This window comes from Sminthopsis crassicaudata, chromosome 3, assembly GCF_048593235.1.
Source record: "Sminthopsis crassicaudata isolate SCR6 chromosome 3, ASM4859323v1, whole genome shotgun sequence".
NCBI lineage: Eukaryota > Metazoa > Chordata > Mammalia > Dasyuromorphia > Dasyuridae > Sminthopsis > Sminthopsis crassicaudata.
Window position 1 is genome coordinate 200,612,709 of NC_133619.1, and position 72,089 is coordinate 200,684,797.

Consider the following 72,089-nt stretch of genomic DNA (forward strand, 5'->3'; position numbering starts at 1 on the left):
CTGAGGCAGGACAATTCAGGGAAACTGAGGCAGGACAATTTAGGAAAACTGAGGCAGGATAATTAAAAGAGAACTGTGGCACAACAATAGAAAAAAGGAAAAACATTTGTATAGTCTATGGCAATGCTATTGAATTTGTCTACTTTTTACAAAAAGAAAACAATGCTAATTGTAAGAACTCCAACTCTTAATTCTGCATATTGATAAGAAAGGGTGGGGGGGAAGTAGAGCTCCTGGATCATTAGTCCTAATTGTCTTCTTCAATCCTGTTTATGACATCTTTTCCTCAGAGTATTATGGAAGTAGTAGCCTATCTAAATTAGTTTTCCATGGCTTAATTTTTACAAGTCAAACACCTAAATTTTCATAGCAATTACTGGTTTCTCAAGCATGCACAATGAAAAATCTTAGCATTTTGAGGAATTTTCAGAAATCACTTAGTCTAATAAATCCCTAGTCTCCATCCAGAAATGTTTCACTCTAATTAAGTGTTAATCACTATTAGCTTAATAATTCTGACAAAACTGTAGTATGCAAATTATTGAAAAACTAATAGCAAAGTTATGTCTTATGGATTCCATGACCACTTTTCTTTAATATTATTTAATACTATTGCATGTCATTTACACTTTCATTGTCTCCTGGAAACTTTTAGATTTCTTCTTTGCCTTTGTCACATTCTACCATAGAATAGATTTATTTATGTAAAAATTCTATCCCCCTACTAGATTGCAAATTTCTTGAAGACATGATTGTGCTATTTCTTTTTTTTTTTTTAATTGTGCTATTTCTTTTTTCTTTTTCTTTTTTGTGTGCTAAGAATCAAGGACTCATTATATCTTAAGGATAGTAGGGTTATTAATTAATGTTTACTGAATAGTTGAATTTATTTTCTTTAATCCATTATAGTCCCAGGAACTTAAACAAAAAGTCAGTACAATTGTCTTCAAAGTTAAAAAAGTTAAATTTGAGAATCTAATTTCCTTTTTACTTAAAAAAGATTCTGCCTGCTATGAAAATCTTTCTTTATATGGCTAACCACAAATAGTTTTATCATATCAAGTTTGGCATTTTTCCAAACCAGTGTCATCCTAGATCTCACTTGAAGTTAAAAAAACAAAAAACAAAAAACAAAAAACAAAAAAACAAAAAAAAACTGTCTTTTTGAAAGTGAAAACCTGATGATCACAGATGCTATTAATCATACTCCCTAAAGAACATGAACACAGATGTCATGCACTTCAAACACAAGCCAAACTTTTCTGTCTCTCCCTCCCCCTCTCACCCTCCTTTGATTTATCATTAGTAAATGTTGGATTTGTATACCTATTTTATATACCTGTATACCTAGGATCATATAAAAATTTCTTATATTAAAAAGGGTTCTGAGTGGAAAGTCTGAGAAATTCTGAAGTAGGCAACCTTAACATTACAAATTATGGAAAGGTACTTACTTGAATTAAAATGGGAATATTCTTACCTTGAAGTTACCTTTACCCATGAAATCACAGTTCTAGTGCCTATCCTCATTAGAATGACAACTTAAGCTTGTTGGCAAACTTGATGCATCTCAATACTTAAGACAGACTTAGTGGCTTTCTATAAAATTCTTAAATTTCTATAAAATTCTTAAGACAGACAGTAGCTTTCTATAAAAATTCTTCTCTGCCCCCTTTCTAATTTGCAAATAGATATTGCTTTAACTATGAGTGAACAAAAAAGATCTAAGATCATGAACATTCCAAGTTTTTTTTAAATTTTAAATAAAATAAGCCTTTGATTTTAATGAAAATAACCAGTCAGAAACTCGAGTCATTTAAAATATAGATTTTTTTTCTTTGCTGAAATTATTTGAGTAACACAGGGTAATACAAGACACTATAGCTTCTTGGAAAAATGTATTTTGTTGGAAAATTCTCAATAGCTAATCTTACCTTATTGCAAGATAAGAATAATTTATACCAACTCCAAGTATGCTTTGCTTAACAATGATGGTACTGAATTATTCTAAGATTAACACTATTGTTAATACAAATTTTCCTTTCCTGAATAGGAAAAAATGATAAGAAATGGACCTTGACCTTTCTATTGTTAATCCAGGTTCCAGAGTATTTAAGGCTTATAGAGAAAGGAGGGGACCTTACTAATCATCTAATTCTAGGGTTCTTATGTAAAGCACAGGAACTTTGTTGAAATGTACTTAAGGCGGGCAGAGCGAAGATGGTGGAGAAAATACACACGACTCTGTGAACGTCCTTACTCCCTCACAACCAATTAGATAAATCAGCTTCAGAAATAGCGCTGGACTGATAGATACCACAAGGACTGGAAGCACTACTTACCAGCTGAAGAGAATCTAGAGTTTCAACAGGAAAGGTCAGCTCCCAGGGGAGGAAGAAAAGAGGCCAGCACAGACAGCTGGGTGCTAGCATACTGCGCTGATTGCGCTGGGAAGGGCTCTGGGATCAGAGAAGCCACTGAGATAAAAGAATCTGGCACAGGCTGTTAGCTCTTTTCTGCTTATAATACAGCAGTTCAGAAGAGAAATCTAAGCCACTTTAAAAATTCAAAGCTAGATTAGATCTTCCCTGATCCTGGGGGTGACTCAGCAGATCTCAGCACTGGGGGTGTGGCACCTAGCTCCCACCTGAGACTAGTTAAGAGATTGAGAAGTGGGCGTACACGGCCCAAGGCAACAAACACTGCCTAGCTCAGCTGAAGGCTGTGGAAATCAGCCCTGGAAGTGCCAGAGAAGCTGAACCTTTGAACTAGGGACCGCGGTTTCTAGCAGACACTTCCAGTTTGAGCACAGGGGCTTTTCACGTCACCATCAGGAAAGGATTGACAGATTGATAGCTCTTTCTCAATTCTGATTCCCTGGTTCCCCGTGAGAGCCAGAGCCTTCTCCACGCGCCCTCACAGGAAGCCCATCTTGATGAGGCTCTCCAGAGACGTCCTCTCTGCCATGGTGCCGCCTCCGCCTCCACCAGAACCCTGACTTGGTGGCTCTGGACAAACTGGGGCGCTGGTGGGGGCAGAGGGTGGTCGAGGTGTCCAGGCCGGCTGAGGTTTCCCGTGTTGGGGCAGACATCCACGCCCCACGGGGACTCATAGGCTGGGCATTGTGTCGCCTTTACTGTTCAGTCTCAAACCTCAGGGAAGCCGCTAGAACACAGCGCCCTCAAAGCACAGCAGTGCTGATCATCTGTGAGGCACTTCCAGGGAGGGGGTGAGGAACTCTCTCCCAGAGCTCTCTCTTAGTTCAGGCCCAGGAGCCACTGCATCCATCCCATCTGGGAGGAATCTGGTAAAGAAATAAATAAATAATTTTCTACCCCAGGGACAGACCCCAAAAGATTTTTTAAGTATGAGCAAAAAGCCAAAAAAAACTATAGATTCCTTCTACACAGAGAGGGAGCGGGTATCCAACCCCGAGGAAGTTAAAAACAGAGAGTTAGCAGATAACAACCTAAAGGGGAATGATTCCTGCCCCCCATCACATAACTCTCAACTCGCAGAGACTATTAAAAAGCTAAGAGAGTTTGAAGAAAAATGGGGAAAGGAAAGGGAAGCTATGATAGAGAATAACAACGTCATGAAATTGGAGTTGGAAAAAATAAAGAATTCACAGGAGATGCAGGGAAACAAAATGTGTGAATTAGAAAAGGTTAAAAAATCACAGGAAAGTAGGATTTCTGAATTGGAAAAGATAAAAAAGTCTCAAGAAAATAGAATTTCTGAATTGGAAAAACAAAATAATTCTCAAAAAAATTAGGGAAATGGAAAAAAATTCAATAGAGCAAAATAATTCATTTAAAAACGAAATTGGGCATTTACAAAAAGAACTAAAAACTATGAAAGAAGAAAATAACTCCTTAAAAGTCAGGATGGAACAAATAGAAATGAATGATTCACAGAGAACCCAAGAATCAGTCAAACAAAACAAAAAAAAAATGAGAAGCTGGAGAACAACGTCAAATACTTACTGGGAAAATCTATAGACCTGGAAAATAGATCTAGGAGAGATAATCTGCAGATCATTGGACTTCCTGAAAACTATGACCAAAAAAAGAGCCTAGATTCTATTTTACAGGAAATTATCAAAGAGAACTGTCCAGAGATAATAGAAACAGAGGGGAAAGTAGATGTGGAAAGAATTCATCAAACTCCTTCTGAAATAGACCCTTAAAAAAGAACACCATGGAATATTGTGGCTAAGCTGCAGAATTACCACACAAAGGAGAAAATCTTGCAAGCAGCTAGAAAAAAACAATTTAAACACCAAGGTGCCACAATAAGGGTCACTCAAGATCTGGCTGCCTCCACATTAAAAGATAGAAGGGCCTGGAACCTGATATTCCGAAAGGCAAAAGATCAAGGACTGCAACCAAGAATGAAGTACCCAGCTAAGTTTAGCATCTTTTTCCATGGAAGAAGATGGTCATTCAATGAAATAGAGGAATACCATGTTTCTAAGAAAAAAAACCAGACTTAAACAAAAAATTTGATCTACATCCACATGACTGAAGAGAAACAGAAAAAGGTAGACAGAACCCTTGAGACCTGTAACTCTGTTGTGGGTATATAAAAAGTACTCATGGATAATTTGATTTTACTGATATAAAAGAAAAAAGGGGGTGTAGTAAAGGGAAGGAGGTCATTTCAGAAAAAGGGGAAGGAATGATAAAAAGAGGGAAACTATATCCCAGGAAGAGGCATAGAAAATACATCATATCTGAGGGAATTTAGTGAGGGGGAGAATCATTGTGTGAATATTACTCTCATCAGAAGAGGCTCAAAGAGTAAATAATTGACATATTTGTTTTTCAGAGAATTCTCTCTCACCTCATTACAAGGGGGGAGAGGAAAAGGGAAAAGGAAAACAAGAATAAGTGAAGGGACTTGGAGGGAGGGGGGAGAGATACTAAAAAAAGGGAGGGCTGCGGGTCACAAGGGGGGGTCTATAAATTAAATATCGGGGAAGGGGATCAGGGGGGTCAATGGAAAAAGCACAATCTGGGGATAATATGATGGCAGGAAATACAGAATTAGTAATTTTAACTGTAAATGTGAATGGGATGAACACTCCCATCAAGCAGAGACAGATAGCAGATTGGATCAAAAATCAGAACCCTACAATAGGTTGTCTGCAGGAAACACACTTAAAGCAGGGAAATACATACAGAGTAAAGGTAAAAGGTTGGAACAGAGCCTATTATGCTTCAGGTAAAGCCAAAAAAGCAGGGGTAGCTATCCTTATCTGAGATCAAGCAAAAGCAGAAGTAGATCTAGTTAAAAAAGATAAGGAAGGAAACTATATCCTGCTGAAAGGTAGCATAAATAATGAAGCCATATCAATACTAAACATATATGCACCAAGTGGTATAGCATCTAACTTTCTAAAGGAAAAGTTAAGAGAATTGAAAGAAGTAATAGACAGTAAAACTATAATAGTGGGAGATCTCAACCTTGCACTCTCAGATTTAGACAAATCAAACCACAAAACAAATGAGAAAGAAATTAAAAAAGTAAATAGAACATTAGAAAAACTAGGTATGATAGAACTTTGGACAAAACTGAATGGCAATAGAAAGGAATATACTTTCTTCTCAGCAGTTCATGGATCCTATACAAAAATAGACCATATATTAGGACGTAAAGATCTCAAAATTAAATGTAGGAAGGCAGAAAGAATAAATGCCTTCTTCTGAGATCACAATGCAATAAGAGCTACAGTCAATAAAATGTTAGGGATAAATAGACCAAAAAGTAATTGGAAAATGAACAATCTCATCTTAAAGAATGACTGGGTGAAGCAGCAAATTATAGAAACAATTAATAATTTCACCCAAGATAATGACAATGATGAGATATCATACCAAAATCTGTGGGATGCAGCTAAAGCAGTAATAAGGGGAAATTGTATATCTTTAGAGGCTTATTTGAAGAAAATAGAGAAAGAGAAAATTAACAAATTGGGCCTGCAACTTAAAAAGCTAGAAAAAGACCAAATTAAAAACCCACAACCAAAAATTAAACTTGAAATACAAAAATTAAAAGGAGAAATCAATAATATTGAAAGAAAAAAAAAAAACTATTGAATTAATAAATAACACCAAGAGTTGGTTTTATAAAAAAGTCAATAAAATAGATAAACCTTTGGTAAATATGATCAGAAAAAAAAAGAGGAAAATCAAATTGTTAATCTTACAAATGAAAAGGGGGATCATTCCACCAATGAAGAGGAAATTAGAGAAATAATAAGGAGTTACTTTGACCAACTTTATGCCAATAAATTTAATAACTTAAGTGAAATGGATGACTTCCTCCAAAAATATAGGCTCCCTAGATTAACAGAGGAGGAGATAAATTGCTTAAATAGTCCCATTTCAGAACAAGAAATAGAATAAGCTATTAATCAACTCCCCAGGAAAAAATCCCCAGGACCAGATGGATTCACATGTGATTTCTACCAAACATTTAAAGAACAATTAGCCTCAATGTTATATAAAGTATGTGAAAAAAATAGGGGATGAAGGAGTCCTACCAAACTCCTTTTATGACACAGACAGGGTGCTGATACCTAAACCAGGTTGATTGAAAACTGAGAAAGAAAATTATAGACCAGTTTCCTTAATGAATATTGATGCTAAAATCTTAAATAAGATATTAGCAAAAAGACTTCAGAAAATCATCTGCAAGATAATACACTATGATCAAGTAGGATTTATTCCAGGAATGCAGGGCTGGTTTAATATTAGGAAAACTATTAGTATAATTGACCATATTAATAATCAAATTAATAAGAACCATATGATCATATCAATAGATGCAGAAAAAGCATTTGACAAAAACCAACATTCATTCCTACTAAAAACTCTTGAGAGTATAGGTATAAAAGGACTATTCCTTAGAATAATCAGGAGCATATATTTAAGACCTTCAGTAAGCATAATATACAATAGAAATAAACTGCAACCTTTCCCAGTAAGATCAGGAGTGAAACAAGGTTGCCAACTATCACTATTACTATTCAATATAGTACTAGAAATGCCAGCCTCGGCAATAAGACCCGAGAAAGAGATTCAAGGAATTAGAGTAGGAAATGAGGAAATCAAACTATCACTCTTTGCAGATGACATGATGGTATACTTAGAGAACCCCAAAGACTCTGCTAAAAAGCTACTAGAAATAATTCAAAATTTCAGCAAAGCGGCAGGATACAAAATTAATTCACATAAATCCTCAGCATTTTTATATATCACAAACAAAATGCAACAGCAAGAGATACAAAGAGAAATTCCATTCCAAACAAATGTTGAGAGTATAAAGTATTTGGGAATCCATCTACCAAAGAAAAGTCAGGAATTATATGAGAAAAATTACAAAACACTTGCCACAAAAATAAAATCAGATTTAAATAATTGGAAAGACATTCAGTGCTCTTGGATAGGCCGAGCGAATATAATAAAGATGACAATACTCCCCAAACTAATCTATTTATTTAGTGCTATACCAATCAGACTCCCAAGAAATTATTTCAATGACCTAGAAAAAATAACAAGAAAATTCATATGGAAGAATAAAAGGTCGAGAATTGCAAGGGATCTAATGAAAAAAAAAAACTCATAGGAAGGTGGTCTAAGTGTACCTGATCTAAAGCTATATTATATAGCAGCAGTCACCAAAACCATTTGGTATTGGCTAAGAAATAGAATGGTCGATCAGTGGAACAGATTAGATACAAAGGACAAAAAAGGGTACATCTATAGCAATCTAATCTTTGACAAACCCAAAGATACCAACATTAGGGACAAAAATTCATTATTTGGAAGAAACTGTTGGGAAAACTGGAAATTAGTATGGCAGAAATTAGATATGGACCCACACTTAACACCATATACCAAGATAAGATCAAAATGGGTCCATGATTTAGGCATAAAGAATGAGATCATAAATAGATTAGAGGAACAGAGAATAGTCTACCTATCACACCTGTGGAGGCGGAAGGAATTTATGACCAGAGGAAAACTAGAGATCATTATTGATCACAAAATAGAAGATTTTGATTACATCAAACTAAAAAGTTTCTGTACAAACAATACTAATGCAAACAAGATTAGAAGGGAAGTAACAAATTGCTAAAATGTTTTTAAAAGCAAAGGTTCTGACAAAGGTCTCATTTCCAAAATATATAGAGAACTGACCCTAATTTATAAGAAACCGAACCATTCTCCAATTGATAAATGGTCAAAGGATATGAACAGACAATTCTCAGATGATGAAATTGACACTATATCAACGCATATGAAAAAGTGTTCCAAATCACTACTGATCAGAGAAATGCAAATTAAGACAACTCTGAGATAGCACTACACACCTGTCAGATTGGCTATGATGACAGGAACAAATAATGATGAATGTTGAAGGGGATGTGGATAAACTGGGACACTAATACATTGCTGGTGGAGTTGTGAAAGAATCCAGCCATTCTGGAGAGCAATTTGGAACTATGCCCAAAAAGTTATCAAACTGTGCATACCCTTTGACCCAGCAGTACTACTACTGGGCTTATATCCCAAAGAAATATTAAAGAGCGGAAAGAGACCTATATGTGCCAAAATGTTTGTGGCAGCTCTTTTTGTTGTAGCTAGAAACTGGAAGATGAATGGATGTCCATCAGGTGGAGAATGTTTGGGTAAATTATGGTATATGAAGGTTATGTAATATTATTGCTCTGTAAGAAATGACCAGCAGGAGGAATCCAGAGAGGCTTGGAGAGACTTACATCAACTGATGCTGAGTGAAATGAGCAGAACCAGAAGATCACTGTACACTTCAACAACAATGCTGTATGAGGATGTATTCTGATGGAAGTGGAAATCTTCAACATAAAGAAGATCCAACTCACTTCCAGTTGATCAATGATGGACAGAGGTAGCTACACCCAGAGAAGAAACACTGGGAAGTGAATGTAAATTGTTAGCACTAATATCTGTCTGCCCACGTTACATGTACCTTCGGAATCTAATGCTTATTGTGCAACAAGAAAATGGTATTTACACACATGTATTGTATCTAGGTTATATTGTAACACATGTAAAATGTATGGGATTGCCTGTCATCGGGGGGAGGGAGTAGAAGGAGGGGGGGGATAATTTGGAAAAATGAATACAAGGAATAATATTATAAAAATATATAATAATAAAAAATGTACTTAAGGCTCAGTATAATCGATTTAAACAAGGTGTTAACTCAGTGGAATTGATAAAAATGGTTATCTAGTTTAGCATGTGAGTTCTCTAGTTCAGTATGATTGATTTAATCTTACAACAAATTGCTAGTGATATAATGATTGGTTTATACTCATTATGCTGTAATGATGTAATATATAAGAGAATATATAAGCTGGAGCTCAAGCTCTCAGACTCAGAGAGATAGTCCATCTTCATCAACCTCTTGATGGCTCTCCTGCTTCCCCCCACTGAGACCAAGGCTCTTCTGAAGGGCCTCCAGAAAGCTAGCCCAGGTGCCAGGCAAGGAGACAGACTGTGAAGGAGACAATAGTTTTAGACTTTATCCCTGGCTTATTCTCCTGATGATTACTCTGCTGAAAGGAAGGCTGGTCCCAAGATCTCCAGAAAGCTAACCAGAACATTACATTCTTGACCTAGAGATCATATATCCTATGGTCCATGAATAGATTCATAAAATCTATAAATTTAGCTAGGAAAAATATTTTAATAAAATTCTTTTCTAATTCTGTATTATTTATGTTATAAATTTTAAAACAATAGTTTGAAAAGGAATCCATAAGCTTCACCAGTCTACTAAAAAGGTCATCACACACACAAACATCACACACATATACACACACCAACATACACAGAGGGAGAGGGAAAGGGTGGGGAAAAAGAAGGGGGAGAGAGAAATTTTCTATCTAGTCCAATTCCTTCATTCTGTAGATGAGAAACTAAGACTTGGAAAGGCTTTGTGTTGACAAGTTCACATAAGTGACAAGTTATAGAGGCATAATTATACTTGTCTTCTTTTCCATGCTGCTTAGATTTATTATAGTTAAATCATGAGATCCTTTAAGATTTAATATCAGATCTCATTTCACTAGATGAATTTAATGGTTTCTGCTTCCAAACTGAGAAGTAAAATTGTTCTTTCTTGCACAAGTATGTTAGTACACTAATGTCAACTCTGAAATGTTATTTATCACATAATCAATATTTCAGAATTCAAATTAAAAATATTATTTAACATATAAATCACAGGCGGCTCATTTAGCATTATGCTATTTGTTTAAATATTCTCCTACCGAGTCGTTATGGTTATACTGTGTACTTATAATAACTCACATTGACAATAAAATGGAGATGCACCAGAAGAGAGGGATCAATGTATTTTTGGAATTACATGGTTCCTTCATATGTCTTTTAGACAATTTGATCTATAGCCATGAACATGGTTGAAACAGGTGCTATGGAGCACTTAGAACTTGGTCAGACATGGAGGTCATTTACTTTACCATAGGCCATTGCTTAGTTGCCTTGGATTTTATCCTAAGGCTAGACTTTGAAGGCTCTGGAAGAAAGGGTGAAGTTGAGGATTTTGTATAATTTTGCTTCACTTAAAAGCAATTCATGGCACATCAAGACATCATACATTATATAATAATACTATTAGTTTTCTTAGGGGGGAATAAAGGACCTCTAATAACAATAATAGCATTATAATGCAGAATTAGTGAAAGGGTTTACTTTTGTTGTTTTGTGTTTAAAGAAAATTGTTTTTTCAAAAATGTAGTTGATTAATCATGAATGCATCAACTTTCTTAAACCTAGGGATGATGGACTCATAAAAAGTATCTAGGAAAGAAAGTAAGATCAATGAATCAAGCCTTAGACAACAAAAATCCTGTAAAAAAAACTATCCCTCTCAACCTCCATGGCTCTTCCAATCAATTACTTGGTGCACAGATTCTGCTTTAAAATTTTTTTTCTTTTCCCCACAACTTTGTCATCAGTCTTCAGCATCTTTTAAAGATTTATTAAAATCTGCCATCTGTGGTGGGGGTGGGGGAGAGGAGGGGAAAAATTGGAACAGAAAGTTTGGCAATTGTCAATATTGTAAAATTATTCATGCATATATCTGGTAAATAAAAACTATTAAAATATATATAAAAAAGATTAATTCAAATGTCATTTAATCTAAGAAGCCTCCTCAAATTTCCCCTAACTTCAATTAATCTTCCTCTCCTCTGAAGCCCCACAGCAACTTGCCTCTTTCTGATGGTACTTCTAACCTCTGCCCCCTGAGAAGACTTTCGGGGAGGGACACTTAGAGTGCCCTTCTCAATGTCATTTTTCCTAAATTAAGGAAAGACTGGGCTGGTACTCTGAGGAACCCACAAAATATATTGAGGGGCTTAAGGCCATTGCCCTCCAATTCGATTTTTTCCTGGGGAGATGTTAATAGCATTATATCCTCCTGTTGTACTATAGAGGAGAAAAAGAGAATCTGGGATCTGGCCCAAAAGTTTGGAGATGACATGACTGCATTCTTTTCTTCTGGTAGATATCCCCAGGGGCTATTGCTATGCCTGTCTCAGACCCTGAGTAGAATTACCAGGAGGGGAGTAGTGATAGAGAGAAAAGGGATCCCTCTTAACCTGCCTCACTGAAGGCATGAAGAGGGGAAATAAGAAGCAGGTTAATTATGATAAACTTAGGGAAATCACCCAAGGAGCTGAGAAAAATCCTGTTCTCTTTTAGGGCCACCTTGTAGAGTCCCTAAGAAAATATACTAATCTGGAACCCACTTCTTCAGAGGGCACCACTGAACTCAGCATGCATTTTATTAACCAATCTGCCCCAGATATATGGAGGAAAGTGCACAAGTTAGTTAGCCTTGGGCCCCCAAACTCCAATGACCCAGCTGTTAGAAACAGTTTTTGGAGTCTTTAACAACAGGAACAGAGCTGCAGCAGAGTAGGAAGACCACAGGGCCAGAGCAAGAAACAAAAAACAGGCCCACCTCTTGGCTGCTTTTATTTCTGAAACACACAGGAATTGCTGCTTTAGGTGTAATGGACAGGGACACGGGGCACACAATTGCCCTTGGGGGAAAAAAAAAAAACAAAAAACAAAAGCAAAAGCCTTGGCCCTTGCCATGAATACAATTAGGAAGGGCATTGGAAAAGATTCTGCCCAGAAAGGGATAGAGTGCCACCTCAAGCTTCACCCTCCTGTCTCCTCAGGAGTAACAGAACCCGGCCAGGCTCCCTCTTACTCCATCACCACTGCTGAACCCAGGGACACTTTGGATGTGGCTGGTAAAATCATTGAAATTTTTTTTTTTGATATGGGCCCCTCTCTATCGGTTCTGTTCTGGCATTCTGGGCCCACTCGACCTCCCTCCCTTCCCCCATATGATAATGGGAATTGCAAGGAAATTAAGAACTGTTTTGAGATTTTTCCTCTGCCCAGCCAGTTCAGTGATCTGTTGTTTAACCACTCCTTTCTTATTATTCCCTCCTATCCTGCTCCCTTATTGGGGTGTGATTTAATGGTGAAATTGGGGACCCAATTTTCTCTTCTCAGACCTCCAAGTAACCATTTTGTGCTTCTTTGAAGACATTCCCATATTCCTTGTGAAATCTGGGAGGAAATAGATTCCTCTTTCTGGGATTCCCAGGAGGACCACACACACCACCCCAGCCTTAGTTAAGCTGTGAGACTCCAGTGTATTTCCCCATAAATGTCAATACCCCATAAAGGCGGAGGCTAGGGAGGGGTTGCAACCTGTAATTGAGAAATTTCTTAAGTATAAACTTCTAGTTCCCTGTGAGTCCCCCTGCAACACCCCAATTTTCTCTGTTAGGAAATCTAATGGAGAGTTTCCATGGAGCAGGTGCTCAGGGCAATTAATGAAGCAGTCATTCCAATTTACCCCATTGTCATTAATCCTTATACAATCCTTACTCAGATTCCAGGGTATACAAAATGGTTCTCCACCCTAGACCTTAAAAATGCTTTCTTTTGTATATCTTTGCATAAAGATTCACAATTTCTCTTTGCTTTTGAATGGGCAAAGCCAGAGGAACTTCCCCATCAACTAACTTGGACAGTTCTGCTTCAAGGGTTTGGAGACAGCCCACACATATTTGGAAAGGCACTGGCTAAAGATTTCAGGAAATTGGAGCTGTTTAACAGCATCCAGTACATGGATGATATTTTAATCTGCAGTCTCACCAGACAGAAGTGCCTAAATGGAGCCATGAATACCCTAAATTTTTTACTCTCAAGGGGCTACAGGATCTCCTTACCCAAAGCTGACATTGCTTGCCAGTCTGTCAAATATTTGGCTCACAATCTCACCCCAATTTCTTGCTCTATAATCGAGAAAAGGAACAGACCATTTTAGGCCTTCCAGACCCTGCCTCAAAGAAAAAGCTATGCACTTTCTGGGCATGGCTGGTTTCCACAGAATTTGGATTCTTAATTATTGCCAAGCCTCTCTATGATTCCATTCAAGGTTCTTATAATCCTCCTATTGAATGGGGACCTGATCAGGTCAAGGCTTTTAAAACCCTGAAGGCCAAATTGACCTCTGCCCCTGCCCTGGCCCTATCTAATTTAGAAAAAGCCTTTCAATCTGTATGTGGATGAAAGGGGAGTTCAGGCTTTGGGGGTTTTAACTTAGGCCCTGGGACCTGACCCCAGACTGGTCACCTACTTCTCAAAAAACTGGATTCAGTTTCCCTAGGATGGCCCTCCTGCCTGAGAGTAGTTGCAACCACTGCCCCTTTGGATTAAAGAGGCTTCACAACTAACTTTGGGGCAGCCTTTAGAAGTTTTAAACCATCACCTGCCCCACTGGGTTCAGAGCATTTTAGAAGCCAAAGGATACCAATGGTTTGCTGGTGGGAGGCTTGCCAGGTATCAGGGTCTCCTGCTAGATACCCCCAACCTAACTCTCGGAGTGTGCCATACCCTAAATCCTGCCACCCTCCTACCTGACAACACTCAGTTGGGAGACATTATTCATAATTGTGAGGAAGCTTTAGATTCTGTTTACTGCAGCTGACCTGACTTAAGAGACATTTCCCTTTGATAACCCGGATGGCGAATGGTTTACAGATGGGTCGAACTTTCTTGAAAATGGGGAAAGAAAAGTGGTTTATTCTGTGGTGACTCTCAATGGCACTATAGAAGTGAAGCCACTGCCTCCTGGGACTTCAGCTCAGAAGGCTGAACTCAGTGCCTAACCAGAGCTTTGGAACTGGGGAAGGGAATGAGAGTGAAAATTCATACTGACTCCAAATATGCTTTTCATATTTTGCATGCTCATGGAGCTTTATGGAAAGAGAGAGGTATTTTGAGAGCAAAAAAAATTCTTCTATTAAATATGTAGGAGAAATTCTACAGCTATTGCAAGTTGTTCACGGAAACCAAAGAGGTTTCAGTCATATTTGGTAAAGGACACCAGAAGAGAGATATACTTCAGGCCTAGGGGAATAGATTTGCATATTCAGCTGCTAAAGCTGCTGCATATTCACCCCTGATCATGGCACCTTTAATCCCTCTCAGCTCCCTGATTCTTATATCACTTCTTTAGTTCACAGGAAAAAACCCTTGCAGAAGAAAGGGGATACATCCTTTCTCCTTCTGGCTGGTTCCAAACACCTTCAAACCAACTCTTGATCTAAGAGCCAAGTCAGTGGAAACTTATCTTTGGTCTTCATCAGGCAACACACCTAGGAAGAAATGCTCTTCAATGAATAACACCATCAAGGGAGTCCTTACTAAATTGTGCTTAGAAGCTCACAGTATAGGGTGAAGAATGTACCCTTAAGCCTTCTAAGAGTCCACACTTCACCTAGGGAAACTGAGCCCCTTTGAACTTCTGTATTAGAGGAATTTTCTAACCACTGACATTCTTATAGACCCGGAACAGCATCTGGTTACTCAGTTTGCCATACAGCTCGGTGTGGTCCAGAAGGCCCTTTTGAATACGCAAATCTCTCTAAACCTGTAGATGCTCATATTCAGATTGCCTCTTCAGTAAATCCTGGAGACATGGTTTTTATTTTTTTTATTTTTTTCCCCCTGAGGCTGGGGTTAAGTGACTTGCCCAGGGTCACACAGCTAGGAAGTGTTAAGTGTCTGAGACCAGATTTGAACTCGGGTCCTCCTGAATTCAAGGCTGGTGCTCTATCCACTGCGCCACCTAGCTGCCCCAATCCTGGAGACATGGTATACTTGAAATCTTGGAAGCCTCAAGGTGCTGATACTCTAGCTGTAAAGTAGAAAGGACTATAAGGTTATTCTCACTATTCTAACTTCAGTCAAACTGGAAGGGTCCCCCAGCTGGACTCCTATTTCTAGGATTAAAAATGCTGTTTCTGTTACCTCTCCTTCAGATATCTCAGAATATTCCTGTGAGCCCATAGAGGACCTGAAGTTTCTCTTCCACAAGACTCCTGAAAAAACTCTGGAGAAAGAAGGATGAAATTGTATGTCTTTCTGTCACTATAATCTCCTTCCTTCCTTTCTCATCATGAGGATTTTACTCCTGATACTATCTCTCTCCAGATTTCTTGGTGTTACCCTGTGAGCCCTTGCCAGTGGGGAGATAACTTCTTGGTCAGTCTAGGGAACTCTGTGGATAATGGGGGCATCCAAGATTGTTGGGTGTGCTATCAACACCCCCTCCTCAGGCAGACCACAGATGTGGCGTAATACATTTTTTGCAAAGGTCTCATTCCCAAAGGTCACCATCTCCATCCTGGATGAGACATCATTTATACTAGCTACCTCCCAGGGAAATTCCTCTGACCTGATCATCTACCTTGTTTCCTTGTTGGGGAAGATCTCATACCCACATATTACCACAGCCATACCACGGGGAGAATAGTTGTCACTGTGGTCCATAATGGCCGTGTTTACATTCTTGATGTTGGGGGATGCTGACTGGTGCCACCAATACTGTTGGTGCAATTGAGTGGACTCCTCTCAAGCCTGTCACAATTTCATCTCAGCAACCTGTATCAGCTACACAGGTGGGTCAAGGGCTAGATTGACCACCCCCCAAAATAACTATAGGGTATCCATTCTGAGATTATCCTGCCAAACTCACTCACACTGCTTCTACAGCACCTTCTTCATAACCTCCTGAAACTAACATTCCAATTCATAGATTGTCATATAATTACAATCATCCTTAGGGATAAGCAACCAGGAAGGAAACTTCTATAAAACTTGACTTCAGGTACCATCTGTGCACCTAAGGGATATGTTTTTCTCTGTAAAGTAAGTTCTCCATTCTACTTCAATGTTACTAAAGGGCCTGTTAAGAGGAATGCCTCTGACTGGAATCCTCCCCAGCCTGTAATTCTCTCTACTCGATATTTAACCCTTTTTAGGCACTATGAGTATTGCACTTTAGGCCACCTAAGTGCTCCTTTCATGGTATATAATGCCACTGTCTCAAACACTGCCCCCACCCCTTCAAGGTGACAAAGATAGGGATTTTGGGAAAATGTTCTTTGGTATTTAAAGAAAGGCATAGCAACGCTGATTCTCTGGATGGGATACTTAGAACATGAAAACATCCTTTCCAACCTCACTGCCACAATCAACCAGCTGGCCAACAAAACTTCACACTCTCTCCTGGAGATCCAAGAATCTTTGGACTCTCTTGCTAACATGGTTTTAGATAACCTGAATGGCCTTGTATTATCTCCTTGCCTCAAATGGAGATGCTTGTGCTTTGGTCAATTCATCCTGCTCTATGTACATTAACAACTCAGGGAGGGTTGAACTTCATACTGAGAGAATCTTAGAGAAAGCTGGCTAGATGAAAGACATTCATCGAAAACTTCTTACATCCCCCCAATCTTCCTCTGGGTGGGGTTTTCAGACTTCTAATTATTATTTTTTTACTCATATTTGGCCCTTGCATTTTTAATCTGCTTGTAAGATTTGTTTTCTCTAGGCTTCAAGCCACAAATTTTCAACTGCTCCTTCAGCCTGGAGATGATGGGATAACTGACTGGGCCACACAATATCCCTTAGATGCCACTGCTGCTGCCTTCAGATCTCATACTTCTCTTCCTTGCCTGATCCCTCAGTGGATGTAGGAACAACTCTACAACCTTTGTCGGCTTCAAGCAGTTACAGAATATGAGACCTTCTCCCTGTTGCTCCAAATGAATTTGAGGGGATTGCTTCAGGGGAAAATAATGTAAACAGATCTTTTGGGGGGAAGGGTTGGAGAGGCCCATATGTGAACTGTGTCCCTGTTAATCTGTAGTGGAAAGGTGATTTGGGGTCTCAAACTCTTCCCTAGGAGGGGTACACCCTCATGTCCATAAAGGAAAGTCCCATGATAAGTAATCTTATTCAATTTTAAATTGAATTGAATTGAAAACCAGTCTTCCAGATTCATCTGGTGATAAGCCCTGGCTCAGGGCCAAAGATCAAACAGCCCCAATATATCTAGCAGCTGGATGGCCAGACATTTTGCAAAACTATCCTGCCAGGATTGTTTGCCCACTAAGAAAGCTGTCTTCTTAGTGAAAATAAATAAAAATAAATCCCTTTTGCCACAGATTTTGGGTTTGTGAATTATTTCGCATAAGACCTGCACTTCCAACCAGAAAGGATCTCTTACCCCAATTCTCGCACCTCATCAGGATAGTGTTACAGTAGACAGAGGTGGCCTGAACGTCAGGAAGAACTAGATTAAAGTCTAATTTTATATACACTGACTGAATTTGAGTGGGTCACAATCCCAATGACCAATAATTCTTAAAGACTATAAATTGCAGAATCTCTAGAGGAGATTCCTTACCAAGATTTCCCTACATTAAGAAAATCCCATTGACTTGTTTTATCCCGCCTCCTTCATTTCCAAAGAATTTCGAATTCTCTGAGAGTAGAGAATATATCTTTGTATCTCTCAATATGCTGAGCATAGTTTCTGATATATAAATATTCAATAAACATCTATTGATTTGTTCACTAAGAAGGTTGGGGGCAGCTAGATAACACATCTTCCTAGCTATGTGATCATGGGCAAGTCACAACCCCAATGGGAAAATCTTAGGAGAACTAACAAAAATTATGAATTACTCTTTTTCTACTACTCGTTATCAAAGGAAAAAAAAAAACATTGTTAAGGGCATGTCTAAGAAATGTGAGAGTGAAATAGTAAATACTGGATTTGAATGTGTGACCCTGGGCAAGTCACTTAACTCCAATTGTTTTGCCAAATGAAAAAAGGCTTCAAAACATATATTTGTAAAGTCAATGGCAAATAGTAAGTACTTAATGTTTGTTTCCTTTCTTTCTGCCTACCAACTGTAAACACGGTCTTGTGTCAGGCACTCTAGAACTGTCTGTATGCACAATTTGAAAAAAAATATTTTAAAAATTCAAATTAGTTAGGAAATCTTAAAACTGATGCAAGAAAATTTCAATGTATTAGGATGCTAGGGTGTCATTAAAATAGCAATAGAGGGATAGAGTTGTTTAATAAGAACAAGTAAATACACTATTCATGGGCAGTTCTGAGGAAGACTTCAAAGTAAAAGTCCAATTTTGAAACTTCATTACCCATTTAAAGATCCACTCCCAAAACGTCTTCTAAACAGCTCTTGTTGAACAGTCTAATTTTTCCAAGATTCCGTGATTAGGGCTATTAACAATCATTTTTACTTCTTTGTACTATCTTTTATGCAAAATTGTGTGATTGTATATGGCCCTGTGTGTGTGTGTGTGTGTGTGTTTGTGCTTGTGTGTGTGTGTGTGTGTGTGTGTGTGTGTGTGTGTGTGTGTGTGTATGATTTAAGGTATTATGTAACCCTGTGAGCTCTGGAGCACATTTATGAAAACAAGTATGATATGAAAATCTAAGTGTTTGGTCCCCACTTTTCTGGTAGGAAAATATTTGTCAAAAGAGGTCCTATTGACTTCCCAGAAAAGTTAAGGAAATTATTAAAAGATTAAAGGAGTGAAGTAGAATATATTTTAATGGTCAATTTAATTTAACAAATAAAACAAAAAAGGGGCAGGAATTAAGAATAGACAGACAAAACTGGAAGAAGGGATTCATCCATAACTAGAGCCTGATTAATAGGCTTTCCTCAAGATCACCTTAGGCCCCTCTAGGAGCTAGTACTAGAATATTATATCATGCAGAAATTATGTTTATTTACTGATCTCCCTACTTGATAATGCTCTTCTTTCTATCTCCTCTCAATTAATTTGTTTTGTATATATTTCATATTTTTCATTGTCCATATGATCTCCTCCATCTCCCTCAAAAAAGGCAGGGATTGATTATTTTTTTTTTTATTTTTCTATCCCTATAGGACCTAGCACAGTATCAGGCACATAGTATATGCTTAGTAAGAGCTTATCGAATTAAAATAAACTAAATGTGGAGACTCTTTGAATGCCTCAAGTCAAGTCAATTACTCCACCATCCTAGCTTAGCAACATTTGCTCTTCCAGGGCTTTTTGGTAGAGATGAGTTGAAATATTCCATAACTCCTCAGGAATACCTATTTATCACACAATTAAGCCCCAACTTGAAATTTCTTTTCCAGTCTCTACAAACTTCTTAATGTTATCACTCTAGTTCATTCTAGCTCCTGATTTATTTCACAACAATAGTGGCATTTTAGAATCATAAATCTTGTTCCTTTGGCTCCAAGTTAGCTTAAGTCATTATCAATATTTTTCTCTCCTGGGAGAAATTCTTTCTCCTGGGAGAAATTACAGAAATTCTATAAATTCTATATAGAACCTCATAATCAGAAAGCCAAGTAGTTCTTCACAAATAAAACAAATTTCTTTCTTGAATCATATTTCAGATCATATTTATCTAGACCTGAAGGAAGAGCACATGAATAGTTTTGGATTTCTTTATGAGAAATCTTAAAATCTTATATAGATTCTCCAAATAATAAAAAGAGCCATTCTTGATCAAAGACATATACAAAAACATTTTTTAAAAGAAATGCTGTCTATCTTTTTCTATTAGAGTTTTTACCACAGATGCTCTGGGTCTAATTGTAAAACTAGCCAAACTGAGCAATTTTAATAGACTTGATGCTAAGCTGAGAATTGTCAGAAAATTTTTGTCTTTCCTTAAAGTGCCACCTTCCGGAATGGAGAGTCCTGGAGGTGACGTTATCCTTCAAGTCATCAGTTTTTCTCTTAGAAACCCCACTGTTTTGTACAAAGAATTTACAGAGCAGAATGCCCTAGGAGTAGAAATGAATAATCTGGAACCAGATCCTTCCTGTCTACATCCTAACATGTTTATAATTCCAAAGGAGTGCCAGTATTGTGGTAATGTGTCAGGCAGATAGTTCCCCTTGGAAAAACAAAGCTGCATGTTTGAATTCTGAGGGGATATGTCTGACTTCCCACTAAATTACTCCAGCACTTCTTTCTGGCCCACCTCTGAGTATTCTATTGTGATGTTTCTAGAGAATGTTGTTTTATTCCCTTCTGTAGGTTATGATTCCTCATAATAACACATTATTCTTTGCAAAAAAGAAAAGGCATCTGAGATATACAAGATAGCTGAGGTATACCAACAACAAGTACCACAAATCATTAATTTTCCAAATATTATGTCTTTGAATTTTAATTATAACCAAGAAATTCATATTTTCAAGTCAAGTTATATGTTTGCAATTCATTATACCTACCTATAGACCAATTAATTTGCATCTAAGATTTCTTTGGTATAGAATGTGTCAGAGACAGGTCTTTCTTAAACTTAAATCTTTGTGAATGGACTATTTTACTCAGTCATTATATGAGGTTCTGTATTCCCAATATCCTGATGCATATCATTTCTTTGAGAAAGTGTCATTTAAATGTCACCACGGTTAAAGTATTGGCATTAAAGCCAGGAAGATCTGAATGCAAGTGTTGCCCACATATACTATGTGGCAAGATTATTAACTAGTCAGTGCTCCCAGACATCTATCTAAGATTGTAGGTTGAAGATCTGTATGTCAGTGGAGAGAATTTTTTCAATCACAAATCCGGGTACATACCACTTCCTCAAAAGTTTATAACTACTTATGAAGGAGTTAATGCAAGAATCATTAGCCTTATTTTGCAAAGGAGGAATTTGTGTTGAAAGGAAAATTCTTTGTTTGGGCTTTCATCTTGATGATGAGACAAAAACCAAGACAAAGAGAATTAAGGAGTTTATTATATTAGGACTGGAAAAAATAGAGAAGTTAAAAGCCATGTGTCTACAGGTCATACCATTACTAAGTATCAAAGACAAGATTGGAGTGTACATCAGAGAAGTAATGGTATAGTGGCTAAAGTACTGGATTGGAGTCAGAAGCACCTGAGTTCTGAATAGCCACTTTTCATCTCTTTGTCTTGGTTTGCTTATCTCTAAGATGGAGATAGTTAGTAATGGTATCTAACTCACAGAGCTGTTGTGTTGATCTGTTGAGATAACACACACACACATATATATATCTATATATGTATATATAGATATATATATGTATATGTATATATAGATATGTATATATATATATACATACATATATATACATATATATATATATATATATATATATATATATATATATATATATATATATATATATATATATATACTGTTTAACAAAGCCTTAAAGATTTTATATAGATATATACTCTTATAGATAAGTGCTGATTTTTATCATTACTTTTAATATCTCTCTTGAATACAAGTCCCATCATCTTCCCACTGAACCATTCTGCCTTATTCTCAGATGAGTTGCAAGCAGAAGCTCAAGTATAATGCACTTGAGTGCATGAGAATAAAAAGTAGCGACAAATCTCCACCATTCTAGAGCTAAGCAGACTTTAAAGTTACAAAGAAGTACAGAGAAAAGTTAAGTGGTTTGACCAGGTTAATATAAAAATCTAGGTTTGAATCCTACACTGCTCTGCCTCTATCCTCTAAGGAAAGACTTATTGTCTGTAGCATCTCTTTTTGTAGTGGCAAGGAGAAGGAAATTGAGTGGATACCCATCCATTGAGGAATGGGTGAATACCTTATGCTATAAAAATGGAATGGAATATTATTTTTCTGTAAGAAATGATGAACTGGTGGATATCAGAAAAGCCTGGAATGATTTACATGAATTGATGTTGAGTGAAGTGAGTAGAACCAAGAGAATAGTGTACATAGTAACAACAAGATTGTGTGATGATCAACAATGATGAACTTATCTCTTTTCAAAAATGTGATGATTGAAATCAATTCCAATAGACTTGTGAAGGAAAAAGCCATCTGCATACAGAAAGAACTACAAAGATTGAAAGCATAGTATTTTCGTCTTTTTCTTGTTGCTTGTTTGTTGTTATTGTTTTTCTTTCTCATTTTTTTCCTTTTTGATCTGATTTTTCTTGCATGAGGAAATGGAAATATGTTTAGAAGAATTGTACACTTTTAACCTATATTGAATTATTTTCTGTCTTGGGCAGGAGAGAAAGGAGGAGGAGGGAGTAAAGGGAAATTTGGAACACAAGGTTTTGCAAAAGTGAATATTGAAAACTATACTTTCATATATTTGAGAAAATGAAATACTATTAAAAAAGAGAAATATTTGTTAATGACAATTTGAAAATACAACACATTTAATATCCCAGCACTTAACATAATGTCTAAAACATAATACGTGCTTTATAATTGTTTATTGATGACCTGATCTTCAAATATGAGATCAGCTCCTTTCACATTTAACCCCTCATTCTTGATATTATTTGGTCCTTTATATAACAAAGATATGACAATACCAGCTCCCTCTTAAACTATAAGTGGACATTTCAAATACCTGACAACTGATCCTCAGGAATTTGAAAAGAAATATCGAGGGGGTGTTACTTATCCACATGTAAGGACTTTGGGGGATACCAAAGGGAAATTATTGCTGGAAGTTCACTTAATGTTCCCTGCACTTCTCCCTAGTGCCTAATACAAATAATTTAGGAGAATATGCTGCCATGTCTTGCTTTACAGCTAAGATCTGAATCACAATATATTCACTCCTATAGCAGATTTTTCTTGTTATCTTCATTCAGACCTCTGTGATAATATTTTTTTAAAAGTTTCCCTTCTTTGATAGAGCCTCCTCTCCATTTTCTGTTCCTTCATAACATAGGTCCAACAGAAAATGAGCTATGAGAAAATGAGAATATGAGAATATGAAAGAACAATGTTAGTTAAAGCAATTAATTTTATTGCAGGGCACAGTTCCTCCTACTAATCACAGCTGCTGACTGTGCACTCTACTTATGACAGGAAGATCCCCAGTTAAGCAGATATGTATCACATTATGGAAAATCCACCTCATCTCCAAGTTGAAGAGAGGGCCCCATTAAGAAGGAAAAAAGAGTAAGTCGTTTAAATTATAGCTCTAGGGCCGCATTAACTTTTCTTTTTTCCAATACGTGTGCTAACAGAGGTCTCAAGAACGAATTGTATGTCAGTTCAACATTTTATACAAGGTAGGAAGCATTTCCTTAGCTTTTAAGATTCTGTGAGGCTGTATAACTGTGAAAGATAAGGAAATGCATGCAACCACTATATACACAGGGAAGATAAAATTGCAATGGTAGTATCACTAGAAAACTAGGAGAGTGAAGAGGAAATTATTGAAGTGCATCTGAAAAAAATATTTGATAATAATATAATTCATCCTTTAAACTTGATGAATGATAATTGCTAATAGTAATAATTAACATTTAAAGCACTTACATGTTTTCAGAGCACAATACAAAAATATCCAATTTTACCTTCACAACAACATGGAAGTTAAAATGATGAATAATATACTTTCCAACTTATTAAGCACCATCATATTTCTGAAAATAAGGGGCAGAGGGAAATTGAGAATATTAGGAGAAACTACATCAATTTCATATTAAGGGGACTTAGAATCAAGAATAGGGAAAAAAACAACTGAGGAAATCAAGTCTAATCCCAGCTCTGCTACTTGACTGTGACTTAAATTTCAGTTTCTTCATGTACAAAATAAAGTACTCAGATCAATTGGTCTATAAGTTTTCTTCTAGTTCTACATCTATATTCAAATCCTGTATATTCCATAAATCCCAATGTCCTGATGTGTAAAATGGGGAGGATAGCAATATCTATTCTATGTTGCTATGATCATATCTAATAGATAAGAATTCATCTCAGAAATCTTAAAGGTCTACACAAATGTGACACATTATATTTCCATTGAATTTGTGATCTTTTGCCCCACAAAACACCTCAAAGGAATTGAGTTAGAATACAGATTTAGCCCTAGGATGTCTACTGAGTTGGGTCACCGATTTCTCCTTTTCTGAATGAGTGAAAGACATTATTGTTTTAATAAATATAATTTGAACCGGGACAAAGTTTGCTTCTATAAATTTGCTGATCCCTTTTAGCATAAAGCTTCCAGTATTATACTATTTCTATAAACTACTTTGGTAAAGGTAAAAAAAAAAGTTTGGATTTATAAATATGTCTAGTTGTTCAGTGACATAGTTTGAATAATAAGTGGTAACTGAGAAAACTGGAGGATAATTTTCATGCATTTCCAAAGAGCAATTACATTATCTTACTCTTGGGAGTTTTGTGATTAAAAAAAATCACAAAATCACAGATTCTTAAAGTTGGGTTGTTACTGATTATAATTTATCTGTTAATTTTAAAAATTAGATAATTTTATTGAAATGTTATTGTTGAAGAAACACACGACTCAGTGAACGTCCTCACTCCCTCACAACCAATTAGATAAATTAAGTCTCAAAATTAGCTCAGGACTGATAGATACCACAAGGACTGGAAGCACGACTTACCAGCTGAAGAGAATCTGGAGTTTCAACAGGAAAGGTCAGTTCTCAGGGGAGGAATAAGAAAGACCAGCACAGACGGTGGGGTAGGGGCACACTGCGCCCATTGCGCTGGGAGGGGCTCTGGGATCAGAGAAGCCACTGAGGTAAAGGAATCTGGCACAGGCTGTTAGCTCTTCTCTGCTAATTATTTAGCAGTTCAGAAGAGAAAGCCAAAATATTTTAAAACTCAGATTAGATTTCCCCCCCCCCCACCCTGGGGCAGACTCGGCACCAGGGGGTGTGGCCTCAGCTACCTCCTGAGAATAGTTAAGAGACTGACAAGTGGGTGGATACGGCCCAAGGCAACACACAAGGCCTAGCTTAGCTGGAGGGAGTGGAACTCAGCTCCAGGAAGTCCCAGAGAAGCGGAACCTTTGAACTAGGGACCGCGGTTTCTGGCAGACACTTCCAGTTTGAGCACAGGGGCTTCTTACGTCACCTGCTGCAGACACCCACTCCCCACCCGGACACATAGACTGGGCTTCTTGCTGTCTTCACTATTCTACGCCCTCGAAGCACAGTAGTGCTAATCACCTCTGAGGCACTTCCAGGGAGGGGGTGGGGAACTCTCTCCCAGAGCTCTCTCTTAGCGCGGGCGCAGGGGCCGCTGCATCCATCCGGTCTGGGAGGAAGCTGGTAAAGAAGTAAATAATTTCCTACCCCAGGGACAGACCCCAAAACATTTTTTAAGTATGAGCAAAAAAGCTAGAAAAACTATAGATTCCTTCTATACAGAGAAAGAGCGGGTATCCAACCCCGAGGAAGTTAACAGCAAAGATTCAGAAGATAACAACCTAAAGGGGAACGATTCCTGCCCCCCATCACATAACTCTCTCCTAGAAGAAGCTCTTAAGAAATTGAGGGAGATTGAAGAAAAATGGGGCAAGGAAAGGGAAGTTATGATAGAAAATAACAACGTCCTGAAATTGGAGTTGGAAAAAATAAAGAATTCACAGGAGATGCAGGGAAACAAAATCAGTGAATTAGAAAAGGTTAAAAAAACACAGGAAAGTAGGATTTCTGAATTGGAAAAGATAAAAAAGTCTCAAGAAAATAGAATTTCTGAATTGGAAAAAGAAAATAATTCTCAAAAAAAAAAAATTAGGGAAATGGAAAAAAATTCAATAGAGCAAAATAATTCATTTAAAAACGAAATTGGGCATTTACAAAAAGAACTAAAAACTGTGAAAGAAGAAAATAACTCCTTAAAAGTCAGGATGGAACAAATAGAAATGAATGATTCACAGAGAACCCAAGAATCAGTCAAACAAAACAAAAAAAATGAGAAGCTGGAGAACAACGTCAAATACTTACTGGGAAAATCTATAGACCTGGAAAATAGATCTAGGAGAGATAATCTGCGGATTATTGGACTTCCAGAAAACTATGACCAAAAAAAGAGCCTAGATTCTATTTTACAGGAAATTATTAAAGAGAACTGTCCAGAGATAATAGAAACAGAAGGGAAAGTAGATGTGGAAAGAATTCATCGAACTCCTTCTGAAATAGACCCTAAAAAAAGAACACCACGGAATATTGTGGCTAAGCTGCAGAATTACCACACAAAGGAGAAAATCCTGCAAGCAGCTAGAAAAAAACAATTTAAATACCAAGGTGCCACAATAAGGGTCACCCAAGATCTGGCTGCCTCCACATTAAAAGATAGAAGGGCCTGGAACCTGATATTCCGTAAGGCAAAAGATCAAGGACTGCAACCAAGAATGAACTACCCAGCTAAGTTTAGCATCTTTTTCCACGGAAGAAGATGGTCATTCAATGAAACAGAGGAATTCTATATGTTTCTAAGAAAAAAACCAGACTTAAACAAAAAATTTGATCTACATCCACAAGACTGAAGAGAAACAGAAAAAGGTACACAGAACCCTTGAGAACTGTAACTCTGTTGTGGGTATATAAAAAATACTCAAGGATAATTTGATTTTACTGATATAAAAGAAAAAAAGGGGGGTGTAGTAAAGGGAAGGAGGTCGGTTCAGAAAAAGGGGAAGGAGTGATAAAAAGAGGGAAACTACATCCCAGGAAGAGACATAGAAAATACACCATATCTGAGGGAACTTAGTGAGGGGGAGAATCATTGTGTGAATCTTACTCTCATCAGAAGAGGCTCAAAGAGTAAATAATTAACATATTTGTTTTTCAGAGAATTTTCTCTCACCTCATTAAAAGGGGGGAGAGGAAAAGGGAAAAGGAAAAGGGGAATAAGTGAAGGGACTTGGAGGGAGGGGGGAGGGATCCTAAAAAAAAAAAAAGAGGGAGGGTTGCGCGTCACAAGGGGGGTCTGTAAATTAAATATCGGGGAGGGGGATCAGGGGGGTCAAGGGAAAAAAGCATAATCTGGGGATAATACGATGGCAGGAAATACAGAATTAGTAATTTTAACTGTAAATGTAAATGGGATGAACGATCCCATCAAACGGAGACGGATAGTAGATTGGATCAAAAAGCAGAACCCTACAATATGTTGCCTACAGGAAACACACTTAAAGCAGGGAGATACATACAGAGTAAAGGTAAAAGGTTGGAACAGAGCCTATTATGCTTCAGGTAAAGCCAAAAAAGCAGGGGTAGCTATCCTTATCTCAGATCAAGCAAAAGCAGAAGTAGATCTCCTTAAAAAAGATAAGGAAGGAAACTATATCCTGCTGAAAGGTAGCATAAATAATGAAGCCATATCAATACTAAACATATATGCACCAAGTGGTATAGCATCTAACTTTCTAAAGGAAAAGTTAAGAGAACTGCAAGAAGAAATAGACAGTAAAACTATAATAGTGGGAGATCTCAACCTTGCACTCTCAGATTTAGACAAATCAAACCACAAAACAAACAAGAAAGAAATTAAAAAAGTAAATAGAACATTAGAAAAACTAGGTATGATAGACCTTTGGAGAAAACTGAATGGCAATAGGAAGGAATATACTTTCTTCTCAGCAGTTCATGGATCCTATACAAAAATTGACCATATACTAGGACATAAAGATCTCAAAATTAAATGTAGGAAGGCAGAAATAATAAATGCCTTCTTCTCAGATCATAATGCAATAAAAGCTACATTCAGTAAAAAGTTAGGGGTAAATAGACCAAAAAGTAATTGGAAACTGAATAATCTCATCTTAAAGAATGACTGGGTGAAAGAGCAAATTATAGAAACAATTAACAATTTCACCCAAGATAATGATAATGATGAGACATCATATCAAAATCTTTGGGATGCAGCTAAAGCGGTAATAAGGGGAAATTTTATATCTTTAGAGGCTTATTTGAAGAAAATTGAGAAAGAGAAGATTAACGAATTGGGCTTACAACTTAAAAGGCTAGAAAAAGACCAAATTATAAACCCCCAACCAAAAATTAAACTCGAAATACAAAAATTAAAAGGAGAAATCAATAAAATTGAAAGTAAAAAAACTATTGAATTAATAAATAAAACCAAGAGTTGGTTTTATGAAAAAGCCAATAAAATAGATAAACCTTTGGTAAATTTGATCAAAAAAAAGAAAGAGGAAAATCAAATTGATAGTCTTACAAATGAAAAGGGGGATCTTTCCACTAATGAAGAGGAAATTAGAGAAATAATAAGGAGTTACTTTGCCCAACTTTATGCCAATAAATTTGATAACTTAAGTGAAATGGATGACTTCCTCCAAAAATATAGGCTCCCTAGATTAACAGAGGAGGAGATAAATTGCTTAAATAGTCCCATTTCAGAAAAAGAAATAGAACAAGCTATTAATCAACTCCCCAGGAAAAAATCCCCAGGGCCAGATGGATTCACATGTGAATTCTACCAAACATTTAAAGAACAATTAGCCCCAATGTTATATAAATTATTTGAAAAAATAGGGGATGAAGGAGTCCTACCAAATTCCTTTTATGACACAGACATGGTACTGATACCTAAACCTGGTAGATCGAAAACTGAGAAAGAAAATTATAGACCAATCTCCTTAATGAATATTGATGCTAAAATCTTAAATAAGATATTAGCAAAAAGACTTCAGAAAATCATCTCCAAGATAATACACTATGATCAAGTAGGATTTATTCCAGGAATGCAGGGCTGGTTTAATATTAGGAAAACTATTAATATAATTGACCATATTAATAATCAAATTAATAAGAACCATATGATCATCTCAATAGATGCAGAAAAAGCATTTGACAAAATCCAACATCCATTCCTACTAAAAACTCTTGAGAGTATAGGAATAAACGGATTATTCCTTAGAATAATCAGGAGTATATATTTAAGACCGTCAGTAAGCATAATATGCAATAGAAATAAACTGCAACCTTTCCCAGTAAGATCAGGAGTGAAACAAGGTTGCCCACTATCACCATTACTATTCAATATAGTACTAGAAACGCTAGCCTCGGCAATAAGAGCCGAGAAAGAGATTCAAGGAATTAGAGTAGGAAATGAGGAAATTAAACTATCACTTTTTGCAGATGACATGATGGTATACTTAGAGAACCCCAAAGACCCTGCTAAAAAGCTACTAGAAATAATTCAAAATTTCAGCAAAGTGGCAGGATACAAAATAAATCCACATAAATCCTCGGCATTTTTATATATCACTAACAAAATGCAACAGCAAGAGATACAAAGAGAAATTCCATTCCAAACAAATGTTGATAGTATAAAATATTTGGGAATCCATCTACCAAAGAAAAGTCAGGAATTATATGAGAAAAATTACAAAACACTTGCCACAAAAATAAAATCAGATTTAAATAATTGGAAAGACATTCAGTGCTCTTGGATAGGCCGAGCGAATATAATAAAGATGACAGTACTCCCCAAACTAATCTATTTATTTAGTGCTATACCAATCAGACTCCCAAGAAACTATTTTAATGACCTAGAAAAAATAACAACAAAATTCATATGGAAGAATAAAAGGTCGAGAATTGCAAGGGAACTAATGAAAAAAAACTCAGAGGAAGGTGGTCTAAGTGTACCTGATCTAAAGCTATATTATATAGCAGCAGTCACCAAAACCATTTGGTATTGGCTACGAAATAGACCGGTAGATCAGTGGAACAGATTAGATACAAAGGACAAAAAAGGGTACATCTATAGCAATCTAATCTTTGACAAACCCAAAGATTCCAACATTAGGGATAAAAATTCATTATTCGGAAAAAACTGTTGGGAAAACTGGAAATTAGTATGGCAGAAATTAGATATGGATCCACACTTAACACCATATACCAAGATAAGATCAAAATGGGTCCATGATTTAGGCATAAAGAGGGAGATAATAAATAGATTAGAGGAACAGAGGATAATCTACCTCTCAGACTTGTGGAGGAGGAAGGAATTTATGACCAGAGGAGAACTAGAGATCATTATTGATCACAAAATAGAAGATTTTGATTACATCAAACTAAAAAGTTTCTGTACAAATAATACTAATGCAAACAAGATTAGAAGGGAAGTAACAAATTGGGAAAATATTTTTAAAAACAAGGGTTCTGACAAAGGTCTCATTTCCAAAATATATAGAGAACTGACCATAATTTATAAGAAACCAAACCATTCTCCAATTGATAAATGGTCAAAGGATATGAACAGACAATTCTCAGAGGAAGAAATTGAAACTATATCCACTCACATGAAAGAGTGTTCCAAATCACTACTGATCAGAGAAATGCAAATTAAGACCACTCTGAGATACCACTACACACCTGTCAGATTGGCTAAGATGACAGGAACAAATAATGACAAATGTTGGAGGGGATGTGGGGAAATTGGGACACTAATACATTGCTGGTGGAGTTGTGAAAGAATCCAGCCATTCTGGAGAGCAATCTGGAATTATGCCCAAAAAGTTATCAAACTGTGCATACCCTTTGACCCAGCAGCGCTACTACTGGGATTATATCCCAAAGAAATACTAAAGAGCGGAAAGAGACATATATGTGCCAAAATGTTTGTGGCAGCTCTTTTTGTTGTAGCTAGAAACTGGAAGATGAATGGATGTCCATCAGTTGGAGAATGGTTGGGTAAATTGTGGTATATGAAAGTTATGGAATATTATTGCTCAGTAAGAAATGACCAGCAGGAGGAATACAGAGAGGGTTGGAGAGACTTACATCAACTGATGCTGAGTGAAATGAGCAGAACCAGAAGATCACTGTATACTTCAACAACGATACTGTATGAGGATGTATTCTGATGGAAGTGGAAATCTTCAACATAAAGAAGATCCAACTCACTTCCAGTTGATCAATGATGGACAGAGGTAGATACACCCAGAGAAGAAACACTGGGAGGGGAATGTAAATTGTTAGCACTAATATCTGTCTGCCCAGGTTGCATATACCTTCGGATTCTAATGTTTATTGTGCAACAAGAAAATGATATTCACACACATGTATTGTACTTAGACTATATTGTAACACATGTAAAATGTATGGTATTGCCTGTCGTCGGGGGGAGGGAATAAGGGAGGGGGGGTAATTTGGAAAAATGAATACAAGGGATAATATTATAAAATATATATATATATATATATAATAAAAAAAAAAAAAAAAAAAAAAAAAAAAGAAAAATTTAATCAATGCAAAAATTATGAATGAAAATAATCCCATAACCCCAAAATATCCATATTCAAAAAGTATCTCAGTGGCCAGCTAGTTCAATTTGAACTTGAACAAAATTCTCTTCTCCAATAGCCAATAGCATCATTATGACCAAAGTTTTAACTTGCACACATCCACCGTTATTAGCAAATATGCCTTCTTACCTTTTATGGAGATGATAATTAGACTCAATGGACCCTGATCTCCCTTCCAACTCCAGAGTTAAAATGGTATTGTGCCCTGATAATAATGACTAAAGGCAGTTTCTAGATCTCCTGAACAAACAACTTCTTAAACCATTCCAAGAAACTATTTTAATACTATATTTAATGCACATGCATTAAATATTAATAATATAACATATACCTATATGTTTATATAATATATGATTTATATTACATATGAATATATTAATTCAATAGAATTTTAAAATCCTTATTCTATGCATTGTCATGCTATGTGTACACAATCTCCAAATGAATCATTCTGTACCTTTTATATTTTTTTCACTGGAAACATATAGGTCTTATTCTTTGGCACAAAACCCAAACATTATCAGTATGCATGAAGACTTTCTTTAATGGAAAAGATAAATAAATAAGCAAGAAGGAATAAGAAGGACTTCACAACTGAGCTTTGATTTTCTTCAGGTCACCCAACTGACTTGAGAAGTGTAAATAAGGCATTGCTGTTTGATTAGACTGACTGTATTTCAAATAAATGGCATTGTAGTTCTTCATCTTTGCGAATTACTCTGAAGAAGGAGTCTAATATATTTTGATAATTTTAAATTTTCATTTTTATACCTGATTATATAATAAATTGATCAAATAGTCAACCAACAAATATTTATTAAGTGACTAAAAAATACCAGGCATTGTGGGAAATCAAGTCAATATAAATTCAAATTTGCCTGTTCTTGAGGAACTTACAATCTAGTAGGAGAGCATATGTATGTGTGATATATATGAAATAAAGATAATGTGGCTTGAAGAGAGGGAGGATACCAGAAGCTAGGAACAAGATGTGTGTGTGTGTGTGTGTGTGTGTGTGTGTGTGTGTGTGTGTGTGTATGTGTGTGTGTGTGTGTGTGTGTGTGTGTGTGTGTAGCTATGGGGGAAGAGATCAGGAAATAATTCATGAAGAAAATGTTGTGTTTTGAAAATTAGAAAAAAAAACAATAAAAGTGACTTCAAGATTCATAAATGAGAAGTGACAGAAGTTATTGTCATAATGAATAAGGAGTACATGTTATTCTAATGCAAATATTGTTTGAATAAATTGACAATTAAAAATATTTCTCTGAAAAAAAAAAAAAAAAAAAAAAAAAAAAGAAATGTTATTGTTTTTGCCTACATAAGTAAGGTATTTAGTCATTTATAGAATATACTGAACTTGGAGCCAGGAATTCCTTAGTTCCTTAGTTCAAATCCTGCTTGAGATACTTATGGGGCAAGATATTTAATCTCTTTCTATCTCAATTTCTTCATTTGTAAAATAGGGATATAAATATCATCTATCTCACAAAGTTACTGTGAAGACAAAATAAGACGATGATTATAAAATGTTCTCCAAACATTAAAATGATGTATAAATGTCAGATATTATTTACACAATAAAAAGTGAGTGCTAGAATTTGCATTGCAGTTTCTTGATTAATTTATGAAAGTGGAATCAAAGAATTAGAAACAGAAAGAACCTCATTGTCCCAAACTGAAATTTTCATTGAAGTCCTGTAGTATGAAGGAACTCAATTATCTCCCAAGTGAGAATATTCTATTTTAGGAGCTTTTCCATTCATTGAGTTGAAATCTCTCTTCAACTCCTATCCATTGCTCCTAGTCCTCTCTTGAGCAAACCAGAACAGCCTGCCTTCCATTTGATAGTTTTAAAAATATTTTAATAAAACTATTATACTCCCCAATAATTCTCTCCAAAAACAAAATCCAACTTTCTCTTTTACAAGTAAGACACTGACAGTCCCTTTAAGTGTTCCTCATATGACAATTTCTCAATATTTCTCTATCTTAATCATCTTTCTTACATAAACTCCAATTTGATAATGTGTTTCCCAAAATTTTGTCCTCAGAACAGAATAGAGTATTTGAGATTTAATCAGATTAGGATGGAATACAGGAAGATTCTAATTACTTTGGATCCTGTGCTTCTCTTCACATAGCCCAAATCTTTAGTCTAGTAAGTGATCCTGGCCAAAAAAAAATGAGCTTAGAATGATCCAATATGTTTTTGACAAAGCCATGTGATAATCTTAGATCTTCCCCCTCAATATTTTAAAATTTCACAAACTTTCTAGATTTTGCCAAGAATAAAAACCCAATTCATCAGCCTATATCATTAAAATATAAACCATCAGATATTTGCCCATCTCCATCCTTAGGACATCTCTCCTATTCTTCAAGATGGGGAGTGGGGAAGGTTGGAGGGAAGAGGGGGCAGAAATCACATCTACCATTTACTTAAGTATCTTGATATCTATCTGTCCAGGTTTGGTTAGTGAAATTCAATCATGATAACTTCATCTCCTCCATCACATTAAATTTTGATTCTCTATTAGTCTTTCTTGTACTATACTTCCCAATATAGAAGAGGCAAAGTAGATAAAGAAAAAACATGTTCAGGAAGACCTGGAAAGTCCCATTTCTGATACATGATGTTAGTTTTGTAAATCTAGACAAATGACCTAAGAACTTTACTGTCTCAAACATCCCTCTAAGATAATGATTTCTAGTTCTGCACTGATAAAGGAGATTTCTTTCTCACCAGGACTTTGTAATAATAGTGAAATTATAGTGGGGTTAAGGCCAGATTCTTCTCAGAATAAAGAACATTTTCCTTGGCAGGTGAGATAAATACAAAACAAAGATTGAATGGTTCTCTTTTCTCTTTGTTATCCAATATATTTTTGCCCATCAAACCCATTTCATAGTATTTTGATCTTTCCTTATCATCAACATAGCTAAAAATATTTTTTGAATGAACTGCCCCACTTTAGTTTAGCAACTTAGATCCTGACACTATTTTTTAAAGAAAGAATATTTTCATTCATTCATTTCAGTCCTATCTGCAATAGTACTTCCAGTATGAATGTTTGTCAAGTCCTTTTTAAGGCTCCAAATCCTCCTTCATCTAACTCTCACCTGTGATTTCAAGAAGCTGTGGTGTGCCCAGGGGTCAAAACTTAGTAATATCCTCTGGGCATAATGGATTTACATCCATTGTTGGTTTGGGGGAATGTTTACTTAAATTTGTAAAAACTTGCCTCAGTGGGGGGCGGAGCCAAGATGGCTGAGAAGAAACACACGACTCAGTGAACATCCTCACTCCCTCACAACCAATTAGATAAATTAAGTCTCAGAATTAGCTCAGGACTGATAGATAACACAAGGACTGGAAGCACGACTTACCAGCTGAAGAGAATCTGGAGTTTCAACAGGAAAGGTCAGTTCTCAGGAGAGGAATAAGAAAGACCAGCACAGACGGTGGGGTAGGGGCACACTGCGCCCATTGCGCTGGGAAGGGCTCTGGGATCAGAGAAGCCACTGAGGTAAAGGAATCTGGCACAGGCTGTTAGCTCTTCTCTGCTAATTATTTAGCAGTTCAGAAGAGAAAGCCAAAATATTTTAAAACTCAAATTAGATTTTCCCCGATCTTGGGGGTGACTCAGCAGATCTCTTGGCACCAGGGGGTGTGGCCTCAGCTACCACCTGAGAATAGTTAAGAGATTGACAAGTGGGTGGATACGGCCCAAGGCAACACACACTGCCTAGCTTAGCTGGAGGGAGTGGAACTCAGCTCCAGGAAGTCCCAGAGAAGCAGAACCTTTGAACTAGGGACCGCAGTTTCTGGCAGACACTTCCAGTGTGAGCACAGGGGCTTTTCACGTCACCTGCTGCAGACATCCACTCCCCACCCGGACACATAGGCTGGGCTTCCTGCTGTCTTCACTATTCTACGCCCTCGAAGCACAGTACTGCTAATCACCTCTGAGGCACTTCCAGGGAGGGGGTGGGGAACTCTCTCCCAGAGCTCTCTCTTAGCTCAGGCTCAGGAGCCGCTGCATCCATCCAGTCTGGGAGGAAGCTGGTAAAGAAGTAAATAATTTCCTACCCCAGGGACAGACCCCAAAACATTTTTTTAAATATGAGCAAAAAAGCTAAAAAAACTATAGATTCCTTCTACACAGAGAAAGAACGGGTATCCAACCCCGAGGAAGTTGACAACAGAGAATCAACAGATAACAACCTAAAGGGGAACGATTCCTGCCCCCCATCACATAACTCTCTCCTAGAAGAAGCTCTTAAAAAATTGAGGGAGATCGAAGAAAAATGGGGAAAGGAAAGGGAAGCTATGAAATTGGAGTTGGAAAAAATAAAGAATTCACAGGAGATGCAGGGAAACAAAATTAGTGAATTAGAAAAGGTTAAAAAAACACAGGAAAGTAGGATTTCTGAATTGGAAAAGATAAAAAAGTCTCAAGAAAATAGAATTTCTGAATTGGAAAAAGAAAATAATTCTCAAAAAAAAAATTAGGGAAATGGAAAAAAATTCAATAGAGCAAAATAATTCATTTAAAAACGAAATTGGGCATTTACAAAAAGAACTAAAAACTGTGAAAGGAGAAAATAACTCCTTAAAAGTCAGGATGGAACAAATAGAAATGAATGATTCACAGAGAACCCAAGAATCAGTCAAACAAAACAAAAAAAATGAGAAGCTGGAGAACAACGTCAAATACTTACTGGGAAAATCTATAGACCTGGAAAATAGATCTAGGAGAGATAATCTGCAGATTATTGGACTTCCAGAAAACTATGACCAAAAAAAGAGCCTAGATTCTATTTTACAGGAAATTATCAAAGAGAACTGTCCAGAGATAATAGAAACAGAAGGGAAAGTAGATGTGGAAAGAATTCATCGAACTCCTTCTGAAATAGACCCTAAAAAAAGAACACCACGGAATATTGTGGCTAAGCTGCAGAATTACCACACAAAGGAGAAAATCCTGCAAGCAGCTAGAAAAAAACAATTTAAATACCAAGGTGCCACAATAAGGGTCACCCAAGATCTGGCTGCCTCCACATTAAAAGATAGAAGGGCCTGGAACCTGATATTCCGTAAGGCAAAAGATCAAGGACTGCAACCAAGAATGAACTACCCAGCTAAGTTTAGCATCTTTTTCCATGGAAGAAGATGGTCATTCAATGAAACAGAGGAATTCTATATGTTTCTAAGAAAAAAACCAGACTTAAACAAAAAATTTGATCTACATCCACAAGACTGAAGAGAAACAGAAAAAAGTACACAGAACCCTTGAGAACTGTAACTCTGTTGTGGGTATATAAAAAATACTTAAGGATAATTTGATTTTACTGATATAAAAGAAAAAAAGGGGGGTGTAGTAAAGGGAAGGAGGTCGGTTCAGAAAAAGGGGAAGGAGTGATAAAAAGAGGGAAACTACATCCCAGGAAGAGACATAGAAAATACACCATATCTGAGGGAACTCAGTGAGGGGGAGAATCATTGTGTGAATCTTACTCTCATCAGAAGAGGCTCAAAGAGTAAATAATTAACATATTTGTTTTTCAGAGAATTTTTCTCTCACCTCATTAAAAGGGGGGAGAGGAAAAGGGAAAAGGAAAAGGAGAATAAGTGAAGGGACTTGGAGGGAGGGGGGAGGGATCCTAAAAAAAAAAAAAAAAAAAAAAAAAGAGGGAGGGTTGCGCGTCACAAGGGGGGTCTGTAAATTAAATATCGGGGAGGGGGATCAGGGGGGTCAAGGGAAAAAAGCATAATCTGGGGATAATACGATGGCAGGAAATACAGAATTAGTAATTTTAACTGTAAATGTAAATGGGATGAACGATCCCATCAAACGGAGACGGATAGCAGATTGGATCAAAAAGCAGAACCCTACAATATGTTGCCTACAGGAAACACACTTAAAGCAGGGAGATACATACAGAGTAAAGGTAAAAGGTTGGAACAGAGCCTATTATGCTTCAGGTAAAGCCAAAAAAGCAGGGGTAGCTATCCTTATCTCAGATCAAGCAAAAGCAGAAGTAGATCTTGTTAAAAAAGATAAGGAAGGAAACTATATCCTGCTGAAAGGTAGCATAAATAATGAAGCCATATCAATACTAAACATATATGCACCAAGTGGTATAGCATCTAACTTTCTAAAGGAAAAGTTAAGAGAACTGCAAGAAGAAATAGACAGTAAAACTATAATAGTGGGAGATCTCAACCTTGCACTCTCAGATTTAGACAAATCAAACCACAAAACAAACAAGAAAGAAATTAAAAAAGTAAATAGAACATTAGAAAAACTAGGTATGATAGACCTTTGGAGAAAACTGAATGGCAATAGGAAGGAATATACTTTCTTCTCAGCAGTTCATGGATCCTATACAAAAATTGACCATATATTAGGACATAAAGATCTCAAAATTAAATGTAGGAAGGCAGAAATAATAAATGCCTTCTTCTCAGATCACAATGCAATAAAAGCTACATTCACTAAAAAGTTAGGGGTAAATAGACCAAAAAGTAATTGGAAACTGAATAATCTCATCTTAAAGAATGACTGGGTGAAAGAGCAAATTATAGAAACAATTAACAATTTCACCCAAGATAATAATAATGATGAGACATCATATCAAAATCTTTCGGATGCAGCTAAAGCAGTAATAAGGGGAAATTTTATATCTTTATCGGCTTATTTGAAGAAAATTGAGAAAGAGTAGATTAACGAATTGGGCTTACAACTTAAAAGGCTAGAAAAAGACCAAATTATAAACCCCCAACCAAAAATTAAACTCGAAATACAAAAATTAAAAGGAGAAATCAATAAAATTGAAAGTAAAAAAACTATTGAATTAATAAATAAAACCAAGAGTTGGTTTTATGAAAAAGCCAATAAAATAGATAAACCTTTGGTAAATTTGATCAAAAAAAAAGAAAGAGGAAAATCAAATTGATTGTCTTACAAATGAAAAGGGGGATCTTTCCACCAATGAAGAGGAAATTAGAGAAATAATAAGGAGTTACTTTGCCCAACTTTATGCCAATAAATTTGATAACTTAAGTGAAATGGATGACTTCCTCCAAAAATATAGGCTCCTTAGATTAACAGAGGAGGAGATAAATTGCTTAAATAGTCCCATTTCAGAAAAAGAAATAGAACAAGCTATTAATCAACTCCCCAGGAAAAAATCCCCAGGGCCAGATGGATTCACATGTGAATTCTACCAAACATTTAAAGAACAATTAGCCCCAATGTTATATAAATTATTTGAAAAAATAGGGGATGAAGGAGTCCTACCAAATTCCTTTTATGACACAGACATGGTACTGATACCTAAACCTGGTAGATCGAAAACTGAGAAAGAAAATTATAGACCAATCTCCTTAATGAATATTGATGCTAAAATCTTAAATAAGATATTAGCAAAAAGACTTCAGAAAATCATCTCCAAGATAATACACTATGATCAAGTAGGATTTATTCCAGGAATGCAGGGCTGGTTTAATATTAGGAAAACTATTAATATAATTGACCATATTAATAATCAAATTAATAAGAACCATATGATCATCTCAATAGATGCAGAAAAAGCATTTGACAAAATCCAACATCCATTCCTACTAAAAACTCTTGAGAGTATAGGAATAAATGGATTATTCCTTAGAATAATCAGGAGTATATATTTAAGACCATCAGTAAGCATAATATGCAATAGAAATAAACTGCAACCTTTCCCAGTAAGATCAGGAGTGAAACAAGGTTGCCCACTATCACCATTACTATTCAATATAGTACTAGAAACGCTAGCCTCGGCAATAAGAGCCGAGAAAGAGATTCAAGGAATTAGAGTAGGAAATGAGGAAATTAAACTATCACTTTTTGCAGATGACATGATGGTATACTTAGAGAACCCCAAAGACTCTGCTAAAAAGCTACTAGAAATAATTCAAAATTTCAGCAAAGTGGCAGGATACAAAATAAATCCACATAAATCCTCGGCATTTTTATATATCACTAACAAAATGCAACAGCAAGAGATACAAAGAGAAATTCCATTCCAAACAAATGTTGAGAGTATAAAATATTTGGGAATCCATCTACCAAAGAAAAGTCAGGAATTATATGAGAAAAATTACAAAACACTTGCCACAAAAATAAAATCAGATTTAAATAATTGGAAAGACATTCAGTGTTCTTGGATAGGCCGAGCGAATATAATAAAGATGACAATACTCCCCATACTAATCTATTTATTTAGTGCTATACCAATCAGACTCCCAAGAAACTATTTTAATGACCTAGAAAAAATAACAACAAAATTCATATGGAAGAATAAAAGGTCAAGAATTGCAAGGGAACTAATGAAAAAAAACTCAGAGGAAGGTGGTCTAAGTGTACCTGATCTAAAGCTATATTATATAGCAGCAGTCACCAAAACCATTTAGTATTGGCTACGAAATAGACCGGTAGATCAGTGGAACAGATTAGATACAAAGGACAAAAAAGGGTACATCTATAGCAATCTAATCTTTGACAAACCCAAAGATTCCAACATTAGGGATAAAAATTCATTATTCGGAAAAAACTGTTGGGAAAACTGGAAATTAGTATGGCAGAAATTAGATATGGATCCACACTTAACACCATATACCAAGATAAGATCAAAATGGGTCCATGATTTAGGCATAAAGAGGGAGATAATAAATAAATTAGAGGAACAGAGGATAATCTACCTCTCAGACTTGTGGAGGAGGAAGGAATTTATGACCAGAGGAGAACTAGAGATCATTATTGATCACAAAATAGAAGATTTTGATTACATCAAACTAAAAAGTTTCTGTACAAATAATACTAATGCAAACAAGATTAGAAGGGAAGTAACAAATTGGGAAAATATTTTTAAAAACAAAGGTTCTGACAAAGGTCTCATTTCCAAAATATATAGAGAACTGACCATAATTTATAAGAAACCGAACCATTCTCCAATTGATAAATGGTCAAAGGATATGAACAGACAATTCTCAGAGGAAGAAATTGAAACTATATCCACTCACATGAAAGAGTGTTCCAAATCACTACTGATCAGAGAAATGCAAATTAAGACCACTCTGAGATACCACTACACACCTGTCAGATTGGCTAAGATGACAGGAACAAATAATGACAAATGTTGGAGGGGATGTGGGGAAATTGGGACACTAATACATTGCTGGTGGAGTTGTGAAAGAATCCAGCCATTCTGGAGAGCAATCTGGAATTATGCCCAAAAAGTTATCAAACTGTGCATACCCTTTGACCCAGCAGCGCTACTACTGGGATTATATCCCAAAGAAATACTAAAGAGCGGAAAGAAACATATATGTGCCAAAATGTTTGTGGCAGCTCTTTTTGTTGTAGCTAGAAACTGGAAGATGAATGGATGTCCATCAGTTGGAGAATGGTTGGGTAAATTGTGGTATATGAAGGTTATGGAATATTATTGCTCGGTAAGAAATGACCAGCAGGAGGAATATAGAGAGGCCTAGAGAGACTTAAATCAACTGATGCTGAGTGAAATGAGCAGAACCAGAAAATCACTGTACACTTCAACAACAATACTGTATGAGGATGTATTCTGATGGAAGTGGAAATCTTCAACATAAAGAAGATCCAACTCACTTCCAACTGATCAATGATGGACAGAGGTAGCTACACCCAGAGAAGAAACACTGGGAGGGGAATGAAAATTGTTAGCACTAATATCTGTCTGCCCAGGTTGCATGTACCTTCGGATTCTAATGTTTATTGTGCAACAAGAAAATGATATTCGCACACATGTATTGTACCTAGACTATATTGTAACACATGTAAAACGTATGGTATTGCCTGTCGTCGGGGGGAGGGAATAGAGGGAGGGGGGGTAGTTTGGAAAAATGAATACAAGGGATAATATTATAAAATATATATATATATATATATATATATATATATATATATATATATATATATATATACATATATATATATATATATATATATATATAATTAAAAAAAAAAAGAGTTTGAAGTGGAAAAAAAAAAACACAAATATATCATTATGATAGTCTAAGAGATACTTTGATCTGAATTGATAGTGAATACATATGAAGTGGTATGGACCTATATTCTGAATATTCAAATTTGAGGTATTAATTATATAATCAAAAATTGTTTCCTATTTTAGATTGAATAAGTGGTGGGCAAATGTCAGGAATCACTGATATGATGAGGTAATCTCTACTATATTTGACTTTTGGCTCTTTAATAATCAGAATCTTGAAGTCTCAGAGAAGTTTTGTAATTTTAACTTTCAGGTACTTAATCCTGTAGGGAAATCATCTTTAAAAATTCTCAGACTTGTACTTCAAAGTGGCATTTAATTATTTTTATAATATTCTGTCCAAAAATAAAATTGTCATCTCTAAAAATAAATAAATAAATAAATAAATAAATAAATAAATAAATAAATAAATAAATAAATAAATAAATTGTTTCTTTCTGGAAAAAAAAAAAAAAAAATGTTTTCCCAATTTGTTACTTCCCTTCTAATCTTGTTTGCATTAGTTTTGTTTATATAAAAGCTTTTTAATTTGATGTAATAAAAGTTTTCTATTTTGTGATCAATTATGATCTTCTAGTTCTCCTTTGGTAACAAATTCCTTCCTCCTCGACAAGTCTGAGAGGTAAAATATCCTATGTTCCTCTAATTTATTTATGATCTCGTTCTTATTGCCTAAATCATGGACCCATTTTTATCTTTTCTTAGTATGTGGTGTTAAGTGTGGGTCCATGCCTAGTTTCTGCTATGCTAATTTCCAGTTTTCCCAGCAGTTTTTGTCAAATAATGACTTCTTATCCCAAAAGTTGGCATCTTTTGGTTTGTCAAACACTAGATTGCTATTTTTTTTTCAACATCTTGTCCTGTGAACCTAACCTATTCCACCGATCCACTAGTCTATTTCTTAGCCAATACCAAATGGTTTTGGTGACTGCTGCTTTATGATATAGCTCTAGATCAGGTACAACTAGGCCACCTTCATTTATTTTTTTTTCATTAATTTCCTTGAAATTCTCAATTTTTGTTCTTCCATATGAATCTTGTTATTTTTTCTAGATCATTAAAATAATTTCTTGGTAGTCTGATTGGTATAGTACTAAATAAATAGATTAGTTTAGGGAGTACTGTCATCTTGATTATATTTGCTCGCCCTATTTACAAGCACTGAATGTCTTTCCAATTATTTAAATCTGACTTTATTTTTGTGGCAAGTGTTTTGTAATTTTGCTCATATAATTCTTGACTTTTCTTTGGTAGATATATTCCCAAATATTTTATACTATCGGCAGTTAGAAAATCAAATTGTTAGTCTTAAAAATGAAAATGGGGAAATGTCTAACAACGAGGAGGAAATTAGAGAAATGATAAGGAGTTACTTTGCCCAACTTTATGCCACATAAATTTGATAACCTAAGTGAAATCGATGACTACCTCCTAAAATATAGGCTTTCCAGATTAACAGAGGAGGAAGTAAATTGCTTAAATAGTCCCATTTCACAAAAAGAAATAGAACAAGCTATTAATCAACTCCCTAAGAAAAAAATCTAAAGGACCAGATGGATTTATATGTGAATTCTACCAAACATTCAAAGAACATTTAGCTTCAATGTTATATAAACTATTTGATAAAATAGGAAATGAAGGAGTCCTACCAAATTCCTTTTATGACACAGACATGGTACTGATACCCAAACCAGGTAGGTTGAAAACAGAGAAAGACCACTATAAACCAATCTCACTAATGAATGTTGATGTTAAAATCTTAAATAAAATATTAGCAGAAAAATAGCAGAAAATCATTTCCAGGATATGACCAAGTAGGATTTATACCAGGAATGCAGAACTGGTTCAATATTAGGAAAACTATCAGTATAATTGGCCATATTAATAACCAAATTAACAAAAACCATATGATCATCTCAATAGATACAAAAAAAAAAACATTTCATAAAACCTAACATCCATTTCTATTAAAAATACTTGAGAGTATAGGAACAAATGGACTTTTCCTTAAAATAATCAGTAGCATTTATTTAAAACCATCAACAAGCATCATATGTAATGGGGAAAGACTGCATCTGTTCCCATTAAGATCAGGGGTGAAACAAGGTTGTCCACTATCACCATTGCTATTCAATATTGTATTAGAAATACTATTTTTGGCAATAAGAGTGGACAAAGAGATTAAAGGAATTAGAATAGGTAATGAGGAAACCAAATTATCACTCTTTGCTGATGATATAATGGTATACTTAAATAACCCCAAAGTCCCTATTAAAAAGCTATTAGAAATAATCCACACCTTTAACAAAGTTGCAGGACATAAAATAAACCCACATAAATCATCAGCATTCTTATATATCACTAACAAAATCCAACAGAGTTACAAAGAGAAATTCCATTTAGTGTAATAGTATAAAATATTTAGGAACCTATCTGCTAAAGAAAAATCAGAAAATATATGAGCAAAACTACAAAACACTTTCCACACAAATTAAGTCCGATCTAACAATTTAGAAAAATATTAAGTGTTCTTGGATAGGATAAGGAAATATAATAAAGATGACAGTACTACTTAAACTAATCTATTTATTTAGCGCTATGCCAATCAGACTCCTAAAAATAGTTTTAATAACCTAGAAAAAATAACAACAAAGTTAGTATGGAAAAACAAAAAGTCATGAATTTCAAGGGAATTAATGAATTAAAAAAAATCAAATGAAGGTAGTCTAGCTGTAATAGATCTAAAATTATATTATAAAGCAGTGGTTGCCAAAACCATTTGGTATTGGCTAAGAAATAGATTAGTTTATCAGTGCATTATGTTAGGTCAAAAGGACAAAATAATCAACAACTCTAATAATCTAGTATTTGACAAACTCAAGGATCCCAGTCTTTGGGATACAGATTCAATGTTTAACAAAAATTGCTGGGAAAATTGGAAATTAATATGGCAGAAACTAAACATAGACTCACATTTAACACCGTATACAAAGGTCAGGTCAAAATGGGATCATAACCAAGGCATAAAAAATGAAATTATAAATAAATTAGAGGAATATAGGATGGTTTTCCTCTCAGACCTGTGGAAGAGGAATGGATTTATTTCCAAAGAAGAACTAGAGATGATTATTGATCACAAAGTAGAAAATGTTGATTACATCAAATTAAAAAGTTTTTGTACAAACAAAACTAATGCAGATAAGATTAGAAAAGAAACAATAAGCTGGGAAAATATTTTTACAGAAAAAGGTTCTGATAAAGGCCTCATTTCTAAAATATATAGAGAATTGACTCTAATTTATAAGCCAATCTCCCATTGAAAATGGTCAAAGGATATGAACAGACAATTCTCAGATAAAGAAATTGAAACTATTACTAGTCATATGAAAAGATGCTCTAAGTCATTGTTAATCAGAGAACTGCAAATCAAGACAACTCTGAGATACCACTGCACACATGTCAGATTGGCTAGAATGACAGGGAAAGATAATGTAGAATGTTGGAGGGGATGTGGGAAAACAGGGACACTGATACATTATTGGTGGAATTGTGAATACATCCAGCCATTCTGGAGAGCATTTTGGACCTATGCTCAAAAAGTTACCAAACTGTACATACCCTTTGATCCAGCAGTATTACTATTGGGCTTATATCCCAAAGAGATCTTAAGGAAGGGAAAGTAACCTGTATGTGCAGGAATGTTTCTGGCAGCCCTCATTGTGATGACCAGAAACTGGAAACTGAGTGGATGCCCATCAATTGGAGAATGGCTGAATAAATTGTTGTATGTGAGTATTATGGAATATTATTGTTCTGTAAGAAATGACCAACAGGATATTTTCAGAAAGACCTGGAGAGAGTTACATGAAGTGATGCATAGTGAAATGAGCAGGACAAGGAGATTGTTGTATACTTCAACAACAATACTATATGATGATCAATTCTGATGGATGTAGCCATTTTCAACAATGAGATGAACCAAATCAGTTCCAATAGACCAGTAATGAAATGAACCAGCTATACCCAGCAAAAGAACTCTGGGAGATGATTATGAACCACTACATAGAATTCCCTATCCCTCCAATTTTGTCCACCTGAATTTTGGATTTCCTTCACAGGCTAATTTTACACTATTTCCAAGTCCGATTCTTTTTGTATAGCAAAACAACTGTTTGGACATTTGCGGAACTCTATCTTTCCAGAAATCAGCAGGAGTCAGGACCACTAAATGTTTTTATTCTAGATCTTTACCGTCACTTCCAACGCCAGGTCACGAGTGCAAGTGAGCGTGAGTTCCACCACCCAAGTTTCTCTTACTCCTCCCACACAAGTCACTTCCCTCTCTTTGTCCCACCAATCAAGTCAGCACAGAACAGCTGGGGAGGGTCAACCTTCAAACAAGTTAATAGGGAACCGTCCAATTGGCAATTAGTCTCACGTGCTTCATTATCCAAGTGCATTGCTCAGTTCTAGCCCTTTACATCTCCCACTTTCTTTTGTTTTAGACCACAGGAGGTCACACCATCCCTGACTTTTCAGGGAGATGAAAACCCCAAAAAGGAGGTGATCACGCCCCCCCTGACTTCTCAGGAGGGGAGATGAAAGCACTAAAAAGGAGATAATCATGCCCTCCCTGACATCTCAGGAAGGGAGATGAAAAGCACCAAAGAGAAGTGGGGATTTGCTAGCGAGTTTCTGGATTGAAGGGCCTTATTAGAGACAAGTATGCACAAACCCATCAGCATGGGAGTTATTACACAAGCACATAGCAATAATGCAGAGGCTATTAGTGATGACTCTCCCCACAGTCAGTGCAGACTCGATGTGGTGTAACAAACAGGAATTGTACATCCAAGTAGTGATATAACAAACAATATAAATCAACATGGTATTGTAAGAGATTTCCAGAAGTCCTAGAAGGAGGGTATGTAAACACCAGACACACATACCCCTTCTTCAGCAACCAAGAGATAGTCCAAAACCAATCTATTGTCCATTGCTTCACTGTTAGGGAATCCAATGATCCCCACAAGTTTTTGAAATCCCACATCAGTCTTTTTATATGTTAGGGAATCCAATGATCCCTACAAGTTTTTGAAGTCCCACATCAGTCTTTTTATATGTTAGGGAATCCAATGATCCCCACAAGGTTTTGAAATCCAGCAACAGTCTTATGATGCCTCAGAGAATCCAATGATTCCTGAGGATTTTCAAGTCCTACAATAGTCTTATGATGCCTCAGAGAATCCAATGATTCCTGAGGACTTTCAGTCCTACAATAGTCTTATGATGTCTCAGAGAATCCAATGATTCCTGAGGATTTCAGATCCTACAATAGTCTTATGATGTCTCGGAGAATCCAATGATTCCTGAGGATTTTCAAGTCAAACAGTTTTTGATGTCCATGAGTCAAACGCCATAACTGCCAGGTTCTTTCAGTGGTGGGCACAGTCAGCAATGGAACCACCCAATGTTTCTTGGGCCTTCTCCTTCATTTCAAGGGTCTGCTCTGTCTCTCTCCGATGGACAAGGCGAATACGGCTCGTTGGCACCCATCTGATTCCTTCTCCATCTGTAGAGATACAAGCAAACCCTCTCCCCCAAGCAGTTAACCTATCTGGTCCCTTCCATTCACCACTTTCTGGGTCTCTCCACATCACTTGGCGATTATCTAAAGACAGTGGAGCTGCTCGCACTGGACACTGCCCTTCCGGTGAGTTATAAAACCTGTCTGCTGGAGCCAGTGCATCTTTGTCAAAAATTTAAAAATTAATGGTATAGAGAACTAAATTTAGAAGTTCTCTAGGGTTACCCGTGGCTCCCCCTTTCTTTTGTTTTTGGAGGAGTGTTTTAATATCTCTGTTTCTTCTCTCTACTATTGCCTGCCCTTGAGGATTAAAGGGTATGCCCGTGGTATGTAAAATCTTATACTGTGCACAAAAGTGTGTAAAATGTTTAGATGTATATGCAGGTCCATTGTCTGTTTTTATTGCTTGTGGCACACCCATAATTGCAAATGCTTGTATAAGGAATTCAATTACCACTCGGGCTGTCTCTTTTGCTGCTGGCATTGCAAATGTGAATCCTGAAAAGGTGTCTACCACGACATGGATAAAAGATAGACGACCAAAAGATTTATAATGGGTCACATCCATTTGCCAAATTTCATTAGGTCTCAAACCACGAGGGTTCTTCCCTGGAGGGAGTGTAGGAGCATGGAAAGGAAGGCAAGTTGTACAGGCGTTTACTATGCTCCTAGCTTCTTCTCTTGTTATTCCAAACTGCAAACGTAAAGCTCGGGCAGCCTGATGATATTTAGAATGAGACTCTTGTGCTTCTTGAAATAAAGGAGTACTGGCCAGTATGGTTAGAAGGCTATCTGCCTTTGAATTACCATCAAAAATAGGACCTGGAAGTCCACTATGGGAGTGGACATGCAAAATATAAATCTTACCTGGATGCTTTCTCACTTGCTCTTGAAGCTCTTTAAAGAGCTGATATATATTGGAGGCTACAAATTTTATTTGGGCTGTGGCAATTCTTTGTACCACACCTACTGAATAGGCCGAATCAGATATTATATTTATGTTTCCCGGATAATAAGCAAGAGCTAGAATGATTGCATACAATTCATTCTGCTGAGTGGACTGAAAAGGAGTTCTGATTACTTTCTTTATAGTTAAGTCACGAGAATACACAGCGCAAATATTATGCTTGGATGCATCTGTAAAGATAGTTGGTCCTTTAAGAGGAACTTTAGAAACCTTTTCTTCAAGAATCCATTGCCAATTATGTAGCAGTCTGGTTATCTTTAATGGAGACCCGTGTGCAAAATTTGGAGCCATGGTTAATAAAATTTGCCACTCTGGGATGGTTTCGCAGCACACATTAACTTGTGAATTAGTATAAAAGGTGTATATCTTGTCAGGTCTTGTCCCAGATAATTGTACTGCTCGTTTAATGGCCTTTAATAAAATTCCAGCCACAAGCACTGGGTGAGGAATAAGGCTTTGTTCTGGTTGTGCTGGGAGGTTCACCCACTCTATCACACTGTCTCCTTGATGAAGGACTGCTGTGGGGGCCTCTTGTGTAGCAAAAACTGATATTTCCAAGGGTTTTTGAGTGACTCTTTCAACCACATTGGATAAAGCCAGTTCAACTTGTCTCAAAGCCTCTTGAGCTTCTTTTGTAAGCTGGCGTGGTGAATTTAAAGCACTGTCTCCCCTTAAAATGTCATATAATGGTTGCAATTGACAGGTAGTCAAGCCTAGCACAGGACGCATCCATTGGATATTTCCTATCAATTTCTGGAAGTCATTTAAGGTGTTTAGCTTCTCTGTTCTTAAGGAGAGTTTTTGTACTGTAAGCACCTTAGGATATACTTCATATCCTAAATATTGAAAAGGAGCACGTCTTTGAATCTTTTCTGAAGCTATGTGCAATTTATAATTCCTTAGTGTTTCTATGGTTTTTTGTAGACATGCTTCTAACATTTGTTCCTCAGGTGCACATCCCAATATATCATCCATGTAATGTAATAACATTACTTTTGGAAATGCTTTTCTTACTGGACTAAGAGCAGCAGCAACATACATTTGACACATAGTAGGTCTGTTTTTCATTCCCTGTGGCAAAACTGTCCATTCATATCTTTTATAAGGCTCAGCTAAGTTAACACTGGGCACTGAAAAGGCAAATCTTTTCATATCCTCCTTATCTAGAGGGATAGAATAGAAACAGTCCTTAATGTCTATAACCCACAGAGGCCATTCTCTAGGCAACTGAGTAGGAGATGGAAGTCCAGGTTGAAGAGTTCCCATAGTTACCATCTGTTCATTTACCTTTCTTAAATCAGTCAACATCCTCCATTTTCCAGATTTCTTTTTTACAACAAATACTGGGGAATTCCAAGGACTTAGAGAAGGTTGTAAGTGTCCTTGGTCAAGTTGTTCCTGTACTATATCTAGTAAGGCCTGAATTTTATCACTACCTAAGGGCCACTGTTCTATCCACACTGGTGTATCAGTTTTCCACTGGATAGGAACAGGTGAAAGTGTTGGCAGGCCTTCAACAGCAGTCCTGCCTAAAAAACCGAAGTACTCATTTTTAACCCTAATTGTTGTAAAATGTCTCTTCCCCACAGATTGATGGGGATTTTTTCAACTATAAAAGGAGTAAAAACTCCTGTTTCACCTTCAAATACCCATCTGAAAGGGGTAGCACTAACTTCAGCTGTTATTGATCCTCCTACCCCAGACATGTAGGTGTCTGCCTTTTTCTTTGGCCAGTGACTGGGCCAGTTGGCACCTCTAATGACTGTGCGATCTGCACCTGTGTCCACCAGTCCTTCTAATGCTATGCCATTTATATAGATGGTGAGCATAGGTCGGTCAGCTGTCACAGCTGCTGTCCAGTATATTCCTGGGTTTTTCTGCTTGGAGTCCGAACATGGGTGACTGTCACCAGGTTGCTTATTAGGAGTCTGTATCAATAAACCTGATGCTACTACTTCCCCTGGTTGATAAGTCACACATTGTCTCCCTGTGTTAGTGACTGGGATATTATCTACACATTCCCCAGTTTCCCACATCAGTGTATGAATGAACACTGTCTTGTAAGTACTCTCAGGAAGTGAAATGGTCAAGCCTACTGTGCCTGGAGGCAAGGGATCCATAGGTTGGAGAGGAACAGATTTCACCTCTCCAGGGGGTATCTCAATTGTCCCAGCGGCATACAACTCTATCCTCCCTAATTGTAGTCCCTTTCTCCCATCATGTTGCTTCCTGGCTGACTGATTGTGTAATCCCTTTCTCCCCTCAGATGGCTTCCTGGCTGATTGGTCATGTCTGGGTATTGGACTTGGAGGCACTCTCTGGGTGTGGCATCGGCTGCCATCATGCCCCAAGTGTTTTTTGCCTGGGGCCCTGGAGCTGGGCCCCTCATCCCGTTTCCCTGAATCAGTCTACATTCTGAGGCCCAATGGAGTCCTCTGTTGCATTTTGGACATGGGGTTTTGGGTCTTGTTCTCCCAGCCTGTCTTCTCACTCTGTCTCTATGCCAATATTGAGCTTTCAAATGGCCTACTTTACCGCATTGAAAGCATTGACGAGTCTCTCTGGAAACCCCTTGCCAAAAGGGATCCTGTCTCCCCATGTTGGGATCTTGGGAAGTCTGCATCATAGCCTGGCTATAAAAGGTATTTGTGCCCATTGTGGCACAGCGTCTTATGATCTCCTCTAAAGGAGCATCCCTATTTAGTCCTAGTATAATCCTTCTACAAACCTCATTGTCATTGTCTCTAGCAAGTTGCCTCACCAAAGTGTCTGTTACTTCATTTTCACCATTAGTCTGTATGACAGCTGTCTGCAAACGTGCCACAAAATCAGCAAAAGGTTCATTTGGTCCCTGTACAATTTTTGTGTAGGTCTCACCCTTGTAATTTTTACTGGGGAGAGAAGCCCATGCTTTGATAGCAGCAGCAGAAATTTGCTCAAATGCTGTTATGGAGTAATTAATCTGTACCGAAGCGTCTGCATAAGAACCTACACCTATTAGTAGGTCATAGGTGATGGAAGTATTAGCTGCACTTTGACTATTTTGTTGGGCTTGAATCCTACAGAGCTCAGTAAATTCAGAAAACCACAACAAATTTTGTCCAGGTTCTAAGCACACTTTTGCAATGACTTTCCAGTCACTAGGGGTTAAGGTTTCATAAACCAAATTGTGTATTAACATCTTAACATAATCTGATGTAGCCCCAAAGACAGTGCAAGATTTTTTCAGGTTTTTAAGGACTTCCATATTAAAAGGAGCATATCTTCTACTCTCTTGACCTGCAGAATTATACTGTTGAATCACAGGAAAAATTTGAAGTTTGAAATCATTATCTACTTCTTTTCCATTTTCAATTGCTTCAATAAGCCCTCTTTCTAATCTAGTTACAGGAGTGGGCAGTTGTTGGGGGGGGGCTCTGTGTGGGAGGGCGCTGATGATGTCACCGCCCCTCCCACTACTCCTCCTCCCTCTGTCCCTGAAGGTGGAGTGGATGTGGGCTGATCAATAATCTGCTCTCTAGGTGGGGTTGAAATTTCTTCTGGACAATCAGAGTCTACACACTCAGATTCCTCATTCAAATCCCCTTGCCCTCTGGCAATGTCCTGAGTTTGCCTATCTTCTATCTTTTGTTCCTCATGCTTCCTTCTCTGTGCCTTTTTAGAACTCTTCCTTCTTTTAAACTCTTCTCCATAGCTTAAGTCTAATAGAATCAAGTTGTATAGATAAAATACCTCTGGGAAAATTTGACAAAGCCCATTTTTTGAGTAAAATTCTTTCATTTCAAGTCCCACTAGCTTCCATTTATCTATACGTAGTTTTTCTTCATTTAAGAACCAAGGGGACGTGCGAATCAATGAGTGTAAGAAATTATTCATTTGTGGGATGGGAACAAGTAAACTTTTCTCATCAATTATCTTAATTATATCCTCTATAGCATTGCTAGGTGAGGCAGGGGCTGGGGTTGGAGCAGGGTCAGCTGAGGCCCAGGATTTACCTAACATCTGCCCCATCTCAGTTACTAGAGATTGCTGATTTAGTCCTTAACAAGGTAAGTTCCTTATTTCTATTAGAATACTCACCTAATCTCCTGGTCACAGGAGGACTTTGGTGGAAGTAGGGTGCCAGCCACACGTTGGACGCCAAATGCTGGAACTCTATCTTTCCAGAAATCAGCAGGAGTCAGGACCATTAAATGTCTTTATTCTAGATCTTTACCATCACTTCCAACGCCAAGTCACGAGTGCAAGTGAGTGTGAGTTCCACCACCCAAGTTTCTCTTACTCCTCCCACACAAGTCACTTCCCTCTCTTTGTCCCACCAATCAAGTCAGCACAGAACAGCTGGGGAGGGTCAACCTTCAAACAAGTTAATAGGGAACTGTCCAATTGGCAATTAGTCTCACGTGCTTCATTGTCCAAGTGCATTGCTCAGTTCTAGCCCTTTACAGACATTTATACATATATTGTATTTAATTTATACTTTAACATATTTAATACGTATTGGTCAACCTGACATCTGTGGGAGGGGGGGATGAGGGGGATAAATTAGAACAAAATTTTTGGCAATTGTCAATGTTGTAAAATTACCCAAGCATTTATCTGATTAATAAAAAATATTAAAATATAAAAAATAATAAAAATAAAAAATAAATAATTCAGTCTGTTAGTCATAAGCATAATTAAAGAATTCAATAAAACCGAGGTAGAGAGCAGTTTTCTGAAGTACAACTTCAAAGCATATTGCAGAAGGTAGTGTTTTTTTTTTTTTTTTTCTCATTCTTCTGCTCCAAATGGTAATGGTTCCTAGCAAAAAAGCTAGAATAAAGCATTTCTTTCTAAGAAATTTTTAAGGAAATGATCAGTTTAGCAGTTTTGATTGTTTTGGCATGGCCAAGGTGCATCCAACAAAGAATGGAAAGACACAATCTCCAGACAAACTTGCACCATCAGAGGCCGTCACTTAAGAATCATGACTTTTAGTATCTTAGGAGAGACAAAATCAGGGATTCAAGGAGGAATTATCCTTAGCAATTTAGAGTTGAATTGGAGAATGACTTGGACCTTGGGAATTCAATAAAGTGGAATTCTCCCAGTGCAGAGAGTAACATGAGAATTCTTTGGGAGAAAATATATATGGGACCTACAATATTTAGTTATACATGTTTTTGAACATACATGTTTCCTATATGTGCATCATACAATCATTTACACTTATTCTACACCGATTTTTGTTTTTTTTTTTGTTTTTGTTTCTTTTTTTAAAATTAATTTTATAATTATAAATTTTTGACAGTACATATGCATGAGTAATTTTTTTTGTAACCTTATAACTTGTATTAATTTTTCCAAATTATCCCCTCCCTCCCTCTACTTCCTCCCCTAGATGACAGGCAATCCCATATATATTAAATGTGTTACAATATAACCTAGATACAATATATATGTGTGTAGATCCAATTTTCTTGTTGCACGGTAAGAATTGGATTCCAAAGGTATAAGTAACCTGGATAGAAAGACAGTAGTGCTAACAGTTTACATTCAATTCCCAGTATTTCTTCTCTGGGTGTAGTTGTTTCTGTCCATCATTGATCAACTGTAAGTGAGTTACATCTTTATGTTGGAGATATCCACTTCAATCAGAATATATCTTCATACAGTATTGTTGTTGAAGTGTATAGTGATCTTCTGGTTCTGCTCATTTCACTCAGCATCAGTTCATGTAAGGCTCTCCAAACCTCTCTGTATTCAACCTGCTGGTCATTTCTTACAGAGCAATAATATTCCATAATTTTCATATACCATAATTTACCCAACCATTCTCCAATTACAATTCTCCAGTACAAAAAGAGCTGCCACAAACATTTTGGCACACACACGTCTCTTTCTCAACTTTAGTAGTTCTTTGGGATATAAGCCCAGTAGTAGCACTGCTGGATCAAAGGGTATGCACAGTTTGATAACTTTTTGGGCATAGTTCCAAATTGCTCTCCAGAATGGCTGGATTCTTTCACAACTCCACCAACAATGCATTAGTGTCCCAGTTTTCCCACATCCCCTCCAACATTCATCATTATTTGTTCCTGTCATCTTAGCTAATCTGACAGATGTGTAGTGGTATCTCAGAGTTGTCTTAATTTGCATTTCTCTGATCAATAGTGATTTGGAACACTCATATGAGTGGATATAGTTTCAATTTCATCATCTGAAAATTGTCTGTTCATATTCTTTGACCATTTATCAATTGGAGAATGGTTTGATTTCTTATAAATTAGGGTCAGTTCTCTATTTATTTTGGAAATGAGGCCTTTATCAGAACCTTTAACTGCAAAAATATTTTCCCAATTTGTTACTTCTCTTCTAATCTTGTTTGCATTAGTTTTGTTTGTACAAAAGCTTTCAAATTTTATGTAATCAATATCTTTTGTTTTGTGATCAATAATGAACTCTAATTCTCCTTTGGTCATAAATTCCTTCCTCCTCCACAGGTCTGAGAGGTAGACTATCCTGAACAGTGAAAGGGTCGCAAACCCCAGCCAAAGCCTCCTGTGGGGCCATGGATATTAGCAGCTGACTAGAAAAGCCCCTGTGTTCCAACTGGAATTATCTGCCCGGAAACCACAGTCCCTGCTGTGGATGCTTCACTGCTGCTAGATTTCCACTGCCTCAAGCTGAGCCCCGCACTATGTGGACTAGAGGCAGTCCTGGGCCGTGTCCCCCTCTGTTCAGGTACTTAACTACCCCAAGGAAAAGCCCCGGACAGCAGAAGTTGACTACATAGTTGTGCTGAGATTGGGGTTAGGTCACTTCCAGATTGGGGTGGTTCTAGGAACTGGCTTTATATTTTAAAGTGGCTTGATTTCTCTTCTAATCTGCTGTTTTATGGGCAGAGTAGATCTATCAGCCTGTGCCAGATTCCTCTGTGCCTGATCCCAGAGTTCTCCGCAGACCATTTGGCACAGGGTGCTAGCTCTTAGTCCAACCCTGTCTGTGCTGATCTTTTATTTTCTCACCTTGGAACCGAACTTTTCTGTTGAAATTCTCGATTCTCTTCAGCTGGTAAGTTTTGCTTCTAATCCTTGTGGATTTTATCTGTCTAGCATTATTTTTGAGGCTGACTTAACTAGTTGGTATTGAGGGAAGTAGGGAGCTTACAAATTCACATGAATCTACTCTGCCATCTTGGCTCCGCCCCTCTCTACACAGATTTTTGGAAGGAAATAGTTTGTAGTAACAATTTTTACTATGCCACCTTAGCAAATTACCTTGCTGAAAGCAAACTGTCTTCTGGCTTGACCTTTAAAGAAAAAGCACTTTGTTGGGGCAGGGAAAGTGAGGAGCAAGAAGGAGCCAATCACATGCTATATTTTAATAGTTATAGTTTACTCACAGGGTGACCCTTCAACCCCTAGATGCTCTTGCCATTCTCCTGGAACCTAACCCATAAATAAAAGTGGAGCTTGGGGAAATAATGCAAAGGAGATGTGTTATCTATCAGATAGTTAGAAATTGTAGATAGATAGAGATAGACACAAAAAGCAGACACAAACTCAGATACAGATATAAATATAAATATAGATTAATTTGTCTTTTTATCTTTAAAAGCTATCTAAATTAGGTTTACAAGGCTACATTCAAAATACTTTTATAAATCTTTGACAGCTACATTCCATCCCTGTTCAAGAGTCTATCATTTTCATCTTAATATGTGGTTTAAAGATTCAAAACTACATGTTCAGATGCTTTCTTTTATCATTAATTATACCTTAAACCTATATTTTCTTTCAAATTGTATATTTTCAATCACCAGTACTGTCTTTGTCCTACCCCACAAGCAAGAGCATATCTTCAGGTGCTGTTCCAAGTTATCTTTTCTTCTTTCTCAATACTCTCTTGCTGATTTCATTGCCCTCCATGTTTCCATCTATTACTTATATATATATAGGTAAGTGTCAGGACTACAGGGCTACAGTTTTGCAGCACCAACTGCGTTTTATGTATATGTATATATACATATATATATATATATATGTATATATACATATATCTTATTAATGTCTTAATGTATGTCAAATTCAAAATGTAAAAATTAGAAATTTTTTTTCTCTTTTTTTCTTTTTTCTCCTCTCTTCCTAACATCTCTATGTCTATTATTGGCACCATTAATTTTTTATTCTTAGTGTCATACTTTAACTTTTTTCTTTCCCTCACTCCTCACATCTAATTAATGACCAAAGTGTATCAATTATACTGCCATAATGTATTCTGTGCCTTTCCTTTTCTCTCTATTAACATAGCCACTATCTTTGTTTAGACACTGAACACCTCTCACTTAGAATATTACTACTGCCTCCTAATTAATCTACTTGCTGTAATTTTCTCCTACTCTAACCTATTCTATCTGCCACATTGACCATGAACTGTAAGTGAATTTCTATCCGTCCCCAGAGGGTCTTTGAACTCCAAATCTTTGATCCAATAATATTTCTATGATTTTAAGTCTCAAGAAGTTCCAATGGCTCCCTCTTGCTCCTGTTATCAAATAAAATGCCTCTGTTTGACTTCTAAAGTCTTTTTCTCTCTGATCTACCTCTCCAGGATCATTGCAAACTCTTTCACACAATTTTTAATTTTCATTTCTCATCTTGGTAATTTTACATAGATTATTGTTCATACCTATGATGTGCTATTCGTCACCAATCTGCCTTATAGAATTTGTAACTAAAATCTTATAAGTTCATCTCCTACAGGAAAACTATACTGATATCCACACAGTAACCAATATTATTCTGTGCATATTTTAATTAATTACTTATTATATGTAGATCTATCTATTTATAATATATCTATTAATTAGTTATGTATATATATATATATAACCTTCTCCTCTCCCTCCTGATAGAAAATACACCCCTGAAAGATAGAAAATTGTTCATTTTTGTTCTTATATCCAGAGTATAACACCAAGTACATAAAAGACAATCTAATAAATGCTTACTGAGTTTAATTGAATTCCTAATTCTAAAGCTGGCTCACATTATAATATTCAATGTTCTCTCAATACCAAGCTTTCTATGATAATAGCATAATTCAAGGTATCAAACAGCTATTTTATTAAAAAAAAACTTTTAGAAGATTGATGAAATCATTTTTGCATTGAAAGCCAAAAGGCAAATTGTAATTAGAAACCATTTATTATTGAAATATCAAGTATATTATTTACAAATGCAGACAAATTTTGCTGACTTCTAAAAACAGTTCTGTATATTTGTTTCTCAATTAAGAAAAATATGGATATAACAGGAAATGTAATTAAAAAAAAAAGATAAGGATCATTTGATGTTCATTTTGTTTTTCCAGTGTGTTTACTTGACAAAATGTTATTTGGGGATGCCTCTCATTTTTAAGTAAGAATCAGAGAGTTTAGCAGTCATTTTAGGAAATTATTGGTATTATGAAATAATTTTTATTGAAATTTATAGTGTGAAGCAAAATAAAATCTGTCTGTTTCTATGAAATATCACTGGGTTTTCCATTTCAACTGAAAAGGACTTCAGACTAAGATTCATAAACCCTATTCTCACTTTTAAAAAAATTGCCAACTTAACTCTATCCATAGTGAAAATATAAAGAGAAAGTAAAATAGGTATGATACAGAAAATCTATAACACACACAGTCATAAATAATAACAAGTTTTTGCTCATCAAGTTATATTGTTCTACTCCAAGTTCCTTCTAGTGGACACTAAACACTAGAATACTTAGCATATTGTCTTGCACTTCAATCAATAGATATTTGTTGACATGTTTTACACAATTATAGAAACTCATAATGGGAAGGATCTTTAGGGGTCATCTACTCCAATCTGTACTTGAGTATATTCAACAACTTCCCCCCATAAGTAATCATCCAACTTTTACTTAAATTTTTCTAATGAGGGAGAAGTCACTATTTCCTCCAGCTCATTTCATAGTTGGATAAATATAATTGCTAGAAATGTGTTCTTTGTGTGACCTGAGACCCAGGGAACTCACCTTTCAGAAATGGAGTCTGGTTCTGGATTGACACAAAGTGAATCTAGACTTAAAAATCTTGACTTTGTTATGAGGTGAATAGAACTTTTCTCACATGTTCTGACTTTTTAGTTCCCTATTCCCTGAGGTCTCAGAGAAAAATTCTATTTAACAAATCTAATGTTAAGGTCTCTCTTAAAATGGATCATTATAGTCTCTTATAGAAAAAAGTATTCAATATACACAGTAGGTATGAGGTATAGAACGTATTTATGTTTCTTTCCATGAAGGAAATGTTTAAAACCTAAAATATTCATAATTACTATTTGTAAAAAAAAACTTAAAACACAAAATAATAATTCTTCATACCCATTATATTCTTTCAAAGAAAATACTTTGTGGGACTATCAAATAGATATTTCACTTTCATCTCAATCTGCACTGCCCAATGAATTAAAAAGTTTAAGATTTGTTTTCTAGCCAAAGTATCTCCACCAGGTCAGCCAGTAGTAATTCAGGAATTCAAGGAACTATTAAATAACATAAGATAACTTCTCATTCCCTCTGGATAGTAGTTCAGTGATCTGTGCTAACAAAACAAAACAAAAATCTATAGAAATAAACAAAATTTAGGAGACACTAATTATGTTAAGGAGTCAGTGTCAAGTCAACAAGCATTTATTAAGTACTTTCTATATTACATGTACTGTGCTAAGGATACAAAAAAAGATAAAAAAATAGCCCCTGTATTCAAGAAGCTAACAATCTAATGGGAGGTGATAAAATACATACAGCTATGTACAAAAAAGAAAGAGACAGGATTAATTGAAATTATTCCCAGAGGATGTATGGATAACTAGGAAGGTCAATGCCTACCCCCATGCAAAATTCTCCAATCAGATTCCAAATATAACAGCAGCAAGACAAAATTTACTCTTTGAAACTTTCACACTTGTTTCATTAAGAGAGAGCAAATTTACTTTGGAAGCATTCCCTTGAATTGAATGATATGTCCCCTTTGACTTTACTAGAGATTATTCAGATAAAACTTTGCATAAGAAATAGTTTTTCAAATTGTCCCATAGAAAAAGTTCATCATCCTAAAAATTGAATCCCTATAATAACTTCATTTTGCATAGTGATACAGAGTTTGCAAAGCACTTTAACAGAAACAATCTAGTGGTGCAATGTTATACAGGACAAAATCCAACAAGGAAAAAAATAAAATTTTTGACTGAACAATAGAGACACAAGTTAATATTTCCTTTTGAATCAAAGTGCCATAAGCTGAAAGGACTTTTGAATTGGAAAGAGTTGTTATTAACTGTTTGAGTCTTTTGAAAACTGTTTCACATATTACAATCTCTGTAGGGTCTCCAAGACAATTAACTAGAAGGGAAAAAATGAACAAATCTAGGTTTCCTGCATATTAGAACATACATGCATTAGCTATTTTTCAAATGATTCAGTAGTTAGCAGTTAGAGTAAAAACAAAAAAATTTTCTATTTCATCCTCTTCATGTCCTTAGTGATGAAAGCTGACTCACTCTGACTTACCATAAAGGAAGAAGTCATTCTCTAGGAAGTCATTGGAGGGTCAGGGGTAGGTAGCAATGGGATAGGACCAAGGCTTTCTTCCCTCTAGTAGCAGTTCCAAATCCTCAACATCATTTAGATTCCTTTTTTCCTAATATTAAGAGAATTTATCATATTTTATAAGTGAAACTTCTGGGTCAGAGACATCAGTAGTCTATCAGCCCTTGACTCCATAAGCTGCTCCTTTACCTTTAAAGTATAATTTCAAAAGATCTACAACTTTTTCATTTGGGCTCTAATTACTAAATATGCAAAGGCAACTAATCTTCATTTTTTCATATCCTTTGCTAATCTAATTGTTTTTCAAAAACTATTAAAATGACTCTTCTCGCTTTTCAACAATGAATTTAACCAAGAAGTCTTTTCAAGCACATACTTTAAAACATTGAATATTATAGGTCAGGTTTAATTCTACCTAGTCTACTGATTTAGACTGGAAGTTAGAACATAATTGGACATTTATGGGACATAAAGTCAAGTTTAAAAATCACTTTATCAATAAGAAATAAGGAAAACATGCAATTCCTAATGTAAAAAAGTAACATTTCAGGGAGGACAAAAATGTTTTTGCTTATATCAACCAGAGAAAGTAGATCAGAAAGACATTCCTGTAAGGCAACAGGGATTTAGCTAAAATGTTGCTCACAAATTCGCATTATGAAGGACTTTTTACACTTCTGGTAGCAAAGAAACCAACCAGCCCCCCTACCCTCTTAAAGAACAGGCCAAGTCTACATGATACATGTATGAATCCTACCATAAGAAAAAAAATGAGATACCAATGAATTGTAAAATACATAGAGGGTTTTATGGAGAATTATAGAAATAAAAACTCTGATATCAGGACTTGCCAAGCTCTTTTTTGGCCTGCTCATTTAATTTGGATTTACATACACCTTTCACACTCTCATCTGTGACTCCAAGAAGCTCTAATATCAGCAGTGGCCACACTCTGATAAAAACTTTTGCAGATGAGCTAAATGGGCTAAACCACATTGAGGATAACCTACAGTCCCCAAATGCCTTGGTGAGATATTAGTTGTCTACCCAAACACATGAACATGTGTTCCCCTGATAGAATGGGAAGAAAAATTTATTTCAACAGTTAGGAATACAGAGGAAGCACATAATATGAAGTACCTAGAGTTTGGTAAACATTATAGTTATCCACTACACCCTGGGCCAATACTAATCATCTTGACATTTGTCCTGCTCTAGACTTCAGTCATTCTAGAAGAGTAAGATGGATGAGTTTGTGCAGCTCTGCCTTACTTAAATGCAATTCTACTGCCCATAATGTCTTTACTGTTCTTTGAAAAATAAAGGACAAATAACAAGATTACAAAGAAGACTTAAGTTTTTATGACACATATACTTTCTTGGGAAAGTAACTGGTAAAATGCTAAATGTGAACAACACCAAATAAATTTTTTTGCAAGGCCATTGAGATTAAGTAACTTGCCTAGGGTCACACAGCTAGTAAGTGACTGAGACTGGATTTGAACTCAAATCCTCCTGACTTCAGAACTGATGTTTTATCCACTGTGCCAGCTACCTCCCCCTTCAAATATCTTTTAAATGAAATGTATTAACATTTTAATGGCTGAGGAAAGATTATTTGTTGATATAGGAACAATATATGTATATAATAATTGTTATAAATAAATTAATAATATAAATAATAAATATAATAATTATTATTATAAAATGATAATCAGATCTCAAATTTGTAAGAGCAAATATCAGAAGAGGTTAAAAATAAGAAGTAAGAATAAAAATATAAAAACATACATTTTAAGTGATTTAAATAATCTTGAACTATTTTTGAAAAGAAATTAACAAGAAGAAATGGAAAATAGAGCTCAAATAATATCATCACTGATTATAATAATTTTACATACAAGTTTAATTAATATAAATCTATTGACATACAAGGATGCCAAAAAAATCATGGAAAAAAAATTTATCACCAGTTTATTTATTTGCCAAGCAGAAAGAGATGATGACCAAAGGTGACATTGATTTTTAATTGATTAATTAATTAATTAATTTTTACAAAAAATGTTTGCATGTAATTTTCCATCATTGACAATTGCAAAACCTTTTGTTTCAAATTTTCCCTTCCTTCCCCCCACCCCTTCCCCAGATGGCAGGTTGACCAATACATGTTAAATATGTTAAAGTATAAGTTAAATAAAATATATGTTTACATATCCAGTTATTTTGCTGTACAAAAAGAATTGGAGTTTGAAACAATCAGCCTGTGAAGGAAATCAAAAATGTAGGAAGACAAAAATATAGGGATTGGGAATTCTTTGTAGTGGTTCATAGTCAACTCCCAGAGTTCTTTCGCTGGATATAGCTGGTTCAGTTCATTACTGCTCTATTGGAACTGATTTGGTTCATCTCATTGTTGGAGAGGGCCTCGGCCATCAAAATTGATCATCATACAGTATTGTTGTTGAAGTATATAACAATCTCCTGGTCCTGCTCATTTCACTCAGCATCAGTACATGTAAGTCTCTCCAAGCCTTTCTGAAGTCATCCTGTTGGTCATTTCTTTTCTTTTCTTTTTTTTTTTTTTTCTTTTGTTAATAGTTTTTATTTACCAGATATATGCATGGGTAATTTTACAACATTGACAATTGCCAAATGTTTTGTTCTAATTTTTCCCCTCCTTCTCCCTCACAGATGGTAGATTGACCAATACGTGTTAAATATGTTAAAGTATAAATTAAATACAATATATTTATACCTGACCAAACAGTTGTTTTGCTGTCCAAAAAGAATCAGACTTTGAAATAGTGTACAACTAGCTTGTGAAGGAAATCCAAAATGCAAGTGGACAAAATTAGAGGGATTAGGAATTCTATGTAGTGGCTCATAGTCATCTCCCAGAGTTCTTTTGCTGGGTGTAGCTGGTTCAATTCATTACTGCTCTATTGGAACTGATTTGGTTCATCTCATTGTTGAAAATGGCCACATCCATCAGAATTCATCATCATATAGTATTGTTGTTGAAGTATACAACTCTCTCCTGGTCACTCATTTCACTTAACATCAGTTCCTGTAAGTCTCTCCAGGCCTTTCTGAAATCATCCGGTTAGTCATTTCTTACAGAACAATAATATTCCATAATATTCATATGCCACAATTTGTTCAGCCATTCTCCAATTGATGGGCATCCAGTTTCTGGCCACTACAAAAGAAGGCTGCCACAAACATTCTTGCACATACAGGTCCCTTTCCCTTTTTTAAGATCTCTTTGGGAGGGGGCAGCTAGGTGGCACAGTGGATAGAGCACCAGCCTTGAATTCAGGAGGACCTCAGTTCAAATCTGGTCCCAGACAGTTGACACTTCCTAGCTGTGTGACCCTGGGCAAGTCAATTAACTCCTAAAATAAATAAATAAAACAAACAAACAAACAAAAAGATCTCTTTGGGATATAAGCCCAATAGTAACACTGCTGGGTCAAAGGGTATGCACAGTTTGATAGCTTTTTGATCAAAGTTCTAAATTGCTCTCCTGAATGTGTTCACAATTCCACCAGCAATGTATCAGTATCCCCATTTTCCCACATCCCCTCCAACATTCTGCATTATCTTTCCCTGTCATTCTTGCCAATCTGACAGGTCTGTAGTGGTATCTCAGAGTTGTCTGTTGGTCATTTCTTACAGAATAATAATATTCCGTAATATTAATATACCACTATTTATTCAGCCATTCTCCAATTGATGGGCATCCACTCTGTTTCCAGTTTCTGGCCACTACAAAGAGGGCTGCTACAAAAATTCTTGCACATACAGGTCTCTTTCCCTTCTTTAAAATCTCTTTGGGATATAAGCTTAGTAGTAATGCTGCTGGATCAAAGGATAAGCAGAGTTTGATAACTTTTTGAGCATAGTTCCAAATTGTTCTCCAGAATGGTTGTATGTGTTCACAATTCCACCAACAATGTATCAGTGTCCCCATTTTCCCACATCCCCTCCAACATTCTGCATTAACTTTCCCTGTCATTGATGGGCATCCACTCTGTTTCCAGTTTCTGGCCACTACAAAGAGGGCTGCCACAAAAATTCTTGCACATACAGGTCTCTTTGCCTACTTTAAAATCTCTTTGGGATATTAGCTCAGTAGTAATATTGCTGGATCAGAAGTTGATCTAATTAAAAGATATAAGGAAGGAAACTATATCCTGCTGAAAGGTAGCATAAATAATGAAGCCATATCAATACTAAACATATATGCACCAAGTGGTATAGCATCTAACTTTCTGAAGGAAAAGTTAAGAGAACTGCAAGAAGAAATAGACAGTAAAACTATAATAGTGGGAGATCTCAACCTTGCACTCTCAGATTTAGACAAATCAAACCACAAAACAAATAAGAAAGAAATTAAAAAAGTAAATAGAACATTAGAAAAACTAGGTATGATAGACGTTTGGAGAAAACTGAAGGGCAATAGAAAGGAACATACTTTCTTCTCAGCAGTTCATGGATCCTATACAAAAATTAACCATATATTAGGACATAAAGATCTCAAAATTAAATGTAGGAAGGCAGAAATAATAAATGCCTTCTTCTCAGACCACAATGCAATAAAAGCTACATTCAGTAAGAAGTTAGGAGTAAATAGATAAAAATCAGAACACCTGGAAATGACCCGTGGGAGATCTTAGCCCTTTTAAATTAAGGTCTAAAGACCTAAAGAGGACTTTGACTGAGGCAACACCAATAAGTGATTAAGGCTAGGTAAGAAATGAAACAAAGAAATCTGGCAGAGGGATACCCTGTTTTTTTTTTTGTTTTTGTTTTTGTTTTTTTTTTTGGCCCAGAAAGAAACAATTACTATTTATATTCAATATAAGCCAATTGGGCTCCAAACAATGACCAAGGGCAGGGGTGGCAGGGATTGGTCTGGGACCCAGTGTTAGTCAACCAAAGGCAGGGCAAGGCAAAACAATATACTTTACTTATAAATCATGACATTACCTTCCTTGTTCTATGGTCTTCTTTCACAATGAAGACAAACCTAGTTTCAATCTTTGTTTCCCAGTTCCTTGGTAGAAAAGTTGATGGAGGGCAATATAGTCATACAGGTCTTTTCTGTTGGTTGGTTGTTGTTTTATTATTTTTTAAAATTAATCAATATTCTTCTTCTTCTTCTTCTTCTTCTTCTTCTTCTTCTTCTTCTTCTTCTTCTTCTTCTTCTTCTTCTTCTTCTTCTTCTTCTTCTTCTTCTTCTTCTTCTTCTTCTTCTTCTTCTTCTTCTTCTTCTTCTTCTTCTTCTTCTTCTTCTTCTTCTTCTTCTTTTAAATTTCACTATAAGTAGCCGGCCTCCCCTACTTCCAAACTTTTTCCACTAACCCCACAAAAGCTCCTATATAACAAATTAAGTTTTTATTGTTGTCATTCAGTTGTTTTAGTCATGTCCAACTCTTCATGACACCATATCGGATTTTCTTGGCAAAGATACTAGAATGACTTGCCATTCCCTTCTCCAGCTTATTTTGAAGATGTTGAAACAGGCAAAAAGCATTGCCCAGGGTAACACAGCTAATAAGTATTTGAGGACAGATTTCAAATCAAGATGAGTCTTCCTGAATTTAGTCTAATCACTCTACACAGTGTTTCACCTAGTTGACCAAAACAAATAAGTATAGTTACATCAAACAAATTCACAAACAATAGATATATAGATATAGATAGATATATAGATATGGATATATTTAAAAAGTGAATCTCATTCTGTATTTTTCTTACATCATCCATCCACCAAAATTGCATGATTCAGTGTCAGTCTTTTAGAGTCTGTAATTGGTCAGTGTGTTAATAGTAGATGTTAAAGTTGTTATAATATTGTAGACATTTCATTTTAACATGGGTGAGCTGGCCTACAGGGGCCATTCTTCAGAGCCTATGTAAATAGCTCTTGCCTAACTCCTATTAACTATGTGGAAGTTTAGAGGAGCCTACATCCAACCTAATTGGCAATTGGCAGTTGAACTGGAAAACAACATATACACATAGAAATGTAAGACTATACATTTGAATGTGTATATACATTGTGTGTGTTAAATGTGCACATATTTGTATACATACTCACATATATGTGAGAAGGTACTGGGTTTTTTTACCTTTTTCTTTTGTAGGAGCTAAAATTTAACAAAGAGTAAATTATGGCTGTGTTACAATGGAAATATGCTATTTTAGCAAGGATTTTACAGGATCAGGCTTCATGGGGAGAGGGAGGAGGGGTAGGATCTTAATTAGTTGTGTTTTCCTGTTGATTGGCCTGATTGGTGGACATTTTAATGGAAGTGAACCAGGAATCCTCAACTCCTCCCCTTTATTTTATGATTAGGAAAGGGAGGATAAGTCCTCAGGTGGATAGATCAATCAACAGCTAGGAAAAATTGACTTTGAAATGTGGCTGACTAGTCCTTCTCTGGCACTTAAGGAACAGAATGTTGAGCTGTTTATTTTTTTTAATTTTATTTATTTATGATTTTTTGACAGTACATATGCGTGAGTAATTTTTTTATAACGTTATCCCTTGTATTCACTTTTCCAAATTATCCCCCCACTCCCTCTACTCTCTCCCCTTGATGACAGGCAATCCCATACATTTTACATGTGTTACAATATAACCTAGATACAATATATGTGGGTAAATACCATTTTCTTGTTGCACATTAATTATTAGCTTCCGAAGGTATAAGTAACCTGGGTAGATAGACAGTAGTGCTAACAATTTACATTCGCTTCCCAGTGTTCCTTCTCTGGGTGTAGCTACCTCTGTCCATCACTGATCAACTGGAAGTGAGTTGGATCTTCTTTATGTTGAACATATCCACTTCCACCAGAATACATTTTCATAAAACATTGAAGTGTACAGCGATCTTCTAGTTCTATTCATTTCATTCAGCATCAGTTGATGTAAGTCTCTCCAAGCCTCTCTGTATTCCTCCTGCTGGTCATTACTTACAGAGCAATAATATTCCATAAACTTCAAAAACCATAATTTACCCAAACATTCTACAAATGATGGACATCCATTCATCTTCCAGTTTCTAGCTGCTACAAAAAGAGCTGCCACAAACATTTTGGCACATACAGGTCCCTTTCCCCTCCTCAGTATTTCTTTGGGATATAAGCCCAATACCAGTAATGCTAGAACAACGGGTATGTACAGTTGGATAACTTTTTGAGCATAGTTCCAAATTGCTCTCCAGAATGGCTGGATTCTTTCACAACTCCACCAACAATGTATTAGTGTCCCAGTTTTTCCAGATCACCTCCAACATTCACCATTGTATGTTCTTGTCATCTTAGCCAATTTGACAGGTGTGTAGTGGTATCTCAGAGTTGTCGTAATTTGCATTTCTGTGATCAGTAGTGATGTGGAACACTCTTTCATATGAGTGGATATAATTTCAATTTGGTCATCTGAGAATTGTCTGTTCATATCCTTTCACCATTTATCAATTGGAGAATGGTTTGATTTCTTATAAAATAGGGTCGGTTCTCTATATATTTTGGAAATGAGACCTTTATCAGAACCTTTAACTGTAAAAATATTTTAGCAATTTGTTACTTCCCTTCTAATCTTGTTTGCATTAGTATTGTTTGTACAGAAACTTTTTAGTTTGATGTAATCAAAATCTTCAATTTTGTGATCAATAATGATCTCTAGTTCTCCTCTGGTCATAAATTCCTTCCTCCTCCACAGGTCTGAGAGGTACACTATTCTCTGTTCTTCTAATCTATTTATGATCTCATTCTTTATGCATAAATCATGGACCCATTTTGATCTTATCTTGGTATATGGTGTTAAGTGTGGGTCCATATCTAATTTCTGCCATACTAATTTCCAGTTTTCCCAACAGTTTTTTCCAAATAATGAATTTTTGTCCCTAATGTTGGTACCTTTCGGTTTGTCAAAGACTAGATTGCTATAGATGTGCCCTTTTTTGACCTTTGTATCTAATCTATTCCACTGATCTATCGTTCTATTTCTTAGCCAATACCAAATGGTTTTGGTGACTGCTGCTACATAATATAGCTTTAGATCAGGTACACCTAGACCACCTTCCTCTGACATTTTTTTCATTAGTTCCCTTTCAATTCTCGACCTTTTATTCTTCCATATGAATCTTGTTGTTATTTTTTCTAGGTCATTAAAATAGTTTCTTGGGAGTCTGATTGGTATAGCACTAAATAAATTGATTAGTTTGGGGAGTATTGCCATCTTTATTATATTCGCTCGGCCTATGCAAGAGCATTGAATGTCTTTCCAATTATTTAAATCTGACTTTATTTTTGTGGCAAGTGTTTTGTAATTTTTCTCATGTAATTCCTGACTATTCTTTTGTAGATGGATTCCCAAATACTTTATACTCTCAACATTTGTTTGGACTGGAATTTCTCTTTGTATCTCTTGCTGTTGCATTTTGTTGGTGATATATAAAAATGGTGAGGATTTATGTGGATTTATTTTGTATCCTGCCACTTTGCTAAAATTCTGAATTATTTCTAATAGCTTTTTGCAAAGTCTTTGGGGTTCTCTAAGTATACCATCATGTCATCTGCAAAGAGTGATAGTTTGATTTCCTCATTTCCTACTCTAATTCCTTGAATCTCTTTCTCGGCTCTTATTGCCGAGGCTAGCATTTCTAGTACTATATTGAATTGTAATGGTGATAGTGGGCAAACTTGTTTCACTCCTGATCTTACTGGGAAAGGTTCCAGTTTATTTCTATTGCATATTATGCTTACTGATGGTCTTAAATATATGCTCCTGATTATTCTAAGGAATAGTCCATTTATTCCTATACTCTCAAGCGTTTTTAGTAGGAATGGATGTTGTATTTTATCAACTGTTTTTTTCTGCAACTATTGAGAGGATCATATGGTTTTTATTAATTTGATTATTAATATGGTCAATTATACTAATAATTTTCCTAATATTAAACCAGCCCTGCATTCCTGGTATGAATCCTATTTGATCATAGTGTATTATCCTGTGGATGATTTTCTGAAGTCTTTTTGCTAATATCTTATTTAAGATTTTAGCATCAATATTCATTAAGGAAATTGGTCTATAATTTTCTTTCTCAGTTTTCGATCGACCTGGTTTAGGTATCAGTACCATGTCTGTGTCATAAAAGGAGTTTGGTAGGACTCCTTCATCCCCTATTTTTTCTAATAGTTTATACAACATTGGGGCTAATTGTTCTTTATATGTTTGGTAGAATTCACAAGTAAATTCATCTGGTCCAGGGGATTTTTTCTTGGCGAGTTGATTAATAGCTTGTTCTATTTCTTTTTCTGAAATGGGACTATTTAAGCAATTTATCTCCTCCTCTGTTAATCTAAGGAGCCTATATTTTTGGAGGAAGTCATCCATTTCACTTAAGTTATCAAATTTATTGGCATAAAGTTAGGCAAAGTAACTCCTTATTATTTCTCTAATTTCCTCTTCATTAGTGGAAAGATCCCCTTTTTCATTTGTAAGACTAACAATTTGATTTTCCTCTTTTTTTTTTTTTCTGATCAGATTTACCAAAGGTTTATCTATTTTATTGGCTTTTTCATAAAACCAACTCTTGGTTTTATTTATTAATTCAATAGTTTTTTTTTTTTTTTTTTACTTTCAATGTTATTGATTTCTTCTTTTAATTTTTGTATTTATTTCTAGTTTGATTTTTGGTTGGGGTTTTTAATTTGGTCTTTTTCTAGCTTTTTAATTTGCAGGCCCAATTCGTTAATCTTCTCTTTCTCTGTTTTGTTCAAATAAGCCTCTAAAGATATCAAATTTCCCCTTATTACCACTTTAGCTGCATCCCACAGATTTTGGTACGATGTCTTATCATTGTCATTATCTTTTGTGAAATTATTAATTGTTTCTATAATTTGCTGTTTCACCCAGTCATTCTTTAAGATGAGATTATTCAGTTTCCAATTACTTTTTGGTCTATTTACCCCTAACTTCCTACTGAATGTAGCTTTTATTGCATTGTGATCTGAGAAGAAGGCATTTGTTATTTTTGCCTTTCTACATTTAATTTTGAGATCTTTATGTCCCAATATATGGTCAATTTTTGTATAGGTTCCATGAATGCTGACAAGAAAGTATATTCCTTTCTATCACCATTCAGTTTTCTCCAAAAGTCTATCATACCTAGTTTTTCTAATGTTCTATTTACTTTTTTAATTTCTTTTTTATTTGTTTTGTGGTTTGATTTGTCTAAATCTGAGAGTGCAAGGTTGAGATCTCCCACTATTATAGTTTTACTGTCTATTTCTTCTTGCAGTTCTCTTAACTTTTCCTTCAGAAAGTTAGATGCTATACCACTTGGTGCATATATGTTTAGTATTGATATGGCTTCATTATTTATGCTAACTTTCAGCAGGATATATTTTCCTTCTTTATCTCTTTTAATTAGATCAATTTCTGCTTTTGCTTGATCTGAGATAAGGATGGCTACTCCTGTTTTTCTGGGTTTACCTGAAGCATAATAGGTTCTGCTCCAACCTTTTACCTTTACTCTGTATGTATCTCCCTTGCTTTAAGTGTGTTTCTTGTAAACAACATATTGTAGGTTTCTGACTTTTGATCCAGTCTGCTGTCTGCCTCCACTTAATGGGAGAGTTCATCCCATTCTCATTTACAGTTGAAATGACTAATTCTCTATTTCCTGCCATCATATTATCCCCAGATTATGCTTTTTCCCTTGACCCCCCCTGAAGCCCTTCCCCAATATTTAATTTATAGACCTCACTTTTGATGCACAGCCCTCTCTTTTTTAGTATCCCTCCCCCCTCCTTCCAAGTCCCTTCCCTTATTCCCCTTTTCCTTTACTCTTTTCCTCTCCCCCCTGTTAATGAGGTGAGAGAGAATTCTCTGAAAAACAAATATTTCAATTATTTACTCTTTGAGGCTCTTCTGATGAGAGTAAGATTCACACAATGTTTCTCCCCCTCTCTAAATTCCCTCAGATATGGTATATTTTCTATGCTTCTTCCTGGGATGTAGTTTCCCTCTTTTTATCACTAGTCCCCCTTTTTCTGATACTACCCCCTTCCCTTTACTACTCCCTTCTTTTTTTTTATATCAGTAACATCAAATTATCCATGTGGACTTTCTATATATCCACAACAGAGATACAGTTCTCAAGGGTTCTGTGTACCTTTTTCTGTTTCTCTTCAGTCTTGTGGATGTAGATCAAATTTTTTGTTTAAGTCTTGTTTTTTTCTTAGAATTAAAAGGAATTCCTCTGTTTTGTTGAATGACCATCTTTTTCCATGGAAGAAAATGCTAAACTTAGCTGGGTAGTTTATTCTTGTTTGCAATCCTTGTTCTTTTGCCTTAAGGAATATCAGGTTCCAAGCCCTTCTATCTTTTAATGTGGAGGCAGCCAGATCTTGAGTGATCCTTATTGTGGCCCCTTGATATTTGAATTGCTTTTTTCTAGCTGCTTACAATATTCTTTCCTTTGTGTGGTAATTCTGCAGCTTAGCCACAACATTCCATGGAGTTTTTTTTTTTTTGTTTTTTTTTGGGGGGGTCTTTTTCAGAAGGTGTTCGATGAATTCTTTCCACGCCTGTTTTCCCTTATGGTTCTATTATCTCTGGACAGTTCTCTTTCATGATTTCCTGTAAAATAGAATCTAGGCTTTTTTTTTTTTGTCATAGTTTTTGGGAAGTCCAATGATCCGCAAATTATCTCTCCTAGATCTATTTTCCAGGTGTATAGATTTTCTCAGTATTTAACCTTATTCTCCAGCTTTTCATTTTTTTTTTTTTATTTTTGTTTTGTTTGACTGATTCTTGGGTTATCAATGAATCATTCATTTCTATTTGTTCCTTTCTGATTTTTAAGGAGTTATTTTCTTCATTCACTTTTTTTAGTTCTTTTTGCATATGCCCAATTGAGTTTTTAAATGAATTATTGTGCTCTATTAAATTTTTTTCCATTTCCCTAATTTTTTCTTAGAAAATTATTTTATTTTTCCAATTCAGAAATCCTACTTTCTTGAGAATTTTTTATCTTTTCCAATTCAGAAATCCTATTTTCCTGTGATTTTTTAACCTTTTCTAATTCACATTTTTTTCCCTGAATCTCCTGTGAATTCTTTATTTTTTCCCACTTAAATTTCATAACGTTGTTATTCTCTATCATAGCTTCTCTTTCCTTTCCCCATTTTTCTTCAAACTCTCTTAATTTTTTAATAGTCTCTTTTAGAAGACAGTTATG